Here is a 68289-nt window from a genome sequence, read left to right on the forward strand (position 1 = left end):
GACAAATGTCGCAATTTTATGAGATGATTTTTGTACTCTTTTTTGCATATTAGTTATATGATATGATAGAATTAGATAGATTAACTGATTGATTTGTCAAAAAATTCTATTAAAAAAATTGAAAAGTCTAACCTAAACCCCCTACTCTAGTAAGGAGCCGAGATATGATATTGTGTCACTTTTTCCCCTAATAAAAAATACTTCTACATACTCTGATACTCAGTCAACCTTCAAGTCTTGTGACACCATTCCAATTCCAGACGCATCATTTATTACAAAGTGACGAAGATCCCGAACTGAAAGCAATGACCAGTCACGGATTGAATAAATACAGGGGAGGCTCGGTGGCCACGGTGGGTAAGTGGTAACTATAAAAGAAGAGTATACCCGTAGATAAGTCAATGCTACTATGCTAGCAGTCCAGCTAATTGCAACAACGACTTGTAAATTTGTAATTAATGACTGCAAGCTTCGTGCGCCTATAAAAACACCGGCAGCCCATGCAATTTATAATAAGATACAAATTAAATCCCAAATATGGCAACTAAATCAGCTCATCATCTCTTATCCTCAATAATTTTACTCTTGTTCCTTAATGTGGTTCCAAACACAGCTCATTTAAACTCAAATGTTAACCCTTTTGGCTTCATAAAAAACTTAGAAGGATGCAAGAAGGGCCAAAACGTAGAAGGCCTTCACCACCTTAAAAGTTATCTTGCAAAATTTGGGTACCTGGAACCTCTATATTATCATCCAGTGCCGAAAATCGGAGTAAATACTACTTCCATGACCATTCAAAAAGATGATCAATTGTTTGATGATAGTCTTGAGAAGGCAATTCGGACCTACCAGCTCAATTATCGATTAAATGTTAGTGGACATTTGGACGCTGCAACTGTGCAACAAATGATGAAACCTCGGTACGTTATGTTTCTACAACGTTTGGATGATTGTTTTAAAACTTATGTACACTACATCTAAATGCATCACAATTTGAGCCTCGTAAAAGATATATCAATAGTCGAAATGTCAGATTTTGATCAATATATCTAAACTTTTCATAGGGAATAATTCTTATCTCGATGTTCTTAACCAATCAGAGCATGGTCAAGGAGTTTCGATAATTAAATCATGGGAAATATTATTTGAGGAATCCTCAGGGTTGTCAATCCTTTTAGATACATTAGAATAAAATATTGATATGCATGTAATAAATTAAGAGGAGAGGTGACATAAAAGTAATATTTTAATATATTTTTAAACAATGAAGATTCGATAATAAGAGAGGGTTGATTGACAACTCTTAATATTTTGAGTGAACAATCCACTTCGTTTTCAATATCGGATTTCACATGTGGAATTAAAAACTTGTGGTTTGATTCTAGGATTCTCATTCTTTATAGTTTCCACTGCTCATAACCTTTTATTTTTATGTAGATGTGGTTTTGCGGACATCATCAATGGCAAGAACACAATGCAGAGGGAAGACAAGAAAATTGGCTACAAAAGCCGAAAGTCCATGTATGGAACATCCTTGTATGCACTTATAGGTAGGAGATGGCCGTCATACCAACTAACATACCAAGTCCAATCTCAGACCCTAGTCTCAGGAGCCGAGAACATGAGATACATAGTGGCTCAGCAATTATATAAATGGGCACAATATAGTCCCTTCACCTTCCAGGAAGTTCCTGAGGGAAGTCAGTCTGATTTAGTTTTCGGGTTCGCACAAGGCGATCACGGGGATGGATATCCGTTTGACGGCATTGGAGGTATACTTGCTCATTCTTTTTCTCCTTCGGATGGGCGGTCGCATTATGATGCAACAGAGTATTGGAGCGACAATCCCGGACAACATGAAATGGATCTAAACTCTGTTGTGCTGCATGAAATAGGCCACCTTCTCGGCCTTGCTCATACTCAAGACCCCACTGCTGTAATGCATTCGGGTATTAGCCCAGGGGAGAGAAAAAGATTTTTGCAAGAGGATGATGTTGAAGGCATTCAGGCCATATATGGCTGAAAGACAAACTAAATGTCATTTCCTGGCTTCTTGCTCGAACCACTCTACCCAAAGGCCAAAAGCCTTATATTACTTTAATTTGTGATTTTTGATAATTTACCTATAAATTGGAGATTTTGAGCTTTCGTTTATAATTTTTACCATCACTAATATATATATTTGCCTATAGTTACTTTGTTCCTAAGTCTGCCGTTGGTAGTAAAAAAGGGTCCAAAACGACCTACGAGACAAGGCTTTCTTTGTGGAGCGCCCAAAAATTTGAAATTCTTGTTAATTTTAGACAAATTGTCTGTAGTCCCAACCATTAAGGTGTTTTATTTTATAAAATTAAATTTTTATCTAGTTATTTCATTGTATATAAATCTTTAGTGTTCTATAATGTTTGATCTTTTTATGTTTCGGGTCAGTTATAAGTTGATAATTTCTTTCCAAAAAAAACATATAGAAATTCATCCCATAATCAAGGGATAAGAACCCAGCCACAAACGGCTTTAAAGACCCATTACAAACTTTCTACCGATTCACAATTCCTAACACTCCATTTACAGATTTACAAATCAGAATTCTATGTTTTACAATTTATTTTGTATCTCTAATTGAGTAATTGTATTTTCTATCCTATTTACCTTCTGAATTCTGTAACCAGTATGCTTCACTCGTAGATTTCCATATCTGGTAACTGACAGCTGCAAAAGTTGTATACATGACATGTCTTCTCATTTTTGTGCCCTTGTATCTGCATTTAATCTAATTGAGCCACTGAATCAGATTCCTGCTATTCATTTTGATGCCTAACCATTCTAGTATAGCTATAAGAACTTGGTTACTGTACAAACAATCAAAGAACAAGTGTTCGTGTGTTTCTATGACATTACCACATAAGCGACATATGTTATCCAGACTGATATTTAATTGAAAGTTGAAACATCTTATCTTTGGTTCTCAGCTTTTGTTGAATACACAGCCATGTCATGAATTTATGCTCGGGTATAGACATTATGTTCCATACTCCTGTTACCCAAACTTTAACGGACCCTGCCTCAGTCAAGTGTGAGTTAACTTTGCTGATAGAGTATGAGGTGCTCACATTCCAATGTTTTGCTGCAGCTCATTCTTTACTTTGCTTATGTATTTTAGGACCCAATTTGCTCTTGATGGAGCTTGTAAGTTGATAATTTATCCCATATAAAAAACTCGTATGAACCGGGTGCACACTAATTAGTGTGCACCCAATAGATGTCATGTAGGTTGTGTTTCTGTCTAGAAATTAAGGATGCTAACTGCCTTGCTAAGGAAATGCCGGGTCAGATCTGAATGTCCTGTGTCAATAGTCCGTACGCCGGAATCCTGCAAAAGGTAAGGTTAGACTTCCCCAGAGGTGGTTCCGGGATCGCCTCTCCGACGCTCAAGTCAGTGATCAAGCTAGAGAGATAAAGTCTAGAGAGAGATGCTCTGATTTGTTAGGTGAGAATTCAATACCTTCTCATTGATGAGGGGATTGGGTATTTATAGTGCTTTGGAGCTCCCAGCTGTAGGCTAGCTGGAATGCACTGACAGCTGGGGGAAGCCACCATGGATGGGCCCCTGAAGGGCTTAGGAACCTGTTGGGCTTTGATGTTCCTTTAACTGGTCAATCCTTGGAAATAAGCCCAAACAATCAGCCCCACGCCAGGAATGGGGAGTCTCGAGGCCTTGCTGAAGCGTCTCCCGTTCGTGGCGGAACCTTGACCATCCTGAGGCAAGACCGACTTGGTCTTTGAGGGGAGGGTGTGCCGACCCGGTATCCTTTGAGGAGAGGGAGGGACGTGCCGACCCGGTCTCCTATGAGGAGAGGGGAGGCACGTGCCGACCTGGTCTCCTTTGAGGAGAGGGGAAGGCGTGCCGACTCGGTCTCCCAAAAGGAGAGGGGAGGCACGTGCCGACCCGATCTCCTTTGAGGAGAGGGGGGGCACGTGCCGACCCGATCTCCTTTGAGGAGAGGGGAGGGCGTGCCGACCCGGTCTCCCAAAAGGAGAGGGGAAGGTATGCCGATCCGGTCTCCCTAAAGGAGAGGGGAAGTAGTGCCGACCCGGTCTCTTTTAAGGAGAGGAAGGGCATGCCGACCCGGTCTCTTTTGAGCTGGAGGGACGCGGCTCGGACGAGGGACTAATGAGCCCCATGCTGGTTCGAGCCGGTCTTGCTCATTCGGGAACTTACTGATATGATTGGTGGACTCAGCCAAGGGGGACCCCCTTGGGCTGAGTCGGATAGACGCGGCTCGGATGAGGGGCCACTAAGCCCCATGCTTGTTCGAGCCGGTGCCATCTCTTGCTAAGTCAATCGAGGACTTAGGAGAGTGACTCAACCAAGGAGGGGAGCCTCCTTGGGCCGAGTTGGTTGGACGCGGCTCGGATGAGGGGCCATTGAGCCCCATGCTTGTACGAGCCGGTGCCTTCTCTCGCTAAGTCAATTGGGGACTTAGGAGATTGACTCAACCAAAGAGGAGAGCCTCCTTGGGCCGAGTTGGTTGGACGCGGCTCGGATGAGGGGCCAATGAGCCCCATGCTTGTCCGAGCCGGTGCCTTCTCTCGCTAAGTCAATCGGGGACTTAGGAGATTGACTCAACCAAAGAGGAGAGCCTCCTTGGCCGAGTTGGTTGGACGCGGCTCGGATGAGGGGCCAATGGGACCACTTTGCACACCCAACGAGAAAGACGGAGAGTGTTAACCTGACTCAGATATCAGATGACAAAGCATGCCATGGCAAATTGAATAAGTGCAACAAATTTCATTTAATTGTGTAGCTGGATAGCCACTTTTAAGATGTGTTTTCTACCCTGCAGATATCACTTTTCCACCAAGCTAAGTTGAACACTATAATCTCTAGACTGTAGTCATGACAAACGATTGAAGCCTTTTATGTGCATGACATTCTCGTGTTGACTTCTTGTCACGCGTGTTGGTAATTTTGTGAAAGTTTTTAATATAATCGTCATTCAAGTATATTGTTATATTTTTCGGTTTTTTCACTAGGTACCCCTGCGGTTTCACGAAATGCACCAGGTACCCTCGTTGTTTCGAAAGTGCACCAGATACCCTTGTGATTTGCATACAATGTACCAAGTACCCTTACTAACTAACGGTGTTAAGTTTCTGGCCCCATGCTTGTCCGAGCCGGTGCCTTCTCTCGCTAAGTCAATCGGGGACTTAGGAGATTGACTCAACCAAAGTGGAGAGCCTCATTGGCCGAGTTGGTTGAACGCGGCTTGGATGAGGGGCCAATGAGCCCCAGGCTTGTCCGAGCCGGTGCCTTCTCTCGCTAAGTCAATCGGGGACTTAGGAGATTGACTCAACCAAAGAGGAGAGCCTCTTTGGGCCGAGTTGGTTGGACGCGGCTCGGATGAGGGGCCAATGAGCCCCATGCTTGTCCGAGCCGGTGCCTTCTCTCGCTAAGTCAATCGGGGACTTAGGAGATTGACTCAACCAAAGAGGAGAGCCTCCTTGGGCCGAGTTGGTTGGACGCGGCTCGGATGAGGGGCCAATGAGCCCCATACTTGTCCGAGCTGGTGCCTTCTCTCGCTAAGTCAATCGGGCACTTAGGAGATTGACTCAACCAAAGAGGAGAGCCTCCTTGGGCCGAGTTGGTTGGACGCGGCTCGGATGAGGGGCCAATGAGCCCCATGCTTGTCCGAGCCGGTGCCTTCTCTCGCTAAGTCAATCGGGGACTTAGGAGATTGACTCAACCAAAGAGGAGAGCCTGTGCCGGTGCCAAGGATTTTGAACCATTGGTTAGAGTGACCGAGCTGGTGAACTTGAGCTGGTGAACTTGAGCTGGTGAACTTAATAGTCCCCTTAAAACCCGGAATGCCACGTGGCAGTCGTGGATTATTGGGGTGCTAGAAAACATGGTGGCGATTCAACTTCCGGGAATCTCTAGAAGCTTCGCGACCCTTCATCTTCTTTAGGGCGGGTCTTTTGGCTGCTTGGGCCATCTGAGAGGCTCATTAAGGGGGCTGAAAGGCAGGTCCCGGTCCATTATCGGACGTGGGACACGGAACTTTAGGACCTTGCCTATAAATAGGGAGAGAGGAGAGAGATTTTGCCACTTTCTCCACATTTCTCTCTCTCTAAAATTTGTGTTTTCTGCTCTTTCTCTCTCTACTTCAGAGCTCTTTCTCTCTCTAAGTCCGGGTTCCCCTTTTCTTCGTCCGAGCAGGTACGCTTCTATTTTGATTTTTCGTTAAGTCTTTTCTTTTTTCTTTTAATAAATCGGCCGACCCCCTCTTGTTGATAAATAATGGGGAGCTCGTCCGAGTCACTGACACCTCCTCCTTCACCTCCTTATAATTTAGCCGAGGAGGTGAGGGGAATGGGAATGGTATTGGTGTCAACTTTAATAAGTTGCCCGGATCCCTCGGCTGTGCCTGAGGCGCTTTCCCTCCCGAGTACTCCTTCGCAAGCCGAGGAGTACGAGGCCGAGGGTACCATCCCCCTACCATGGGAGGTGTCCCTGGCCTATCCCTTTTCGAGGAGTTACTTAGACAAATATTTGTCTGATGGTGTAGTTAGGGTAACTATGCCGGGAGAAGAAGGCGAGGCTTCCACGTCCGGACGATTCGTGTATCCTGAGATTGATCCAAAAGGCGGGCCGGGAGCAAAGTTCCCCCTGCCATCACTAATAAAGGCCCTGCTGGAGGACCCCCGAGGTCAAGCGGCCAAGTGTTAAATAAAGGACCCGTACTTGCTGGTCCGACCCGATGCCTGCCACACTATCCTGGCTCCTCCTCCTGGGTGCACTGCCTTTTATTACAATGCTATAGAGATGGGTTTGAGGTTCCCCCTGACCAAGTTCGAGAAGGACTTACTGAACGCATATAACCTGTGCCTGGGTCAACTCTCTCCTAACTCCTGGGGCGGAATTCTGGCCGTCCAGGTTATCTGCGAGATTATAGGCGTCAAGCCGACCGTGACTCTCTGGCGCCACATGTACAAGTTATGTGAGATGATGGCCGGAGAGCATGGTCCTGGTTGGTGGTGCTTCCAGGCTCGGCGGGGTTACCGAACCGTTTTGGTTCTCCCCTCTTCTCAAAAGGGATTCCGCCGAGGGTTCGCCTTTGTGTACTACGGGGGAGAGTGGGGCGTCCCAACTGTACCTCCATCTGCCGAACGACTAACCGCCGCTTCCCTAAAGGCCGCTCGGATAAGGGCCGAGATGAAGGCCAACAAAATTAACAAGCCCCCTCAGCCTAAGGTATGAACCTTTTCCATCTGACTCAGTTTCGCTTAGGCTTTATGGACTTATCATATTTTGGGATTTTTAGGACCCGTCCAACCCCAAGCCGAAGAAGCGCAAGGAGAGGGCCGAGGAGAAGGTCGAGATGACCGAGAGGGCCTTGGCGAAGGCTCGGGCCGAGAAGGAGGCCTCTGCGAAGAAGGCGAGGAAGGAGCCTTCTGTCGAGGTGAACAGCCCTCGGCCGGCGTCCGGGGATGAAATACGCATATCTCTGTCCATCCCTCGGACTTCGAGCCGGTTCGTAGTCCAGACTACGTGCCTGGGGCGTCCCAGGTCGAGCAGACCATGTCCGAAGCGCCGATCCCCTTCACTCAACTGTCCAAATCGGACGAGAAGCAAAGGATCAGCGATGCACTGGACATCCTTTGCACTCAAGCCGACCGAGATCACATCAAGGCGGTGAATGGGAGAACGAGTCGAGCGAGCTCTTTCGCTCCTGGATGGACGTAAGTGATTCTCTTTATTGTGGTTTATATATTTTTTCTTTCCGACTCTTTTAACTCCTTCCGTTTCGCAGTTCTCTATCCGGATGACCAGGGTGGCTGAGGACTGGCTAGCACTGGTTCAAGAAGTCCAGGAGCTGAAGGATGCGGCCCGGACGCACTTTGACGAGCTCTACCAGGCCAAGGAGGCCAAGCGGTTGGCCGAGTTGCGGTTGGACGAGGCCAACGACAAAATCAATAAGGGCGAGGAAGCTTGGAAGAAGGAGCAGGAGGACTAGAAGAAGGAGAGGGCCGACTTGACTATGGCCAAGAACAACGCCGAGTCGGCCAAGACTGTGGCTGAGTCTGAAGTGGCTCGGATCCAAGGCGACTTGGATAGAGTTCAGTTCAAGCTGAACACGGTCGAGGCTCAGCTGAAGGAGGCCAAGGCGAAGGCCTCTCGCTCCCAGGAGGAGTGGTTTACTGAGTGGCATGCCTCCGAGGCTTGTGAGGAGTTTTGCGCCGATGTAGGCCAAGCCTCTCATAAGATGGGCGAGGACGAGGCGCTGTCAAAGCTCAAAGTCGCCCTTGCCGACTCATGCCCCTCAGCGGACTGGAACTCTGTTTGGTCCCGCTATCAGGAGCTCGCCGAGGCCGAGGCCGCTGAGATTCGTGCCAAGATGGTAGAGGAGGCCAGCTCGGACGATGATGATGATGATGATGATGAAAACGCCGAGGAAGTCGGGAGCACCGAGCAGCCTCCTCTCGAGGCTGCAGCCGAGCAGCCTGATGCTGACCCTTCCATCCAGCTTCCTTAGGGCATAGGCTTATCTTTGTTTGTCTAGCCTATCTTGCTAGTGGCCTCTCCAATGATGGAGTCCTTTTGTAATTTTGGCTTTTTGTAATGATGCTCTTATTCCTGTATTTTGCAAACTTTTGGTTGTGTTTTGTAACTTTCATCTATGGAATACAACTGTTATTTTGCAATTCCTCTTGTCTATTTTGCCATGCAATTTATTCTTTTGTTATTTGCAATATCACAATTTTATAATGGACTGGTTAAGTCTTGCTTGCAACATTTTATAATAGACTGGGTAAGTCTTTCATTTCATGGGGCAAAAACCCGACTTGGTACATGGACTGGTTATGTCCGAGTTGCTACATTGAAATTTAGCTAGTTAAATCCAACTTGGAGGCGCCGGTTGTACAATATACCCCTATTGCAAGTAACAAAAATAAATTACACATAGTATCTTTTGAGGTTGTCTAGGTTCCAAGGTCGAGCCAGCGGCACTCCTTCGGGAGATTCGAGTCGGAATGTTCCTGGCTTGAGGACCTCTGTAACCTTATAAGGACCATCCCAATTTGCCCCCAACTTTCCTTTGAGATGGGAGAGTCCGGTAGCTTCCACTTTTCGGACGACCCAGTCACCAAGGCGGATCGGCCTGGGCTTCACCCGTCTATTGAAATGCCGAGTGATCTTTTGCTTGTACCGGATGGCTTGCAGTAAAGCGGTGCTCGAGTTTCGGGCAACAGGTCTAAGTTTATGGGTTTCTCCTCTTCGTTTTTGTCGAACTCATAGAATGTCATTCAAGGAGAAGGAATACCCACTTCGACCGGGAGGACGACCTCGCTACCATATACCAGTCCAAAAGGGGAATGCCCCGTGGCTTCTTTTACGGTTGTTCTGGCCGACCAAAGGACACCGGGTAGGTCATCTACCCAAGCCCCTTTAGCTGCATCGAGGGACTTCTTGATCCATTTAAGGACAATTTTATTGGCCGACTCAGCTTGTCCGTTTGATTGGGGTCGGGAGACGGCGGAAAACCTTGTTTGGATGCCGAATCGAGCGCAATAGTCTCGGGTCGGCCCACTGTTGAATTGCCTGCCGTTGTCTGACACTAGAGCTCTTGGAATTCCGAACCTAGTGATGATGTTTCTCCAAATGAACATCTGGACCTGTTTGTCAGTTATTGATGCTAGCGGTTCGGCTTCTGTCCATTTGGTGAAGTAGTCAATGGCCACGATCAAGAACTTCCTTTACCCTGATGCCGGGGGGAAAGGTCCGAGCAGTCCATGCCCCACTTATCGAAGGGCGGTACGGCTTGAATTGTGGTGAGGGGGGTGGCAGGCACTCTCGGTATGTCCGAGTGGATCTGGCAAGAGGGGCATCGCCGGACTAGATCTGAGGCATCAGCCTTCAAAGTGGGCCAGTAATACCCTGCTCTTAAGGCCTTTCCAGCTATTGTTCTGCCCCCTTGATGGCTCCCGCAAGCCCCTTGGTGTATTTCCCTAAGGACATAATTTCCTTCCTCGGGGGTCACACACTTGAGAAGGGGATGAGTAAAGGACATTTTGTAGAGCTGCCCTTCATGCCATAGGAACCAACCTGACTTATGCTTGACCCTGTCGGCTTCTTTAGGGTCATTGGGCAAGGTTCCGTCTTGTAAGTGCTTCACAATCTCGTCCATCCAGTTCGAGGAACGGTTGAGGACAAGTTGCTCTTTGGCATTTATGTTGGGTTCCTTCAGCACTTCCCAAGTTATAGTTCTAGGGGCCGACCCCTCAGCAGAGCTGGCCATCCGAGCCAGGGCGTCGGCCTGTTGATTTTCTGAGCGGGGAATGTGGGTAATCTGGAACCCGGACAACCTTCCAATGACAGCTCGAGCTTTGGCCAAGTACATTCTCATGTTATCTTCCTTGGCCTCGTATTCACCTGAAATCTGACCCACAATGAGTTGCGAGTCGGATTTCGCTACGATCGATGTTGCTCCGGCTAGGATGCAAAGTTGCAATCCGAGGATAAGGGCTTCATACTCGGCTTCGTTGTTGGATCCGAGAAACTTGAACTTAACAGCGTACTCGATTTTATCCCCGACCGGGAGTTTGATGACCAGACCGGCTCCACAACCATTTTTTGTGGAGGACCCATCGACCAGTAATTCCCATTCTTCTTGTGAGCCGACCGGAGGTCGGGTTGCACATTCGGTGATGAAATCAGCAAGGGCTTCGGCTTTGATCGCTCTTCGTGGCTCAAATTCTTGCCTGAAGTCAGCTAACTGATCTGCCCAATCAGTCATTCGACTTGAATGGTTCCCGCTCTCAATGATCTTTCGAAGCGGCTGTCTGGTTAGGACTTTGATGGGGTGCGCTTGAAAGTAGGGCTTGAGCTTCCGACTTGCCATCACTAAGGCAAAGACCATCTTCTCGACATCACTATACTTCGCTTCAGCCCCTCTATAGGCATGGCTGATGAAGTAGACTGGGTGTTGCTTTCCTTCCCGCTCGGCTACAAGGACTGCGCTAAGAGCGTAGTCCGAGACGGCCAAGTATGTGAATAAGGGCTCCCCCGGCAAGGGGGAGATGAGTTTAGGCAAGGTTGCCAAGTGGTTTTTGAGAGAGGTGAAGGCTTGTTCGGCCTCGTCATCCCAAGTGAATTCTTTTCGCTTTAAGGCTTTGAAGAATGACAAGCTTCTATCAGCCGACCTAGAGAGAAAACGCCCGAGTGCAGCTAGGTAGCCGGCTAGGCGCTGTACTTCCCTCACATTCCGAGGGGATTTCATCTCTAGGACTGCTTTGATCTTGTCCGGGTTGGCTTCGATTCCCCTTTCATCCACTAGGAATCCGACGCACTTTCCACCTTTGACTCCGAAGATGCATTTTTTGGGATTAAGCATCATTCGGTACTTTCTCAGGGTGCCCAACGTTTCTTTCAGATCTGCTGGATGATCCGACTGGGCCTTGCTTTTGACTATCATATCATCAACATATACCTCGATGTTCCGACCCAATTGGTCGTGAAAGATTTTGTTGACAGTTCGTTGATATGTAGCTCCCGCGTTTTTGAGGCCGAACGGCATCATTTTATAGCAATAGACCCCCTGAGGAGTGATGAATGCCGTATGAACCCTGTCCTTCTCGGCCATGGGAATTTGATGATAGCCAGCATTCGCGTCCATGAAGCTGAGAAGGGGGTGCCCTGCCGTCGAATCGACCAGCCTATCGATTTTTGGCAGAGGGTGATTGTCTTTTGGGCAGGCTTTGTTTAAGTCTGTGAAATCACACACATCGCCATCCCCGCTCGGCTTTTTGACCAACACCACGTTGGCCAAACTCGAGTATTGACATCTTGAATGAACCCAGCTTCCAGCAGCTTCTTGACCTCCGCGGCCGCTGCAGCTTTCTTTAGGACCTTGTGCCTGAGCTTTTGCTTATTGGTCTGAACCCCTCTTTGATGTTAAGCTCATGGCACATGATTTTTGGGTCGAGGCCGGCATTTCTGTGGCCTCGTAGGAGAAAAGTCTGGTACTTGCTGAGCACCTGGATGATATCCTGCCTTGTTTGAGGATCCATGGCTTTGCCTACCCTTACGGTCCGACTGGGCACCTGCCCGATCGCGACCTCTTCGTCATCCTCGACTGGCTGAGGGCGTTCGTATTATTTGGGGTTGTCAGTTATATATACCCCGAGGCCGGTTGAGGGCTGACCCTCTTCATATTTTCGCTTTTTCGAGTCCTTTTGGACGTCGTTATTCTTGAGGCTATTCACGTAGCACTCTCTTGATGTTTGCTGGTCGCCTTGAATCTTTTCCACCTTTCCGTCATCAGTTTTGAACTGCATAAGGAGCTGATAGGTGGATATGGCGGCCTTAGCCTTGTTCAGCGTGGGTCTCCCCATTATTATGTTATACGGCAAAGGGATGTCCACCACCAAGAAGTCGATTGGTAGGCTTCTCCCCTTCCTTTTTCACCCATCCGAGTGGGTAACTTTATTGGACCCGACCGGGTGGACAGAGTTACCCCCAAAGCCTATGAGCGGCTGATTCAGGGGAGTAACATCCCGCTCGGTGTATTTTAGTTTCTTGAGGCAGTCAAGGGTAATGATGTCGGCGGATGTCCCGCTATCTACCAACACTCTCTTTACCCTTGTATTTGCTACCTTGAGTTCGATGACCAGGGGGTCGTCGTGCGGAGTATGCAATGTATGACTGGGTTCCCCGAATGTCATGACCGGGCAGTTGGGTCGGGGGAGCTGGACATCAAGCACCTGATGCTTGAGATTTTGGAGGTGGGCTTTGCGTGCTCGGCCGGTCAGGCATCCTGACGCGAATCCTCCTACGATGACACCGATGAACCCTTCGGTGTCTCCGCTGTTCGATTGACCCACCTTTTGCTTCCCCTTTTCCTCGCTAGAGTGTTTTAGGTAGTGGTTGAGCTTACCCTGATCGGCCAAGTTGTCCAGGGATTTTTTGAGTTCCCTGCAATCTTTGGTGGTGTGTCCACATTCCTTGTGGTAATCGCACCATAGGTTCTTGTCCCTCCGAGAGGACGATGTCCGAATGGGTGCTGGCTTAAGAAGCCAAACTTTGTTCCTGATGTCGAAGTAAATCTCTTTCTGATTCTTGTTGAACCGAGGATCATTGCCGTTGTCGGTAAGCCGATCCCCTCGACCTCCCGTTCTCTGATATTAAGGCTGATCCCTGTGGTTCCCCTCATGTTTCCTTTTGTTGCCCCCTTCGTCTGAATGACGACAGATATCCGTTGCTTGGATGAATCTCTGGGCCCTAGACATGGCTTCCGAGAAGGTTTTTACTTCATTCTCAGCCAAATACCACCTGAGCCGACCCGGTTGGAGACCGGACATGAGGGCGGCAAAAGCAACCGCGTCTTGTAAGTCGGTGATTTTGAGGGACTCCTCATTGAACCTCTTGATGTAGTCCGCCAGGGTTCATTCTTGTCCTGCTTCACCCCCATGAGGTGGAGGCTGGTTTTCCTTTGCCTCTTTCCAGCTACGAACTGGTGGATGAAGAGGTGTTCAAGTATGGCGAAGTCCGTGATGACTCTGGGCGGGAGTTCTTGGAACCAGTTGAGGGCAAGACCTTTGAGGGTGGTGGGAAAGAAGCGACACCAGGTGGCCTCACAGCTAGTTTGAACGCTCATCTGAGCCTTGTAGCTGGCCGTATGATCATCGGGGTCGGTTAGGCCCGCGAATGGTTCGATCAGTGGAGTTTTGATTTTTCCCGGGGTTGGGGTCCCTAAGATTTCCTGACTGAAAGGGATCAGGAATTTGAGCCCTCCTCCAGCCAGCTTAGGCGGCTGAGAATGGGCGTAGTCACCATGCCCTTCTCGATGATGCGCCTTTTTGTTGAGGAACTCCCGGGCGTCATAGCCTTGGCTGAGGCGCTTCTTGTTAAGAAATTGTTGTGCGTCCTCGGGCTTCCGACCCCCGCCCCCTCTTGGAGATTTGGATACGTGGGTCTCTGCATGCTGACGAGCCGACCCCTGACGAGCCGACTTATCTTTGTCCCGATGGCTTGGTTCCCTCGCATCGGATCGCGGTCAGCTAGGCTGCTGATCTAGATTAGAACGAGAGTGGACATCCCTCTGGTCCCTTTGGGAGCAGGCTACAGTGCGCTCTTTAGGCTCATGCTGATTGAGAGGGATGAGCTGGTGCTGCCTCTGTTGAAGCATAGCCATCATGTCCATCATACCTTTTTGGAATGTTTCTTGGAGCTGGGCAGTGATAAGAGCAATGTCGGTTGCAAAGAGCGGCTGGGGATCAACATTCTGTATCTGCTGAGAGGCTGACCGGGGGTCTTAAGTTTGAACGGTGGGTGACCGCCGACCCGGTGAGAGGACATGCTCAGCCTCCCTATTATGCGGGGGTGAGTGGCCTCTCTCAGGTCGAGGAATTTGGTCGGAGGCCGGCTTGGCACGGGTGTTTTTGGTTGGTGCCATTACTGATTGGCGTTCAAAGGTTGATGATCGGAGCTGAGTAGCTACTGAGGTAAGTCTCAATAAGTGGTGGCGAAGTAACTTTTCGTACTATCCCCACAGACGGCGCCAAACTGTTTCTGTCTAGAAATTAAGGATGCTAACTGCCTTGCTAAGGAAATGTCGGGCCAGATCTGAATGTCCTTTGTCAATAGTCCGTACGCCAGAATCCTGCAAAAGGTAAGGTTAGACTGCCCCGGAGGTGGTTCCGGGATCGCCTCTCCGACGCTCAAGTCAGTGATCAAGCTAGAGAGATAAAGTCTAGAGAGAGATGCTCTGGTTTGTTAGGTCAGAATTCAATACCTTCTCATTGATGAGGAGGTTGGATATTTATAGTGCTTTGGAGCTCCCAGCTGTAGGCTAGCTGGAATGCACTGACAGCTGGGGGAAGCCACCATGGATGGGCCCCTGAAGGGCATAGGAACCTGTTGGGCTTTGATTTTCCTTTAACTGGTCAATCCTTGGAAATAAGCCCAAACAGGTTGTAATAATTATGCCTTCTACTATTTTGTTTTTCTCTCTCCTCAATTTCCTTCCCTTTGAGTATCTCTTTTATAACTGCTTTGTTTTCTTTCTCTTCAAGTTGTTACCCTGTTTTCAGGTTTTGTGATATAGTTGATTGTACAATTGAACCTACTATAAAAACTTAATATTACATTACCAGTTGCAATATAGTGTATTTGTGTGTGCTATAGTGTGTTTCTCCGTGTTATAGTATGTTTATTTGTGATAATATTTTTTTGTCATATAGTTTGTTTGTTTGTGATATAGTGTATTTCTTTCTGATATAGTGTGTTTCTATGTAATATGATTGATTTTACAATTGAACCTATTATAGAAGATTAGGATAATATTGTCAGTTTCGACATCGTGTGTTTGTATGTGGTATAATGTTTTTCTGTGTGCTATAGTTTTTTTGGCAAGAGCTATAGTGTTTATTTGTGTCATAGTGTATTTGCTTGTGATATAGTGTATTTCTCTCTTATATAGTGTATATGTTTGTTATATAGTGGGTTTCTGTGTATTATAGTAGTGTATGTCTCGATTCACGTGCATGAGCTTGCTGGACACTAATTTTACTGTGAATTAGGTCCACACAAGTCGGGTTGTTTATCCCATTAATAATTTTGAAATGTGTAATAGAACTATAATTGGAAACAAGGGGGAGGGGTGCAACTTAATTCTAAACACACATCTTCTTATCCGAATACCCATCAATCTTAGCTTAATTAGTTGGATAGAAAGCCACGTTAAAATCACCATCAGGTTCCGTCAATATAATTAATAAACAAAAAACAATAAAGAACAGAAAATAACAATCACCATTATGTTGTCTCGAATTGGTGTGGACATGTAAAACTTTACTTGCAAACTCTTGTATCGTTCCCTACTTCCCTTCAAATATAATTATTCACTCCGTTGTATTTTGCGAGCTCGTTCTCCTTTTGGAATCGGATGGGACCCATTTTGGATGAGATACTTTTCATGGTTCGCGTTTTGTGTGTTATTGTTCCATTTTCAATGGAGAGAATATTATACTATTGCTTTTGAGTTTTGATGTCGTCTTATGTAACCATGAAAGCTATTTAGAACGGACTCCTCATGGATAGAGACCTTACACAATGGTGACATGTCAGATGGCCCAAAATAAACCTATATCACATGGCAAATTGCAAAATCACTTTTTCCCTTCAAGAGATTTTTTTAGGCAGAACAAAAAAAATTCACATTCACATTTCTTTTAACAATATGTATAGTAGTATACAAACTTTTTGAATCCAAGATATTTAGCCAGGACTACTGTCATTAATATCGAAAACGTAGCGAATACATTGTCACAATTAGAGATTGTTGTATTTACTATTTTGATGATGACAAATATTTATCTTTATTTAATTTAGTTTCTTTTAGTTTGTTTTTATTAGATTTATTTATTTTATTTTATCTTATAATTTAGGTTTATTATTTTATCTTAGGTTTATCTCACAAATAACATGTTTAATAACTTATGGAGAATTGATTAGGAGCTTAATCAAAAATTAAGTTATATAACTTATTTGTGTTATTGACTAATAATTTATATTATGGACTTTAATTTATGAAAATATTAGAAACCATAATATTCTTGGAAGTTAGTATATGCGCAGGAGATGTAATAGCTAATTGATGTGAAGCTTTATGAGACGCCAACTTCCAACACCTAAAAAGGAGGGATGTTGAAGTAATTCCTAGATTTTAGGAACTACAACAACCCACAACAACCTACCTATTTCTAAGGCGTGCGATCATGGCTGAAGATTTGGAACCATAACAGCACAACTTCAAACGGATTTCTAACGGCTACAAAGTGGATGAGTGAGGCTGAATTTTAGCTCCCACTATGTACGTGGAGAAGATCATGGGGCAATCTATTATCTACATATAGTTGTCTTGTATCGAACAAAATGATTAAGCTTTCAGTTTTTCTTGTAATATCATTCAAAGAAAGTGTATTCGGTTTCTACTCTTCTTTCACTATTATTCATTGTACTAGAGATTGGGTTGTGTGAAACAAAATCTGTAATCATTTCGAGAGAAAAAGAGAAAGAGAAAGAGAAGAGAGAAAGAAGAAGACTTCTAGCGAAGTCAAGAGAGAAAGTCACTTGTTCAGGGGGGGACAAGGTGATAGGGAACAAGTTCCTAGAGGAACAGAGAAGGTCCAATATTAGGTTATACAAAAGAGAGTCTTTTGGCCTAGTATATTAAAGAGAATTGAGTCAAAATCCCTCGTGGTCAAGGTTTTTCTTCCTATTGGGCCTAGGAAGTTTTCCTTGTAAAAATTCTCGTATTCCTATTTCTTTTAAGTTTATGTACTTATCTCTTTCTTAGTTAAAGATTATTTTATTTTTGCAAAAAGATCAAAAATCTCCCCAACTATTATTCACCCCCCCTGTAGTTGATCTAGTGTTTGTACTAGACTAACAGAGATGTTTCACTAGATTTATAGTGAAAGAACATAAGTATGAGTAACTTATTTACCTCGGCATAACAAATACAGCATATAACTGAGTTAGTCGATGACACTAATTGTGCATTTCAAGAATTCTTGCTTGTAATGCTAGCTTCGCCTAAAATGGTAGAATGTTCTCCAAAATTCAACTGGAACTCGAGGTTAAGCCAAAATACAACCAAGACCATCTTAAACGTGTTGAAGGCCCTATGCTGATCAATAATCATTAAAATGCACTAGTGAAAAAAATAGCTTTTGCTACTTATCAAATGCTTTGGCTGATATATGAATGATCAACCCGAGCATTTATGATAATTTTAGTAAAAAAAATTCACAAATGCTCGTGTTGATTAATCAACCGGAGCATTTGATGTCAAATACTCCGGTTGACTAATCAACACGAGCATTTGTGAATAAATGCTCCGATTAGTCAACGGAGCACATGAATTGTTAAGCGCGAGTTTTATTTTATTTTTTTTGGGTGAAATTTCCCCGCTAATTTAATCAAATATTAGATAGATCAGTTTCAGTCCCTAGTCCCTACTCCCTCCCTCTTATAAGTCACCCGCTCTCTCACTCACTCTGTTCTGTCCGTCTTCCCTCCCTCTCTCCCAAGTCCTTCGCTTGCTCCCCCACTCAGCCGTCCTCCGTCGTCCACCGCTTCTGTTTGGTCGACATATTAGGGCTCAAATCTTCTGTTTGGTCGACAAATTAGGGCTCAAATCTTCTGTTTGGTCGATAAATTAGGGCTCCGTCGTCGACTTCTGTTCGGTTAATGCTTGTGATATTACTCCCTCCGTCGTTCTCTCTCTTTCCCTCATGAAACTGCTTCTCTATCCCTCTTCTCTCTCGATCCGCTCCTTGGAATGCATGTCCAGGTAATTACGTACAAACTTTATTGTTGTGATTTAGTTTTATTGCTGTATTTTTAGGTTCCTTTTTTTGGTTTCTTAGATTTGGGGATTTTTTAGGGTTTTCTTTGATTTCGTCCAGGGCTTTGTTTGGGTCAACAACTTTATATGTTACCTTGATTCCATTTCGGCAACCGTAACAAGCCAATGTTGTTCCAGTGTTGTTGTTCTGGAGCATGCTAAAACACGGAAATTCCTTTAGAGAGAGTACACTAAGATGATGTTGTTTCCGGTTCAGTGGTGCATTCTTATGTATCACTTTGTACTCTAGTTTTTGTATCCTATCCTATCTCTACTTATTGGACTCCTAGCGGTGAGGGACTAGGGAGGCTTTTGTATATGATAAATTTGTTTTACTTGCGTTAGTGTTCATATATTCAAGTTGTCAAGATCTTCTGAATTGTCTTTGCTGCAGAAAAATGAATATACCAAATCCCTTCATCAACAATAGAAGAGTTTGATTCCGAGAGGTAAAACTATATAGAATGGTTTACTACATTTATAAACAATAATTCTTGTGATATATTGGTTGGTAAGGGCATAATGTTGTTCTTAAATTCAATCCATGCTAGAAAATCAGATCGGACCATGCATTCGATTTAGGAATGATTCAAATCCGAATTTGCGATCTTGGATTAGTTTTTCAATTTTTCGGTTCCCAACTATAGGTTCCGTGATTTTGGTCCAAATGGGGCTCCTTGAGTTTTAAGTGATTTATTTGTAAAACCTACACTTTTCACTAGTAGTAATCTATTAAGTTTGAGTGTATATGGAAAAGTTTGAAAGCGAAAAAAAGACATCTAAAGGAAACATGATTTGTTATCTCAACCTATAAACTTCTTATTTTTATGTCCAAGTTGCTGTCAATGATCAAAGTTTAGATGTCATTTATATTACTAGCAAGTAGCTACTTTGATATGTTATAAAAGGAAAGAGAGAACTTTCAAAATAGCAAGAAAAATTTATAATTCAGTCCATTATCATTTTCTAGTTTTTAGTTTTTTTTAGTAAACTACAAAATAAGAATATTGAAATCAGAAATATTAGTTTCCACTATTCTGTTATTAGTTTTTAGAATTAACAATAATATTACATGCATCTGCTTATGCTCCAATCAGAGGTAAAAATTTCATCTTTCAAGTACATGCATCTGCTTATGCTTTTCACACTTTATGGACTATACTTTTCTTTTTTCCTTAAGGTTCGAATATATACGTATTAGTGCAGATACAATCTGTTATAAGACTTCGATAAACCGTGCTTTATAAGTATTTAGGGTCTTAGGGATACTTACAATGAAGGTATTGAACAATCTCCAGTAGGTTGCCTTGAGTCTTATGGGTTCTAGAGTAATATTTAATAAATATGTTGCTTGGATGTTCTGAAAAACTAGTACACAACGCCTGAGCAGGTGCCTGCTTAATTTGGTGGGCACAGTAAGTTTGGTGAGCATTAGTTTCCCCTGCTGATACTATTAGTCTATCACTGAAGTTAGCATCAAGCCTGGCAGTAAAATTTCCATTGAGTTTGCATTTTTGAGTTATTGCCCCCCTTGTGTCACTTCACTATGTTGGTTATTGTTTCTCTGTTTTCAATTTTAGGTATTTGAAAGCCGAAAAAATATGAAACTCACAAAAAAATATAGTTATTGGTATGAGTTTTCAAAATTATTAATTTCACTACTATAATTTCTAAAATCAAAAACCCAAAACAAGAAATTGACTGTATTAAAATGACCCCTCAATGGTTATGGATATATGATGAATATTTCATGTCATTTGGAGTTCAGTTCAACAACGATCCAATATTAATCTCGGAACATAATCAAGCAAACTCGCTTTTAGTGGCTACTGGTTGATTATTTTTACTGCCTATTTCTCTGCATACCTTGTATCTGCTTGCAACACCATTTTGTTGAGCTGCAGCCTTGGTGTTCATTTTTGCCCTTGTTCAGCAAAATTATATACTTTGATATTTCTATGAACACTTTGATGTTGTATTTTAATGACCCATATTGTATGTTTACCTAATTCTTTTAGCATTATGGTTTTTTCTTGCGTTTTTCGACTTTCTTATTTCTATCTTTTAATTGTTGTATAGGTTTATCTGATGCTTGATAAATGCATCCTTGCTGGAGAGCTTCAGGAAACGAGTAAGAAGGTGTGTGTCCTCCTCCTTTATTTTCTTTCTCTATGGATGTGGTCTTTAGTTGCTTGGTTTGCGTTCTTAGTTGATTGGTTTGCGTACTATACAAAGTTTGTTAACAATCTCAGTGACCTGGGATTCTAACCACCAATATCACATAAACCCTTGTAAGTTGTAAAAAGTAAAAACCAGATGCAGAAATCTAAAATCACCAAGCTACTACTTTATTATTCAATCTTTCCAGTATGATTCACAAAAGCATGAGAAGATGGGATGTTACTTCTCAATATTGATTAGATTAGGTAGTTAAGATTGGTGGGAGATAGTCAGATTTAACACCGAGCACGCGTGCCTTGGTGTCGGAGAAGAACTCAAAGCCTGGGAGCTCTGAGACATATCCTTCACTAGAGACACCAATAGGATAGTGAAATAGGTGACCAGGCAAATCACGCTCAGGAGATTTGCTTGAATAGAGATCCCAGTACTTGTCTGCAGATCGATTAACCTTCTCAGCACACTCACTGCTTTCAGGGCGCTTTAAAGAATCATCAAGCATGCCAAGGTGCTCATACCACAGAGCCATTCGGAAACCGTGGATTTGACCTTGTGCTCGTTGGTTCCTTGTCACCAAGTGGTGAGGTTGGTAGGCTCCCCTGGCTATTTTCGAGTCCCTTGCACCATCCATTGATCTTTAGTTGACGTTGGCAGATCCAACAATAATGTATTCGTCGTCAACTACATAATCAAACGCAGCTCATAAGTCAGTAAATTTTCAAACAATAAATTAGTCCTAAAGTGAAAATAACACAATCCCTGTGCATCACCATTGGACAGAGATTTTCAAAAAAAAAAAAAAACAGAAGATATGAGGCTTCTATAGGAAAATAGGCTTGTAGTTAAGCATGTCCTGCATTTTTAGATGTGACAATAGTATTGCTTGATAAAGGAGAAAGTCGACCTACAACCTTCTCAGTGATGTGAGGCTTCTAGAGGAAAATAGACTTGTATTTAAGCAGGTCCTCTAAAAGTTTAGAATGCAACAATGGTATAAGCTTAATAAATGAGAAAATTGACCTACATTCTTTTCAGTCGCTGTTATTTGAGTCTAAACCTTTTCTGGTGGACAGGATGTTGACAGGTGAAGAGAAAGGGGGGAAGGGTACATAAGGAGAAAAGAAAAAGATGTCAAAAGCTATTGTGATTCTGCTAGTTTGTTTAACTACCATTGTCGTTTGCTGCAATGGTTAGAATTGAGATCTATGTTCTTGGACCATGCAGGACAACTGTTGCATACTTAAGACTATTAAGTTTTTGAATCTTTGCATAGTAGAATTGAAATGTGAATTTTTTTTTTGATGGAGTAAGATGTATTAATCATTCCGTTGATTCATATTTCTTATCCGTCCTATGATTTAATATTCACAACCAAATGATAAGCAGTCTCTCCTTGATTTTGTGATTGTTCTAGGAGTGCGTGAAGGATCAGTTGGTATAGTTGCTAATCACTGTTACTTTTTCGCCTATATTAAGGTGATCCCTGTTGCATTTTTGGCCTTCTCTCTTTTGACAATCGACTCTTTATCTCTTTCTTTCGCTCCTTTCTTTATTAGTTTGGGGAGTGTGGGGCAAAAAGTTGTGTATGTGTGGTTGGTTCTGGCAAAGCGAAATCTAGTCCAAAACTCAAGCAAAAAGCTTCAAGATTAAGAGAACACCTAAATAAGTATATCACTAAACTGAATAAATAATACTCTCTCCGTCCCATTTTGAGTTGTCGTACTATGGGAATATTAGAATAATAAGGGAACATCATTTATTGTTATGTTTTCCATTTTCTGTATTACTTTTGACCAATAAAATTTGAGTTTAGTGGCACAGTAAGTATTCTTGTTGTTTAACGTGGAATCTTGACAACTATTTCGGGAATTCCTGAAAAGGAAATTTTTGTCAATTAATATGGGACGGGGGGAGTACTTAATCAAAAAACCACGACTATACCAAATTACCTAGCCATGTGGGCTGGTGTCCAATTGTCCAGGATACCACTGGTTGTGGCCTTCTTTTGGTGTATTCTGAATGGAAAGTGCATATTCTATGAGAGCTATATGGCCCTTGCTCTAATATAGAGTAACCATTTTTATCTCCTTGTGGGATTGGGCTTTTGCCTTTGGGAGCATTCAGATAGTATTTAATTAGGAGATCTAAAGGAATTGAGTGTCTTTGTAGTTGCCACTTCAAGTGTTTTACTTGTGAATGACTAACTTTATGTGCTTCTTTCTCTATATTTATATTTAATTTTTTTATTTCATTCGAAAAATGTTAATTCTATTTATGATTGCTGTAGGCAGACCCAACATATTTGTGGAACAACTATATGATGGAAGTGCTTATTGACAACAAGGTTTGTGTAATTTCTTATCTCTATGTGCTATTCCGTTTTGATCCACCATCATTGTCACTACTCACTACTGCTACAATTACTAGTAATTCATTTCACTGTTAACTATAACTATTTTTGTCACTCTTGCTATTGAATTACCATTTCAATTAGAGGACTGACCAGGATTTTTCGTTTGGCAGCTTGATCCATACTTGCTTCCCGTTCTTCAAGGAAGTATCCTTTTATGTAGTTTTTGTGTTACCTGGAAGCAACTTTCTTTGTTGTCTTCCTAGTTGAATGGAGTACTTAACTTTCCACAAGGTTTTCATCACTTCCAAGCTGCTATAGGGAAGGATATCGTGGATGTCACTGTGATTGCTCGCAGATGTACCAAGCGAACTGGTATGCATTGATTTTCTTATGTTAATTTTACTGCTCCTCCAGGAGGCATTTGTGATTGTTCTTCTTGTCCTCATTATATTTCTGCTTATATATATACTGAAGTACTGAGCACCTAAAGACCCCTAGTCCCCTTAATATTTGAAGCAAGGATCTTGTAATGCATTAAATGAGCTAAAAGTTGCCAATGTCTACATGATGCATGAATTGCTGTGCTATTCTCTGACTTATGTAGTATATATTGGATGTACTCTAGGTGTGGAGGTGTAGAAGATGCTCGAAAAATTATAAAGAAATCTGGGATATCCAATCTCAATGTGATAGCATTCACAGTTTTGATGGATGGCTATGTGAAGCTTGGTGATGTTAGTCCTGCAAGAGAGATATTTGACTCGTTAAAAGACCGCGACGTGGTTGCTTGGACAACAATGATAGTAGGCTATGAGCATAATTAGGGGTTGCAATTATTCTGCAATTATTAGCTAGTTGTTTATACTTGTGTCATGGCATATTAATTTTTTATTTGATTAATAAAATTTCACTTTATATCCTTTTTATTTGTTCTTTTGATTTTTATAAAAGTAGTTTTAGGGGTTGCAACACTAAAAGCTACTTGTACTAAGTACCTGCTAGAGCTATACAATTTTTTTTAAAGAAAAAAAAACTATCAAATGCTCCGGTTGTTAACAAAAAACCGAAGCATTTAACAAACAAATGCTCCGGTTTTTTCCAAACAACCGGAGCATTTGACAGTCAAATGCTCCGGTATTTAAAACAACCGGAGCATTTGAGTTACAAAATGCTCCGGGGAAAACCGGAGCATTTGTAAAATGCTCAAATGCTCGTATGGCGTCTGCTACGCGCTAAATACGGAGCATTTAATGGGTTTTCAACCGGAGCATTTGATGTTTTTTCTACTAGTGATGAGTCGTTAACTTTTTTTACGCATAATATTTATTCAAACATAAAAATAATAAAATTTTTGAATTATCATGTTATTGCTACTCCTTCTGTTTCAAATTATAAGGCATTTTACATTATCAATGTAAAATTAAATACAACTTTATACTATCAAGATAAGATTATAGGTTATTTTCTATTATCAATACAATATTTACTGTCAATTCTTACTACCTATGCAAATCTAATTAAAACTAACTAAATTCTTAATTAATATGCGTAAAAGTGGTTTACATGCCTTATAATTTGAAACGGAGGGAGTAATTTTTTATAGATAAAAACATTGAGATTAATGTTGAATTTTGAGGCTCACTCACATGAGGAGCCTAATGTTATGTGTCGCTTTACACGCCCTAATCGATCGCCTAAATACAATGAGAGTTGCTAACTAACATAGCAACTTTCCAATTTCAAAAAACATATCACATGCGGCAAATAGTTTTTTTAAAAGTAGACATACCACGAATAATTTTATTAAATTTAGCCAATTTTCAAAAAGCAAAAAATGTAGTATTGTAGTAGTACAGCATAATAGAGTATATATGTGTATGAAACTCTTGTTTCTGTTCACTTCTTTATATGAGGAAGAGATTAGGATATAATTTGGTTTCTGTATTTTTTTTATAATAAGGAAAATAAACTTAGGAAGGACTCCCTCATTAAGCCGGGAACAACCAAAAACATCCTTGCGGATGATAAGTGAGAAATCAATACCATAGGGGGAAATCAGGAAACGAAAGAAGAGTAGTTATGGCCCTTGTTAGCCATGAAGTCCACCGCCTTATTGGCTTCCTTAAAGCAATGATCAGTCTGGCACATAGTGAGCTTTGACATCATAATTCCAGCATCACAAATCATGTTGTTCATTTCCCAAGGAGTAGACCAACACTTTTTAGCATTAACTACAGTTAGATTATCCCCTTCCACAAGTAAATGTGAATTACTAAGAGAAGAGGCTTCCTTTAAGCCTTCAATTAGGCCCCAAGCCTCAACTTGCAAAATGGACACTGAAGAGCCAAGATTTTTAGCACTTGCAAGAAGACCAATCTCATTAGAATCTCTTAACACAAATCCACTAGCAGCATTGCCATTTGCTAATTTAGAGCCATCAAAATTTAGTTTTATGATCGAGGCCGGAGGAGGGGCCCAATAAGATTTTTCCTCTCCCTACGCCGAGAAGAGGAGGAAGGCACCCCATGAGGAGGGGAGGCACTGGAGGCCGGAATCTCAACCTGCTACGCTTTCGACCAATTCGCGGCGAATTTAAAAATAGATAAACTAGCTTTTCTAAAAGTAATGGATTCAATATTAAAGATTAGCTTATTTCTAAAGAACCACACAAACCACCAGACAAAATCAAAGGCTTGGATATGTTGTTTAGAGGACTCTTGCAAACACAAATTCAATGTTCTACGAAATGACAAAGGATCTGGAATACAATTATGAGGCAAGAAAGCCAATTAAAATCCTCATGCAACGTTCGCAAAATTTCTTGTGTGAACGGACATTCAAAGAAAAGATGCGTAGCTGACTCAAAGTGAAAATTACAAAATTCACAATGATGGGGAAGAAAAACATGGCTTTTTCCAATCTCGACTTTGTAGGGAGCCCATCATTATATTGCATGCGTTCCACAGGAAATTTTTAATCTTGGGAGAACCTCCAACTTCCAAATCCACTTAAAGTCAACATCTTCATTATGATGATTAAACTCACCTTCGATCAAAAGCGCCCCAGACTTAACCGAGTACTCACCATCTGGAGAAATCCCAAAATGAGCTCATCTTCACATCCCAAAGTAGGAATATACAAAGAGAAAATAGTATCAACTATATGAGGAGGGACTAGAGAGCAGATTTTCGAGCGGACCCATGTAAGATCAGGATTAATAACATCAACCACCTACAGGTTGATAGACCCACTTACTACCTGAACAACAATACTGATTGGATAAGGGAAACCCCAGTTGTCCATCCAGAAATTGATTTTCCTGCCATCACCCAAGTATCATCTCAAGCCTTTAGCAAAAAATACACGAAGACGCATGAGACTTTTCCAATGCCAAGAAGCCACTTTGGAGACTTTAAGAGACAAAATAGGATTTATCTTACAATATTTTTTCTTAACAAGGTCAACCCATAGGCTAGGGTGCCCTTAACCAATTTCTAAAGCAATTTCATCTGTAATGCCATATTATGAGGCTCAGCCCTAAGAAAACCAAGCCCACCTTTAGCTTTGATTATGCAGATTTTGTCCCAACTAATTAGATTAGCACTTTTGCTATCAGGATTTTTATTCCAAAAGAAATTGCGATAAGTTTTATCTAAATTAAGGGTGTATAGGCTTGGGGAGAGAAAAACTTTGCATCTGAAAGTTAGCTTTAGTAGCCAAATTAGCTTGTATTAAAACAGAGCGACCAGCTTGCGAGAGAGAGTTGGCCTTACATTTTGGAAGTTGATTGATAGTTTTGGAAAGAATTGAATCAAAAGTTCATTTTGAAACCCGGGAATCAATAATAGGGCACCCTAAATAATCAACCTGGGATAGTTTTGGAAAGAATAGAACTAAAATTCGCTTTTTCATCACAAGTCACATTCTTAGTAATCTGGAAAGCCGATTCACGAAAGTTCACAAGCTGCCCTTACATAGAGCAGTACTTGTCTAGAATTTCTTTTATCTGGTTGTAGCTATTATCATTAGCTTTAGCAAAGATCATAGTGTCATTTGCAAAAAGTTAAAAACGAAATACGAACACCTGACTTACCTCTAGAGATTCCCACCCTTTTGTCTTTTATCGTACTGGCCATAGATAGCTTCCTGGTTAGTAGCCCCGCACAAAGAATAAAAAGGTACGGGGATAACAGATCTCCTTGTCTTATTCCTCTAAAGGGGAAAATCTATCTCCCGAAATACCATTTACAAGCACTGAAAAAGAGGTAGAAGAAATACAGTTTTTGATCCAGCTGACCCATTATGGACAAAAGCCCAACTTGCTTAGAGTAGAAATAATATATTTCCATTCTAACGGGTCATAAGCTTTTTCCATGTCTAATTTGATAGCAATTCAACCTTCCTTCCCACATTTCTTTCTGAAAGAATGGAACACTTCATGCGCAATTTATATGTTATCCTAAATTAGCCGATCACGAACAAAAGCACCCTGAAGAGGGTGAATAATCTTTCCTAGAATAGTTTTAAGGCGATTTGTGATTACTTTAGAAATGATCTTGTATATTGTGGAGCATAAGCTTATGGGTCTAAAATGATTTGCATTAGACGGGTTATCAATTTTAGGAATGAGAGCTAAAAATGTATGGTTAATTTCTTTAAGGATATTGCCTAAGTGAAAAAAAAGCTCTAACAACATTTATCACCAAATTCTCTACTAACGTCCAGTAAATCTAGAAGAAGTAAGGGGGAAACCCATATGGACTTGGGGATTTATAAGGGGCTAAGTCAAAAAGAGCATTTTCAATTTCTTCACCATTGACCTCTCTAGTCAAGAAGAGATTGTCATCATGTAAGATAACAGGGGATAATAATAAATTCAGGCCGGAGTCCTCGAAATGACACGTAGGATCATATAGGATGTACACCATCAGGAGGCAACAAACTACCTATCACGTGATGATTTTGACCACTAATTTTGTAATTGTATGAACCTCGACCATGAGTTGTAGGTATATAATTCTTCCACCCATCGATATAAATGAATACATCATTTTATATCCTCGTATGTTTTGAAGAAAGTGGTTGCTTCTATTATGTTGCTTCTTTAATAGGTCGTCGATAAGTTGAAGTGGATGTTTCAATAACAGTAGTTGAACCTTCCCTTGCATGTAACATAATGAAAACTTTGGCTTCCTTTTTTGTTTTCTCTATTGACTCTCTCATTAAACCACATTTGCGCTCCACAAAACACAAAAGCATATGTAGTCCCCTATGTCTGAGTAGTTTTTTGTGAAAAACAAATGAATTAATCATTTTCAAATTTAACACTATTTGCAATATTTAGAATGCATGATATGCCAACCTATAACGATCTCAATATCATCGATGCCGTTGTCACTATAGTCTTGTGTAACGCACTCATCTTAAATGGTAGTATTTTATTGGCCACAATTAGTTGATTAACTATTTTCATCTTTATGAAAGTCATATTAAAGAATACGGGTTAGATTTGATAAGAGATAAACAAAATTATACACATCTACAATCTACAAATAACTAATAAAATAATACCATTTATAATTCTATGTGTAACTAATGTTAGGATTCTTGAACTCCGAACCACATGTCTCTTTGATCTAACCTGATTTTGGGATTGTGCTAATTCCAACATATCTCCAGAAGCCATATCAATTCCTATTATTTAAATTATTTATCAAAAGTTATATGATATTTTCGTCTACATAATTTCTATAATACAAATATATTAGAAGATTATTACTATGTATATATTTTTTACGAAAAGGCTTAAAAGAATTAGATTGAAAATCGAATAATACAACATAAATATATGAATATAGCATCGATTATAAAGCAAAATATCTATATTCTACTAAAAATCATACAAAGATAGAATAGCACACAATATCAAATCTTATAAAAAAAACATTCGTAACAAATTTCAATGATATAGTGCAAATGTTTCGAGCAAATATTAATAAAAATGTAAAACAAATCCTCCATCGATGAGGTTGTTTATTCTTTGGATAATAAGGACTCTTTTGATGACTTATTGAAATAGTGTCATTCACTCCTCTTCAATAACCTTCAGCTTATTTGTCGAAGATTCTTGCATATCAAGTGGAGACTTGTCATTCTCTTTCTCTCCATTCTTTTCCAACTTAATATGTTGCTTTTGTGGTGTTATTTGAGATGCCGATGATTCACCTTCAGAATTTAGCAAATCATATAGGTTAGAAAAAAAAGGATTAGTAAGAAGTAAACATTAAAAATATGAAACATTGACTGATTAATCTTAAATCATCAACGCAAAATAAAATGAACCAAACCTAATTAAACAATTATACAAAAAGCTACCTTAATTGATTTTTAACTTGACAATATTTGAATTCCAACATACCTTATCACCTCCACCATCTTTGATATTTTCGGCCTTATTTAGCTTCTTCATATATAAGCGATGCTATGAAAACAAAAATATATAAATAACAAATATTAGTATAAAGAAAATTTACTAAATATTCATTCAATTTGATTGCCAAAAGAAGATGTTGTAATTACCTCAATTTTGATATAAAGTCTCATCCACTTGTCGATCACACTAATCTCATCAGTTGTGCTTACAACGGTGTAGGTAGAATTTTCATCTACAACATTGTTATATGGAATCTTCACTTTGAACAAAAATCTTTTGCCAAGGAAAATCTTGAATTCTTCGAGAAATGTAGTTTCCACGGAATCCTTAAGATAAATAATTTAACATATATATTAGACGTCATTTTAAGATTGAATTTCATTAAATAAAATATCTAAAAACCGTGAACTAATTAAATGAATTCATAACAACCTTGTCTTGCAAGTCCAGTAGCTCTTTGGCCGTCTTACCAATCAACTTGGATACTTCTATATAAAATATTAAGAAAGAAGCATCGGCAGTCTTGTTTGATACGATGAACTTGATCTTGAACCTTTTATATTAGTGTTTTGTGAAACATAGCCAATAACAAAAACAAAGGTTACATTATTATTATTGATCTAACATAAAAATTAACATAAAATATAAATTCAATTCTGAAATTACGTCCTACCTCAGGACGGTTGATTTGACAACATGTTTGTCCTTCCTAAATAGAGAAACATCTCCTTCTTTAACCACTCCACTATTACATCTTTTGCAAGCATCGTAATACCAACAATATTGAATATCAATATCTTCAATAGTTGCCAAAGTAACACATATTTCAGCCTATAATAAAAATAATATTATTCATCTCTTGCAAACAAAATAATAGAATATTGGTTAACCTTATTAAAAGATACAAACAAAGTTCAAATTCATTAATCTTATTCATCTCAAGTAGATTAGATATATCCTTGATTGATTCCTCCTTTAGATACAAACAAAGTTCAAATTAGATAATCTTATTCATCTCAATTGTCCACTCTTTTGTTCACTACTTGGAGGAAAAGCTACAGAATTTGAACAATTATTTATATATATATAAAGTAAATCGAACTCCAACCTATCCTTGAAGGTGTTAATTTTAGGAATATCATCATTAGTGAACAATCTTGAAGCATGGCATGAAGTGCAAACTCGAAACTCTCCTACATAATTCAATTTATCAAGAACAACAATCAACATAATCAAATCCATACATATTAATATTAAGATAAAAAATTATTTATAGAACATATATGAATTTAAAATGAACCGTGAAAATTAGCTATTTTGCGAAACTAAATTATGACAATAATAACACCATCATTTCCTTTGGTGTTGAGAAATTGAGTCATCTTCTCAGCATGGGTTGTCCAAAGCACATAATTCAAACTTGTATTACTAAAGAAAAGATGCATACAATTCACAATAATTAATATTAATACAGATATGTATATAATAATGTTTATATTATTAGTATTTAAATAAAAACTAATAATCTTTACAAAAAAGCTTACCATGTGTCAACCAACTCAATAGTCATCATTCGGGATTTAGCTGTTTCAGTAATTCCACTATATCCCGTCAGTTGTCCGATGATATTTATTAAATCATATATTAGGCGTTACATTTATGTACCAAAGATGAATATATGAAATTCGTAATTATATAAACGTTGCCAATATAATACATGTCTGGTAACCGCTTTACTATAATATCATCAAATTTAGCACAAGTGAATCCAAACTTTGGAATATCGAGAACTCGACATTCCACAATGCATGATCCATAAATAAGTGATAGTACACAATTATGACTTTTCCATAGCACCATTTTCCCAAACTAAAAAATTAGAAAATTTTCTAAATTCACATTCCTTAATACTTGGCATAAATTGCATTATTAGTCATTTTTGACAGCTAGCTTGAATCTTACACCCCTAAAAGATAAATGTAAAAATTAGTATAGCATATAATTTATGAAATATGTAAACTTTAAAAGTTATAGGCTTTTTTGCGATTACCTCAACATCCATCAAGACCATTTCAATGCTTTCATCTTCAAGTTGATTTTTGAAATTAAGCCTTTCTCGAACCCTAATAATTCAAACCTCAATAGTGCACAGTTTAATCCCTTTCATAATTTCACTAATAGCCACAATTTTCTTCTCATTTTGTCTTTCGGGAGCCATTATGAATAAATCGTACGGGTGGACAAAAAAATGAATTTTAACTTGTGATAATTGTACACATTAAGATTGTGAGTAAGAAGTGTTTTTATAGGCAAGCTATCACATTGAGACATAACGTAAATATGAAATACTCCCTCTGTTTTTTTTCTTTTATATTTCTCACTTTCCATTTACACATCTTCCAATGCACATCTTTTAACTTAAATATCTTTCATCATATATTAGTAAAAATTATAACGATTGAATATTAATAATGTACTAGTGGAGACGAATCAAACAAGATCCCACATGACTATATTTTTTCTTATAAATTGAGAAAAAATGAGAAGATTCTCTCCAAGTATGAATAGTGTCAAGATTCTAAGTGAGAACGATAAAAAAAAAAAAAAACAGAGGGAGTATATTATAAAATTAAAATCATTATTGGACAATATAATTAATTTCTAAAAGATATATTCAATTCAATTAGGGATTAATTTGTTAAAAATATTTTTTAAATCAAATTAGGGAGATATGATTAAATCTATTTATGAATGATTTATTTAAGGATGTTAGGATATATAGTTAAATCAACCTAATATGTTAAAAGCACAAAATGAAAAGAAATTAGCATATCGATTGATGGAGATAATCTCGGTTGATGATATTGATTGATGGAGATAATCTCGGTTGATGATATTGATTTCGGTTGATATACATATAGTTGATATCATTTTTCGGATCTTATAAATCAAATAAAATCATACGTTTTTTTATCATTTTCAGATCTTATAAATTGATATACATATAGTTGACACAAATGACGATTATAAAATTTGAAAATGATTTGTTTAATTATAGGAAAGATTTGGAGAAGATAAAAATAACTAATAGGGGAGATGGTCCAATCTATCTAATTCACTCAAGATCATGATATATTTAATGCTAATAGTAATTATGTATTAAAAACTTTATATATAATATGATGTCATAGTAACCTATATTTGCTTTAAGAAAAATACACAAAGACATATTAACCAAAATTTGAAGCACTTACAAAACATGCGTATGATTCTAAATTTCAACTTACCACTTTTATCGAAACTATGATTGTCTACTTTTAATCATTCTCATTATGAATTATTTTATAAAATATTTCAAAATATGGGTCACGTCTTCAGAAATTGATCCAGTGACTTAAAAAAACCTATTTACCCAGTCAAAATAACTATATGACACTTAATTCGTTCTTTTAAATATGATTTTATCTTTTTATTTACTGTGAATATATACTTGCTCAATTTTGACTCACCCTCTACTTAGTTTCCACTTACTCCTTCCCCTGCTCCCCTTCTCTTCTCGAAAAACAACTATATGGAATATTACTATATGATGACATCATTCTCGAAGCGACTATATTAGTAGCTTGGATGGAAATATTGAGATTGATGTTTTAGTTTATCTTTAATGTAAGGGTTAGTATTGTATGTTGTAGATTCAATATGACGTTTTATTAATGATAATTTTCCTATCCTCGTTGAAAAAAAATTAGGGTCGAAATAGTGCAAAGAGTTTTTTCAGCTAAATTATGACACACACTTTTAAGAATATGCTGAAATACACTCTATTAAGATTATGTTGAAATGATTTTTGATTTGTGGCCTCCACATGAATTTTGCATCCTCCCAGACTTACAACATGCCTTGAGCAATGTCTCGTATGTCTATACATTCTTCCAGAGTTGAATCCTCCCAATCATCATATATTTTATAACATAATTTTGGATGATATAAAATCCTAGGTACTAAAGGAAAGTTCTCATGTACAATAATATATTTAAGATTATTATTTTTGTTAGACTTAGTTTATAATCATATAAATAGAAAGCCATATTGTTTCCTAATGCCTAAACATGGATTAAGGCCAATTTATTATTAATTTTGCTCATAATTTTCAATCCATACGACTTAATATTAATAATACTAATTGGCATATACTTAGCTATTACCATCACGACTTAATATTTTTAACCCATACGACTTAATATTAGTAATACTAATTGGCATATACTTAGCACTTACGATCACGACTTAATATTTTTAACCCATACGACTTAATATTAGTAATACTAATTGGCATATACTTAGCATTTACCATCATATGAATTGGAATTTTTAACCCATACTACTTAATATTGATAAAATAAAACTTTCCCGTTCAATTTGCACAAGTAATACAAAAGCAAGCTACTTTTCTTTAGCAATTCAAAGTTATTATTGATAACAAAAAAAAAAACAGGTACAACCTAATAAAGCACCAAAGGGCTAAACTTAGTAAGCTACACTCCCCCATCTTCTAGGAAGGGTTTGGAGATAACAAACAACCATTTAGCTCTGCTACATAACAGAATGAACTAAAGCTACATCAAACAATAAGTAGTTGCATTAGATCCTCAGTACATCTACAAGCCACTCTATACATAATTTGCTTACAACTTTGAATATGATCTAAGCAAACCCCCCCAAACACAACCTGATTTCTCTACTGCCGAATGTGGTAAACTTCTTTTGCAAAAAATATCAACAGCGACCTTTGTTGAGGCTTCTTACTGTGGCCTTTAGGAGCAATAGCTTTAACTTCATCTGCCAAATCTTTGTGATGATAAACAAGCCCCATCTGTTGAAGGCACAAAGTCCAAACTTGCTGAGATGTTGGACAATCAAAGAACAAACGAGAGGTAGAAAGGGCTGCTGGCCAAAAACGCAAGCCTTAGGGCTGTTTTAATCGCAACCCTTCCGTTTTTTTCCACTAGTGTTTAGAGTTATTGCCAAAGCCTCGAGAAGTTCAACCTATTTCTTGCAAACGGGTATACAAAAGTGAGACTAGACCCGATGGTACCATCAAAAGGTACAACCATGACTGGTAGCTCGAGCATTTTCTCAACAATGCGATCTAGACTATGATATAACATTTAGTAAATTTGCAAAGATTACTACATTATGTTTTTTATTAGCGCTTGTTGTAATACCCCTAATTTTCAAATGATTATTTTATTATTTATTAAGGTTTAATATTATTTCCACTTATAATTTATTTTATGATAATGCGATTTTATTTAATAACTATGTTTATTAAAATAATGATTTCATTTAGTTTTGATTTATTTAACAAGTTTCAATTAAATCATTTTATTATTCATTTTATTATTTCTAATTTATCAAACTCCTTAAATTGATTTATGGTCTTATGGATACCTTGGTTCATTGTCCATCCACATTAGTAATCCAAGCCCAAACATTAGTTCAAGTCCATGTGTCTTTTACCAAAAAGAAAAGCTAAAACAAAAAAAAAAGGGAAAAGAAGTGAAAAATTAATTCACCATCTTCTTCCCTCCTCCTTTCTTCTTCCCTCGTCTGACTCAACAGCTCACAAAAAACCAAATTGTCAACATTCAACTCTTGTCAGTAGAACTTGAATATCAGTCCACAAAATCAGATTTTTGGGGTAAAAATTCAAAAGCTACTCTCTCGCCTCACTACCTCCATTAATGGAGAATTGACCAAGCTTCTCAAACCAGAAAATTTTGTCTATAAATAACAACCCAAACCCATTCAATTGCTCAAGCAAACAACTTGAAAGGTTTGCTTCAACTCAATTCCTTTCTCTTAATTTCTGAATTTTGTTATTTTGCAAATTTAAAATAAAAACTCAAACCACCATTAACACCACCTTCAACCCAACCTCCTCTGCTTCTTTTCGCCTGACCGCACCACCGGAAACCACCAGTCAAACCCGACCACCCTCGAACCACCTAAGTCGCGCCACCAACGCGACATACCACCGGCATTCGCAGCCCTCCTTCGCGCAGCCTTTGCTGCGTCGCGACTGCTTCTTTCGCAGCGCTCTCCGGCCGCCTGGCCGTGTTCCGGCCAAAATCCGCCAGCCTTGACTGAAACTCGCCGTACGCCGGCCAAATCCAGCACCACAGAATTCCTTTGCCTCCCCTGTTTCGCCCCTCTCTGCTTCGTTTCTCTATTTGAGAAACTGAGATTTTTATAATCTCCTTTTCCCCTTTTCTCTATTTTTTTAACGCCAAGGAAAGTCAACTTATATTAAGATAGGAATAGTTCTTACATCAGTAGGCAAAAAATTACAACTATTGCTAAAAGGCAAAAGCAACCCAGCATCATTCCTTTTCATAGACAAACTTAGATCAAGAAAGCAAAAAACGAACAAACACCCCATTAAACTTTGTCAACATCATTTTGAATCTCCGCCCCCACTCCCGAAGGCCCAGCAACAAACTCCATATCTTTTGCGAGAAACTCCTTCACATAGTCTGGACTTGTGATATACACCACCCTCTCCTCAATTTGTTCCGTCGCTTCAGCGGCCAGGGTGTGAGCCACCATGTTAGCTTCACGTTTAGTGTGCATAAATTCCACCTTCCAATTCCTTGAGAGCAAGACACAAATGTCCATTACCACCACCCCCAAAGGATGATTCACCGCTTCCAGAGGTTTAGCCAAGAGCTGCACAATCCCTAGCGCATCACATTCCACCTCCAACTGGTGATAGTTGCAGTCCCACGCAATTTGAAGACCCTCTCTGATGGCCAACAATTCCACTGCCTCTTGAGACGCTGCCTCAGTCTTTTTCGAGAAACCGAATTCCCATCTTCCTCTAGCGTCCCTAAACACGCCTCCAATGCCAGCTTTGACGTTTTCCTCCTTCCACACACCATCTGTATTTAATTTCAGAAAGCCAGCTTTTGGAGGTTTCCACCTCACTCCACTTCCAGCTCTGTTGATTTTCTCTTCATTAACCTGAAAAGCTTTTATGTTAGTGAAAAAATCAGCCATCACCCGGCTGTGCACAAATCTGGGATGATTAACTGCCTTTTCAAAAACTGCTTTATTCCTTGAGCACCAAAGGTGCCAGAAAGCAGTGGAAAACTTCACCTGCCAGGACTCATTTTGTGAACAGTTAAAGCGGATCCACTCATCCCACCCCAAACTAAAGAAGATAGAGGTATTTTTTGGTTGGTGATATTGAAAATTTTTTTCCCAAACACCCTTAGCCACATGGCAATCACGGATCATATGTAACAAGCTTTCTGGATATCTCTCACATTGAGGGCAAGTAGGGTCAAAATTCGGGATTCGACTAGCCAGAAAGGAGGCCGATGGAAGTATATTATGGACAGCGTTCCACAGGAGCAGTTTGTATTTGAAAGGCACCTGCTTCTTCCAAACCTTAATCCATAGTCCCCCCCTCTCATCACCTGTACCTAGACTGGTAGCCACATAGTACGCTGATTTGACATTGAAATTACCCTTCTTATCATAGTGCCATATGAAATCATCCTCAACCTCCGCAATGGTAGGCAAAGGAATAGCTTGAATTTGTTGCACCATCTGCAGCCCAATATACCTCGAAATTTTATCCGTGGTCCACCTGCCCTCTCTTATAATATCCCCCACCATCCAATGAGAGATCGACTCCGGAATCTCCATTTGCAATAACCCAATGAGGGGCCCCTCACCTACCCACCAATGATACCACAAAGAGGTGTCCTTACCATTCCCAATACGCCTACGAAGACCCTTTTCCAAGATCTCCCTACCTTGAACAATGTCTTTCCAAATGGGGGAATGATGAGTTTTAGCCGAAGCATTCATAAAAGACCGACCCTCCCAGTATCTAGCTTTAAGCATTCTCACCCACAACTTGTTTTCTTCTTTCATGATACACCAACCCAATTTGGCCAAAAAAGCCAAATTCCAATTATGCAGTCTCCTAAAACCAAGCCCACCTAAATGAAAAGGTCTACAAATGCTGTCCCAATCCAATCTGGCCAAATAGTGAGTTTGATTAACTTTATTCCAAAGGAACTTACGACAATCTTTCTCAATATCTCTACAGACTGACTTTGGTAGAATGGCAGTTTGCATACCATACACCGGGAAGGAGGACACCACTGACTTGATAAGCGTACATCTACCTGCCATATTAAGAAATTTTGACTGCCAACCACCTATACAGGACTTGACCTTCTCTAAAAGACCAAAGTAATCCACTCTCTTTAATTTGTTAGGAAGTATACTACAACCCAAATATTTACCAAAGCTAGTTGAACCTCTCATTCCTAAAGCCTCCGCCAGAATTCGCCTCCTTTGATGATGCATTTTAGGAGGAAAAATAAGCGAGGACTTCGAAAGGTTAACTCTCAGGCCCGACTCTTCTCCAAACTTATTAAGAACTCCCTGAATGACCTCACCATTCTCCTGAGAAGCTTGACCAAAGAGAAGAATATCATCCGCATAAAAGATATGGGATATATCAAAGCTTCTTCCCATTTTCATCGGTTTCCAACTCCCAGAAGCCACCCGTTCACCAATTAGAATGGACAATCTTTCCATATACAGCACAAAAATGTATGGAGACAAAGGGTCGCCCTGACGAATACCTCTCGACGGTCTAAAGGATTCAGTAATCTCACCATTCCACAACACAGAAATAGAGGGGGAACAAATACAGTTCATAATGAGATCGACCAAAGACTGAGGAAGATTGAAACCCTGAAGAGTATCCTTAATAAAACCCCACTCCAGACTATCATAAGCTTTTGACAAGTCAATTTTTAAAGCCATGATATTCCTTTTAGGGGAGCTTTTCTTAAAGAAAAAGGCCATTTCTTTGGCAATTATAACATTTTCCTGACTGTTGCGACCTGGCACAAAGCTGGTTTGGGTAGGGTGGATCAAATCACAAAGGACATTTTTAATACTATTTGCTATTACCTTAGTGAGTAATTTATAAGCTGTATTACAAAGTCCAATAGGGCGGAAGTCCGTACACCTAACCGGGGGGTCCGACTTGGGAATAAGAGCTAAAAAAGAGTCACTTAGGCCCACAGGGATAGTACTATCTTTGAAAGCTTTCGTGACAAGATTAATAAGGCTTGGGCCCATCTGAGTCCATAAAGTTTTATAAAAAACCGCCTGGATCCCATCTGGGCCAGGACACTTCAAAGAGGCCATTTGGGTCAAAGCCTCTCTAATCTCCAGATCACTCACCTTAGCTTCCAGTCTTTCCTTCCATTCATCAGTCACAGCAGACACACTACAGAATGTATTTATCCTGGCATGATAGGCGTGAGAAGAAGAGAAAATCTCTTGAAAATAGTCTGTCACTATTCCTTTCAGAACCATATCGTCTGACACCCAATTATCATCTGAGTCTTTAAGGCACATAATTTTTTTCCTACATTTTTTAACCTTCGCTAAAGTATGAAAGTACTTAGTATTCATGTCTCCTAACTTAGCCCTATCCAGACCCGCTTTTTGAGCCCATAAACACCTTTCCTGCTTCATAACATTATTCAGTTCACATAAAAGGTCCACCTCAAGTTTGGCCAAAAAAGACGAATGACGCACAGAAAGAAATTTTTGGATACCACTAATCCTAGCCAAAACTCTTTTTTTCCTAGCCTCCAAACTTCCAAAAACATGTCTATTCCAGATTTTAACTTGTTGAGTGAAAGTAGCCCTAGCCATATCAAAATCCCCAGAAAACCTACCCCAGGAATTATCGACCACTTTAACAAAGTCCTCATGTAAAATCCAAGCTTCTTTACATCTAAAAGGAAAAGATTTTGAAGCTGGTTTATCATCGAAAAGAATGAAAAGCGGACAATGATCAGAGTAAGTTCTAGGGAGGTGGATTACCTTAGAATCTGGAAAAATCTCCAGCCACTCGGCGTTAGCGAGAGCACGATCAAGCCGTTCTTTGATAAGCACGCTTCCATCTCTCCCGTTAGTCCAAGTAAACTGAGGACCTTGGAAACCCAAGTCAATGAGCGCATTCGCTACAATCCAGTCTTTACATCTCTTCCCTTGCTCCCTCCCCACCTGTCTCCCACCCATCTTCTCCGCACTACTGAGTACCTCATTTAGGTCCCCCGCCACAAGCCAGGGAGTCCCCTTAGGGGGCGAGTCCTTCGTAAGATCAATCCAGTATTGGTTACGGTCAACCGCCACACTTGGAGCATGCATGCCCGTAAGAAGCACTTCCGGAAGGTTGGGCTTCATTTTAAAGAGCGCATGAAAGTGATTTGGTTTAGAATCAGCATAATTCATCAAAATTATTTCAGCCTTCCACATAAGCCAAATTCCCCCTCTCCTCCCGCACGTAAGCTGGAGCATTTTGTCTCTAAGATTATCATAATATCAGGGTGATGCATTTTCACTAGGTCTAAAGCATGCCAGAGGAAAGCCTTACTATTTGCTCCTCTGACATTCCAAATTATCGCTTTCATTCTAATCAGATTTGGTGTTGATGGTGGTTGGTCCATCAACTCTAGCACCATTTTCTCCAACTTCGATCGTTTCTTCGGTGGTAGCCCCCTCTGTAACTCTTCTCCCTGGGCTTGCTGTTCCATCGTCGGCACCATCAGCACCCAAATCTCCGGCGGGGTTCCCGGTGCCCTGTAAAACTCCACTTCTATCTGGAGTTTCTCCGTTTTTTCCTCTAGAATGAACACTGCTGCTAGATTTCGAGGTTTTGAAACCTCCACTTCTAGGTTTTCGGATTTTAAGAAGAATATCGGGGGGTTTTTTCGAGGAGCTTGGAGTCTTTGTTCTGGTCCGAAGTCGTAAATCCACGGTTCGGATATTCTGTGATGTTGAAACATCATGAGATGAGTTAGATGAAAATGCAGTTCGAAGGCTTGTTCCGTGGTCATAGGTTTTGCCATGGCCTTCCAAAGCAGAGGTGTAGGGAAAGTGGGGAAGAGGTTGAGAGTTATTTGGTTTGGAGCTGGAAGAAGAGGGGGAGAAGGGTTCATGGGAAGTTTTTTCAGAGATTGAGATGTAGGTTGAGTTGGTGAAGGGGGAATTGGAGGTCGAACCATTTTGAAGATCTCGCTGCTGATTATTGTCTGTAGAAGGAGTTTGATCATTCTCCTGAGAGATAGGAGTATTAATAGTCGGAGAAATATGAAAAGACACCGAGTTGCCATGCAGATGTCGCGCCTCGTACGACGAAAATTCACTTTCTTGTTGCCCTATCACCAGCGCCGTTTTTTCACACTCCCCAACTCCCACTGTTGTATTTTTCCCATTTTTTTTTTTTAAAATCTCCCTTCTTTCCTGCAGATAGGTTATCATTACCTCTTTCACTTTTGTCTCTTTCTTCTCTCTCCTCTTCATTACCTTCCAAAACATCCCATTTATTATTTTTATTTCCATCTAAGCTTCTCCTCTGGGGCCCACTTATATACTCCTTAGTATTCTTTTATAAACTTGATAATGTTTTCTAAATTTCTAAATTAAAACAAGGAGTAAAATAATTTTAGTTTTATATATTTAAGTTAATTGTTTAAGTAATTTTTGTGAGTACTTAAAACGATTTCAAAAATAATTTGAAAACCGTAAACTTTGATTTATAAACTCTCTTAGAGATCATTGAGAATTTCTTTAAGTTATTTGGATTATTTAAATCGTATATTTTACAAAAACGGGGTTATTTAGGAACTAACGTTGATCTCGTTAACACTTAATGTAGACTCCGATTTCGTAGACGAGGATTATCAAGAGCGCTAACCTGTTCGTGAACTTAACTTTTAGGCACGCGTCACGAGGTAATCTCCGATGTCCATCTAAACATAGATCCCGTTAGCATAAAACGAATTGATTACGTGATTATTATATGCTTATAAAACTTATAAGTATGGACTATAATTATGGATTATCGATTTAATGTGGATTATGAATTCGAATGACAAAATGGACAAGGATTATGGATTCTGATTATGAATCATGACAATGGACGATGACACGATATGACGAGGATGTTTCTTATAACGTTATTAAAATTGGTTAATGTCATTTAATAATGTTATTATTATTATTATTATTATTATTATTATTATTATTATTATTATATTTATTATTATGATTATTACGATTATTATTATTACTATATATCATTATGATTATCATGAGTATTATTATCGTTATTAATATTGAGATTTATGAAAGTTGAATTGATAGAACTTGTGTAATGAAATGATTATGAATCTGAAGTGATAAATGAACTCAAGTGACGTGTGTTATGAAATGAGTTATTGAAATCTCTATGAATGAATTGAGATTATGATGGATTGAATATGTTCACACTGGTTTGAACAAGATGACGTAAATCGAATAAGATGATGTAAATGTATATGTGAATTATGTGATGACGTGAATTAAAAGATGTTAATCACGTAAAGTGAAATATCGGAGGGAAATGATGAACAGGTTGCCCTGTATGAGTGGTTCAGCGGCCCCTACAGGTTCTCTGGTTACTATGCTGATTATTCTGTTACTGTCTTCCTTCTATCTTGTTGTGATCCAAGTAGAAGGGGTGTGCACACTAGGGACTCTGTTATGGCCATTATGATTTTTCGTAGGTGGTTACAGGGTTTCGTCCCGGCCTACAAGTAGGTGGTTACAGGGTTTCGTCCTGGCCTACTATGTTGAAGTAAGTGGTTACAGGGTTTCGTCTCGGCTTACTGGCGTTCTCTTTCCTCTCCTTGAATAACTGGATTAATGGAAGTAATGATATGATTATTCAATATATATATATATATATATATATATATATATATATATATATATATATATATATATATATATGTATGTATATGTGTTATGACTTCCAAAACTACTAATCTACTATTTTACAAAGTATTTTCAACTTAAGTATTTTACGGGATGGAGTTGGAATTACTCAGTTTATCTGATTTTTGAGAGCTTGTCTCTCTTGTCTCTTTTCAATGTATTTGTGCAGGTGGGTGATCGATCGGGGGAACCAAAGGGAAATCATTTAGAGTTGTCATCCACTTAGCATATGATTAGCTTCCGGTGGAACTCTGAAACACTTTTAATTAATTAGTAGTGTTTAATGAACAATTTGCTTAGTTGTAATGATTAATGAATTTGAGATGGTGTGTTGTAACTTAGCCTTGCATTTGTTTCCAAGGAGATAATTGCGGCGGTAGCACCACCCCGTCGGGTCGAACCCTCGTGGATTCGTTTTTCCCCCAAAACCCCGAGTTTTTCCGAAATGAAAAAGGGTTCGGGTCGGCGGGGGTGCTACACTTGTAGCCAGTAATTCTTGGAAGCTCTGGCAGATAGACGTTAAAATTGCATATCTACATGGACAGTTGAATAGAGACATATACATGGAGCAACCTAAGGGTTCGAGAATCAATCTTACCCACACTACATATGCAAGTTAAAGAAGACACTCTATTGTTTGAAGCAGGCATCATGAGCTTGGTACGGAAAGACAATTGAGTTCCTAATACAAAGTGGTTATTCTGTAGCACCAACTGATTTCGAGCTTATTGTGAAAGCTTGAGATGGAAAGTTGATAATAATTCTTGTATATGTGGATGACCTTATCATCACAGGAGATTCGGAAGAGAATTGTAAAAAAAAGTTAATCTTCCAATACTTTTCCAAATGAAGGAGCTTGGAGGACTAAAACATTTTCTTAGTCTTTAAGTAAATCAGACTAAGGATGGTATATATATTTCTATGTCAACGGAAATATGCACGTGATCTAGAAAAATATGGGATGGTCGATTGCACTATGACAACTCAAATGGAGGTTAATGTAAGATTATGTTCAGTCAAAGACAAAGATCTAGAAGATCGGACCATGTACAAACAATTGGTGGGATGTATTATCTGTCTCACGTTAACCACACCAGATATTGCATATGCAGTAAGCATGATTAGTCGATTTATGCAAAAACCGATGAAATATCGCCTTAAGGAGTACGACGAAAATTGAGGTATGTGAATGGACTAATGACTATGGTATCTTGTATAGCAATGAATAAAGAGTTTGAAGTTGTTGGTTATTATGATGTTGACTATGTTGGTGATCATGAAACACATCGATCAACTACTGGTATTTGTTTAATGTGGTTTATGGAGCAATCTCTTAGTGTAGCAAGAGATAACCAACAGTATCACTATCAAGTATAGAAGCAGAATATATATTTACAGAGTGGCAACTATGGCTACACAAGAATTTGTGTGGTTGATGCAATTACTCAAGAATCTGCATCAACCAATTGACTTGGAAATCAACATGAGATGTGAGTCAGCTATATTCTTGGCAGAAAATCTTGTTTTTCATGCAAGGACAAAGCATGTAGAGGTACATTATCATTTTGTCAAAGAGCAAGTTTACAAGGTGGAATTGAACTTGAATAGATGAATACAAATAACCAAGTTGCTGATATATTCACAAAAGGGTTAAATGGAACCAAGTTTGAAAATTTTCGGGAGCAACTTAATGTGATGTCAAGACTAGCTTTGAGAAAGTGTCATCAAGGGGAGTGTTAAAATACAACTCCTACTTTCTCTCTCTCTCTCTCTCCATCTTCTAGATGAATGCTCCTTCTCAAAAATCACAACATGATAGAGCCAATTTTACTAATTCAATAAATGCATAGAGGAGAAAGTTACTAGCTAGGTTCACCACTCTCTATATTATAGTCCACCTTAGTAGAAAAATGTAGTAGGTTGTGTGTGAAAGCCACCTTGTGAGCAGTTGATTGTGATACTATAAATAAAGGATTTGCTTGCCTGTTGAGAGTGTGCCCACCTCAGTGAGGTTTCTTTGAGTAAAAAGAAGTGAGCTTGTATAAATGTAATATATGTAAGTGTAATTAAGCATCTATTATCCTCCCAATCTCAAAGTGTCTATCTGCAAATCCAGACTGAATTAACTTGATACAGGTGTCAGTCTGACAAGGACCATTCATCTTATCATAGGATCTCTAATAGGAGAAAAAAAAACAGTAAGCATCTACTATAAAAATGGGCCAAGTTTGTTATATTGCTTTTTGCACGTAGTTTCACAAATACTTGCTATTATCTTTACATTATATAGGACAAGAGCGACGTTATATTTGTCTTTCTTTTAATTTATGTTTTTTGTGGTATACTACTACTTAGTACTGGCTTTGTGATTTAATGTAGGTGTATAGTATTTGCTAGCATATTTTTTTGGGTGCATATTTGCTAGCATATTTTAATAGCTATTGCTATCTTTTCAATTCAATAATATTATTTGCTCCTTTCATACATGACAGATAAGAAAATCCCCTAAACCTACACCTTCCCACGTCTAGACAGCAAGAGACCATCCCTTTGTCAAACACCCCAATAAAAACTACGCATAATCCTTAATTCCTCATTTTCCATGTACCCGTTATCTAGCAGTTTTGATCATCAAAAAGCAAAACACTGCATAAAAAAAATACTCATTAGATTGCTGAATTTACAGAAAATGGCAGGAAATGGTGCATATTCTAACTCATGGGCTGAGCAATGGGATTACAACAATGAAGATCAATCATCTTCTCTCAATAAGAATGGAAACAACAACAATGGGACTAAATCAGGCAAAAGTTTGACGAAGAAATTGTCTAAGAAATTCGGCGAAAGCTTCAACAAGACGAAGGAAGTGTCTTCAAACGGAATGGAGAAGACGAAGGAATCAGTTTGCAAAGGAATGAAGAAGGCAAAGGAAGGTACTTCTGGTGGCCTTTCTTGGGTTGTTCAAAAATTCCGCAAATCCACTCACAAGTAGTTGTCATATATCTGTCTTTTTTTTATCTCATTTTTATTAATTTTTCGAGGTTTGTGTTTATAGCTACAAATTCTAGTTATTTGTTCTTTTATTGGGATTTATCCTTATTTTGACGTGGTTTTTATCATTCTTTTGTTTTTGATGAGTGCATGTTCTGGGAGTTTCTTTCTGGGTTTTGGTTGTAAGATTGTTGGAAGTTTGACATGAATGTGTTGGCATTGAGAAATATATTAACTTCTTGTGCACGATTCTTTGTGTTCACGAGCTTTGCCTAATAAATATAGGAGATGCAATTATGCAAATACATATATTTCGATGGCTTGTTTTGTAGAGTTGGAAGAACTAAAGAGTATTTGTGGGTATGGCAAGAAAAATAGATGTATTGGAAAGTTATTTTCTCTACATTAACCAAAAATGTCACTGAGATATTCAAAAATTCTATTGTGCTCCTAGGAGCACGGTGCATACTATACACTCATTATATTTGTTTCATTTTCCGATGAGTAAATGTTCTATTTTAATAAATGTTTATTTTAAGCATATTTTTCAGTTAAAATATGTGTTTTATTTGTCGTAAAAATTGTTCTATTTTCAATAAGCAAATGTTCTATTTCAACAAATGTTCGTTTTAATCCTTTCAAAAAAAAAAAGAAATATTATGTTCTATTTTTCGTGAAATTTGTTCTATTTTCAATAAGCAAATGTTCTTTTTTAAAAAATATTCTTTTAAAACTTAGGCTATGTTCAGTTCACCTTATTTTTGCTTATTTCAGATCTAATCAGATCAGATCAGATCAGAAAAAATAAGTTCAGATCAGATCAGACCAGATCAGATCAAATCAAATCAGACCAGATCAGATCAGATCAGATCAGACCAGATCAGATCAGATCAGACCAGTTCAGATCATGCTTATATCTAAAAACTCATTATTATTATTAAATATCTTTCATTACATATTAGTAAAAATTATAATAATTGAATATTAATAAAGTACTCATTGAGACGAATCAAACAAGACCCCACATGACTATATTTTTTCTTATATATTGAGAAAAATCTAAAAGATTCTATCTAATGTGAATAGTGTCAAGATTCTAAGTGAGAAAGATAAAAAAATACAAAGGGAGTATTATTATTTACTAGTACATTTGTTCAAAAGAATTATTATTGTTGTTGTTGTTTTGTTTGTACTTATTAATATTGGTAATTATTATTAATCTTGTTGTTACCATTATAAATGTCATTGTTATCATTATACTAAGTTATTTTGTTGTTATTAAATAATAGAAAATTAAAAGCCACGTGTTAAGAACATAAGATTGACGCAAAAATAAGAAATATATAAAATATGATATCTCAAATTCATGACAACGAAACTACTAAGTTCGGATTACATTTCAAAATAAGCTAAGTGTGAGATACAAATTATAAATTTAGATTCGGTATACCTCTTCCTACCGAATTCCAAATCTCTCTAGTATTTGAAGTTACACGATATTTATTTCTTTTTTGTCTAGTCATAGTTGTTTGTATATCTTATTTTATTTATATGGAAAAAAAAGAGTTGAGTTTGCCGACTTCTCAAGTGTGAAACATTTTTTTTAAAGGGAAAGTGTGAAACATTGTATAAGTGCTCTTATAAATTAATGACTTGAGTTATATAATTATTTTTAGTTAATATAATTATTATGATTATAATTATTATTGTTGTTCTTTATAATAATAATAATAATAATTATTACAATAATAATAAAAGTTGTGTAAAAGTTGTAATAGAAATAAAATGATAATAATAGTAATACTATAAAGAAGATCTCATAATGTATTGCATAATAATTATTTAAAGTAATAATATAATAGTAATAATATATTTTATAAAAGATAAGATCTTGTAAATCAGATCAGTTCAGATCAGATCAGATCAGAAAAAATAAGTTCAGATCAGATCAGATCAGAATAAATAAGTTCAGATCAGATCAGATCAGATAATTTCAGATCAGAAAATTTCAGGTGAACTAAACATAACCTTATTTTCCACCCAAAAATATGTTCAATTATTCCTTGAAAATATATTCTATATTTGATAAGCATATGTTCTATTTAAGTAATTGAATTCTAGTAATATTCCACTTGAACAATAATAAAATGTTCATTTTCGTAATTGGATTATGGTAATGTTCCACTTCAAAATTAAAATGTTCTTTTTCGTAAATGAATTATTGTAATGTACCATTTCAACGGTAAAATGTTCATTTTCGTAAGTAAATTTTTGTAATGTTACACTTTCAACAGTAAAATGTTCGTTTTCGTATTCGTAAATATTCTATTTTGTATGTTGAAGCACAATTCTCATTATGCTCATGGGAGCACAATACACACATTATTTAAAAAGTCCATATATCCAATATATATTTGCACTTTATCGTGTTTGCTTGATAACATACCATTTCAATTATTTTAGTATCTGCAACAGTTTTGATGGTTTGATCACGGTTCAAGCGTTGAAAGATTGGCCTTAGTCCCTTAGGCATTTCACACTTTTGGCCAAAATTATTAATTGCCTAGTTGGGCTACATGAAGCTCAAAAACCATTACCTTAGGATGCTTTCATTTCAGCATAAACAGACGAAATAGGACAACACATACAGAAGCATGAGAAATAAATTGTACAGCATAAGAGAAGCAATGTAGTAGAGTATCTTAGTACCCAAGTTCATCCATTTCAAGCGCCTTCCTTAGCCCTTGTTTCTGCCAATTTCATTTGCTTCAACAGCGAGTTCTTGAGACAACATTATTCGAGCTTGTTATCCTATACGTAGATCAAATGTGAGTCCAGTAGAAACAATCGAACAATCACTAATCCTGGTTTGGATTGGTAGCTGTCAAGCTTATAGCATTATAATGATTAAATCTCTCCATCCCAGAGTTCGTCAAGTGTAGTGAAAGGCCCTTGCTTTGATAAATAAGGCCAACCAGTGACCCCTCTACTCTGAGGGATTCCCCTGATTTTTTCATGATCTTCTTCAGTCAATTCCCAGTCAAAAATCATGAGGTTTTCTTTCATTCTCTCTTCATTGAAACTCTTCACCACCACAGTAATTCCCTGCTCATATGCCCATCTTAAACAAACCTGCAGTTTCCAGCAACAAAATTAGCACTTTCAGCCCCCATCTTGTTTGAATTTCAAGATAGAAACGAGAGTGTTTGGTTGGGATGAAAACTTTATCATGGAAAAGCGATTTTTTCAATATCCTTTTTTTGGCTTGTTGCGGGAGGAAAATAGTTTTCCAAAAGAATTGAAAGCATTTTCATTTTTAAAGAAAGGAATGCAACGCATTTCCTCCTTAGTCCTTATACCTTACCATGCTGTTGCTCTTTTCCTATCCATCCATTTCCCTCCATTCTCATTTTCATCTTCTCTAACTTGCTTAAAATGTAAGAAACCAAACAAAGGCAAACCATTTTACGATGGTGCTTTGTTTTCGAATGTGTTTTCTGTCTAACCAAACAGAGCGTAAGGGTAAAAGCAAGGACATAAAGGGGATGATGCCAACATATATTAGACTATTTTTAGCATTACTGCATTTTCCAATCCAGTAGAGATATTTGAAGGGCCACACAGCATGGGCAATGTTATTAATACACTCAAAATTTTGGCATATACAGGCAAGGCAACAGAAACTTGAGTCAGGTTCTGATATAAACAGGGTGCACAAATACATATAAGTATGTACCACCATGGTATACCATACATAACATGTGAACGCTCCAAATTTTGGCGTATACAGATGCAACAGCAACTTAAGTCAGGTTCTTTTTTTTTTTTTTTTTGAAAGGAACTTAGGTCAGGTTCTGATAAACTAATAGCCAATAGGATGTACAAATAGAATACACGCATATACGGCCATGACATGCCATATGTAAAATGTGAACACTAATCATAGATAGGGTGTATAAAGCAAGTAATTACCTGAGGAATAGACTTTTTTTTAGCTTCGGCTATTTCCTGAAGAACTTCAGATTCCAATATCCTGCTGCTGCCATAGAAGGTTCCTATGGCTCCTAATGGAGAATAAGCTGTTATTAGAATTTCGTTTTCCTTGCACAATTCTATCAACTTCTTCTGTTGCCAAAATGGGTTAACCTCCACCTTTAATTTTCAAATTGCATGCTTATGTTAGATGATAATCTGATATATTGAACAAGTAGAGGGAGATAAAAGGAAAGCTTTAAAACTTTCTTCATTTCTCTGAATTTGATCAAAATTTCTGTGCAATCTCCATATTTTCTCCCGAACCCATCAAACCACAATGAGGTATCCTATTAGAGGGAAGTGAGCCACAAGAAACGAGAAATGAACGAACTTCTCTAAGACAATCAGTTTTAGAAAGTGCCAACAAGAAGATAAACTTACTTGATTGACAGCAGGTGGGATTTTAGCAATAGCCAGGAGATTTTGTAACTTTTTACACGAAAAATTGCTAACTCCAATGCATTTGACAAGGCCAAGATTCTGGCACTCTTCCATAGCTGCCCAAACACCTTGAAAATCCAGAGGAAGAAAATCATCCTCTTTGATTGGAAAATCAAGCTTTCCTGGCTGACAGCTTAGTGGCCAGTGAATCAAATACAAATCAATCCATTCCATCTTCAGATTCCTACAAAAACACCGCCATCCATTTCATGAATCTCATGGTTTGTTTGCTTAGGGAAATTTGGAGAATAGAAACTACAAAGAGAAGAGAAAGGGAGGAATTCATCCTCTGTTGTGTGGATATAACATGAGGACATGGAAGGGGAGTATATTGGAATAATTAAGGTTTAGGAGAGAACTAGTTGTTGGCTCGAGGGACGCTCCGGATCATTTACCAATGTAAATTTGCATTCTTAACAATCAAGCACTGAGAGATCGAAGTAGGAAAAATGAGTTATATGTATTAGATTGTGCTCCAAAAATGATTCATCATTTCCTTTTAAAATTTTTTGACAGGAAAAATAGCTTTATTTAGTCAATAGGATCATCATACACCACCTCCATAACATCTGGAGGAGCCTCTTCAAGCCACACATACATCTCTTCTAAGGTTAAAACTCTTTTTAGCTAATACATGTGCAGCTCTATTACCATTCCTTCTAACATAAGGAAACGAAACACAAAGACAATGTTCAAGAAGCAGCTTAATATCATTAAGAATTACACCCAAGTATATAGGCTCCTTCTTCCTCTTGCTTAGAGCTGTAAAAAGTACCAGACAATCCATCTCCACAATAAGATTGCTAAATCCAGCTTCCATTCTCACAGCAAGAGCTTCCCCTACCTCCACACTACAGTCACCCCTCCAGTTATCACACATTGCCATCAAGACCTCTCCACTTTCATCCCTCAAAATCGCCCCAACACCCACACTCATCTGCCCTCCTTATCCCACGCACGTCAGTGTTTAACTTCAGCTTTAATATATATCGCAATTCACAATTATTAGAATGACAAATATGAAAAAAGAAAATATTATTTAATATATATCGCAATTCACACTTATTAGAATAGGCGGTCTAACTTTTACTTAAAACTAGACGAACCCAAGATTAAATTTTTCTAATAAGCCCATTACATTTCACTCTAACCCAACACTATCTTAGTCATCTCTTCTCTTGTCCTTTTTTTTCTTGATTATCGAACTACAACAGATAATTTATAAAAAATAACTTGGTAGTTTTACCAAACAGATTAAACTAGTCACTAAATGAATTAAACTAGTTACTGAATGGATTAAAAAAATGTCATTACTATATAGATTAAATTGGTCAAAAAATAGATTAACATGATCCCTAAATAGATTAAACTAATCACTATAAAATTGGTATGTTCTTCCCTTGATATTGCACTTGAGTCGTGCCTAATTTATACAAATATATTAAAAGGTATGCGTAGCAATGCATGTATACATGCCACGTGGCACTTCTGTTGCTCCACTAGAATTGTTCAATCTTGCTATTATACATAACACAATTACCATCTCGACCAACTTTTAATCATGCTTTAAGTGTCCACATTATTATCTTTGTACCTTTAAATATTGAGTTTTCCTTAATATATTTTAATGGGAATGACCATATCAAATTCAATAAACAGTACCACCTCGGAGAACGCCCGGATCCAAATACTAGTTTTAAGTTAAAATTAGGCGGTCTCTTACAACCCCAACTGATCACAATTTAAACTCATTAAAGACAAATCAGACTTTTTATAAAAAAGACACTATCTTCATGACTTCATCCCTCACAAGTCACAACTTATCTACTTCATCCGTTTTAATTGAATTGTCACACTTTCTATTTTAGGAAGCTTCAATTTCATTGTGACACTTTCATTCTGAAAAATAACTTATCTCTATCCATCTCTTATCCAAAAATTGCCTAAAAATTCGTAATTTCAAAAGTGTCACAACTAAATTGAAACGGATGTGATAACAAGATGAACTAATAGGATAAAACTATTGTTTCCGTGAACGTGAAGACCTTATTTGGAAATAAAATCGAAAAAAAAATTTCCTAAAAAAGTTAAATATATGACCATCAAAAATTAAACTGTGACATGACGCAACAACCATATAAGTTTACCTGAGGGATTTATGAAGACCAGGAAGAACGAGACTTGGATGTGCATCGCCACACCAGAGCTTAGAAGTTATGAAGAGCTCATCTCTGGATTGGATCAGGCCCAAACTCAAAGCTTCTTGGACTGCATCACCAATGGGCTGCTCCGATTTGTACTTGTGGGCCGTATCGAAGTGTCGGTAGCCCACTTCAATGGCCCGCAGTACTGCAGACTTCATGTATTCCGCCGATACCGGAGGATCCACGGCAGTGCCTAACCCGATGACTGGGATGCTACGTCCTCCGTGGCTAAGTTTCATTTGTGGGACCCGGAATTCATTCGCTGGCGCCGCCTCATTAGTGGACATCTTGGGTCTAGAGTTGTAATCTCAGTGGACAGTGGGTCAAGGATTAGTGTTCTTTTTGGTGAAAAGATTCAGTGTGATTTCAGATGCTCTAATTCCGGGGTGATTGTCCATTTGCCTCGGTTACTTCCCTAAAGATTTTAAAACTTCTTTTATACAATATTTTTTTTGGCAAAAGTAACTAATCTTAGCTCCGTAAGCAACCATAGTTAGGTTGTAGAGCATCTACAATGAGTTCTTTTTTACTTTTTCAATAAGTACAAATAGAAAAACAAACCAAAATTAAACTAAGGGACTGTTCTCTTCGGCATAAAACTGCTGAACTGAACTGAATTTATTGGAGCTGAACTGAACTGAACTGAACTTATTGGAGCTGAAACTGAACTGAACTGAACTGAATTGAATTAAATTAAATTGAATGTAATAAATATATAAATAATATTTTAAACAATAATAATATGAATATTAAATAATAATTATAATGATAAGTACTAATAATGAATAATAATAATAATAGTATTTTGGATATTTTTAAATAATAGTAATAAATAAATAATATTAAAAATCATAAATTAATAATAATAATTAATGATAATAATGATAATTAATAATAATTATTTTATATTATTTGTATTAATATATTAATACTTGATGATGATATATAATAACAATAATATATAAGAAGTAAATTAATATTACTATTTTAATTAATAGATTTAATAATATAAAAAAATTTAGTAATAAAAATAATGATTGGGTTGGACTGCAAAAATTACTCCCTCCGTTTCCTAAAGATCTTCCCTCTTTCCGTTTAAGGGTGTTTCCAAAAGATCTTCCTTCTTTTGCTTTATTCCTTATTTAGCAAAACAAATTTCCCTATTTATCCTCTCATGTCACTATCATATGGTCCACCATTACATTATTAATTCAATTTTACTCCCTTTCTCTCTCCTACTTTAACCCCTTTTTATTTGTTTATTTGTCTTAACCCCTTTCTCTCTCCTACTTTACTCACACCATGCCCCACACAACTTGATTTTCCTTGGTATCTGTAGGAACAGTAAGCAGGAAGATCTTTAGGAAACGGAGGGAGTACATCATAAAACGTCTTGACGCGATTTGATTGGTTTATGGGCTAAAAAAAGTGGGTTTATTTGTGCTTTGACTTAAACCATGTTCCTCCTAATAATAATAGTAATAATAATGAGTAAATGTATAATAAACAAAATAATATATAGAAACAATAATAATAATAATAATAATAATAATAATAATAATAATAATAATAATACTTAATAGTAATGATATATATTTAAATAATAATAATAATAATAATAAGAGTAATTAGTAAAATACTAGTGGAAAAATGAAGAAGGGCTGCGCTAAAAAAGGCATGTAGGGCTGCGCTTTTTTACAGCAGCCCTTTCAGTAGCAGCCCTTCACTTTTTAAGTAGGGCTGCGCTAGAAAAGCGCAGCCCTTAAGCTAGAAGGGCTGCGCTAGTTAGGAAAAACGCAGCCCTTCTAGCCCAGAAGGGCTGCGCTAGTTAGGAAAAAGCGCAGCCCTTCTGGGTAGAAGGGCTGCGCTTTTTCCTAACTAGCGCAGCCCTTCCTACCAAAAAAAAATAAAAAAAAAAAAATTTTTTTGTCATTTTTTTACTCATAATCTCACATTTTCTGAAATTAAACAGAAGAGAAGAGAAACGAAACGAAAATACTAAACCCAAAACAATAAAAAGAATGAAACGAAAATGAAAAAAAGGAACAAAAACTAATATACAAGAGAAGTATACAAGAAGTATACAAGAATTAATCAAAAAAGATAAAATAAAAATTACAAGAAATTAATCAAATAAACAAAGAGAAGTATACAAGAATAACATTAATCAAAATAAACAAAGAGAAGTATACAAGAATAACATTAATCAAAATAAACAAAGAGAAGTATACAAGAATAACATTAATCAAATAACAAAGAGAAGTATACAAGAACATTAATCAAAACAAAGAGAAGTATACAAGAACATTAATCAAAACAAAGAGAAGTATACAAGAACATTAATCAAAATATATAAACAAAGAGAAGTAAACAAGAACATTATAGATCTGAAAATACAAGAACTACAACCTAATAATGTTTAAATACATAAAACAAAACCCAAATACATAATTTAAGGGAAAAAAAAAATTTCGGAAAAACTTAAAATGGTATTTGAAGGCTTAAACGAACTCGGATGGCTTAAAAAGCCTAAACATCACGATAGCGGTGAGTTTGACTCGTTGGCTCGTTCCGCTTCCGAAAAGGTATCACAATAGGCAATCGGACTCCGTCGCCATGTTTAGTGCAAATCATTTCAAGGTTTTTGTCGCAAATGTTTATGGGAGTTTTTGAGAGAGAAGAGAGGAGAGAAGAGATGAGAGAAGGAAGGAAAGGAATAATGAGGGACGTGAGAGAGGAGAGAGAATGAGGGATAATATATTTGACGAATCCCGCTCAATATTTCAAAGCCCGCGATTCCGAAATTTCAAATTTTTTCAGGAAGGGCTGCGCTTTTTTAAAAAAGCGCAGCCCTTCTTAGCAGAAGGGCTGCGCTTTTTAAAAAAGCGCAGCCCTTCACTGAGTAGGGCTGCGCTTTTTTAAATAAGCGCAGCCCTTCACTAGTAGGGCTGCGCTTTTACGAAAAGCGCAGCCCTTCCTGCGCAGCCCTTTATGTTTTTTCCCCTAGCGTTTCCTAAAGATCTTCCCACTTACTATTCCTACAGATACCAAGGAAAATAAAGTTGTGTGGGGCATGGTGTGAGTAAAGTAGGAGAGAGAAAGGGGTTAAGATAAATAAACAAATAAAAAGGGGTTAAAGTAGGAGAGAGAAAGGAGTAAAATTGAATTAATAATGTAATGGTAGACCATATGATAGTGACATGAGAGGGTAAATAGGGAAATTTGTTTTGCCAAATAAGGAATAAAGCAAAAGAGGGAAGATCTTTTGGAAACACCCTTAAACGGAAAGAGGGAAGATCTTTAGGAAACGGAGGGAGTAAATTATACCAACATAATAATAATATTTAACAAAATAGTTATAAAAGAATGGAGCTGAGATGAACTGAACTGAACTGAACTAAACTGAACTTATTGGAGCTGAACTAAACTGAACTGAACTTATTGGAGATGAACTGAACTGAATTGAACTGAACTTATTAGAGCTGAACTGAACTGAAAATAAGTTGGGGAGAACAGACCTAATACACCCTGCCTAGCTTTGATCGCCAGGTCATGGCTTCCTTTAACCAGGTTCCTATCCACCTTAACTACCTTGCAACTATTAAGATTCCTGTAGGAGTCATATATATCATTACAAATGTTAATGATGTGGAAGGGAGACACCTTATTTTTTAAGGAACGAATCAGCGTCTCTAAGTCAGATAAAATTTTAAGATCAATTTCCCTTGTTTTTTGAGCTTCCTGTACTGCTGAGAGCACAGCCAAACCTTCGCATTGCAACACTGAATTCCCCTTAACCATATAGTTTCCTCTAAAGAGAACTCTTAGTTAATTTAGAAAAATTAAGACTTGAGTTTACTTATTTTTACTATTGAGGTGACTAGTTCTTGTAGTTGGTTGGTCCTTCTATCTCATACCAATTGGACCTCGGATGGCTTGCCTTTTACAAGTAATATAGCGCCGCATGTCTCTAAATCTGGACCAGTTTAAATTTTTTTATTTCGACGTTACAACACTGCGTTAGGGTGACAGGGTATGAATATCGCTGGGTCTTGAGCAAAGTCTTAACAAGAGTCTTGTACAAGACTCAGGGATATTCATCAAAATTGTGGAGGGAGTCTGAGGTTGAGTTTTGGAATCAAAGACTCAACTAAAGACTTACTTTGCAACATATACCTGCCACTTTCTTTTCTTTTCTTTTTTTTTTTGTTTAAGCTTCAATCCAACGGTAATATCTTGTTTCTTCTATAGATACTATGTATGTTGTTCCTAATTTTTTTACTTTCCCAAATCTATCAACTCTATAATCATTTTCCCTCTCCAGAAAATATATTCGTCTATTATATTTATAATGGATCCACATCAAAAAATTTATTTGAATTCTCTTATGACCTTCTTGCAAAATAATCCCCAATTTTATTCCGCTTTAGGTCAACAAAACCAACACCAAAATTCCCAAAATCCAAATATGACTTTTCCTAGTCCAACTAATATAGGAAATACACCTCAACAAAATTTTAGCCAATTTCTCCAAACTCCAAATTACCAATATAATCCCACAAGTGATAATATGGATCAACCTTCATTTACAACCGTTAATATTGGATCTAATTCCGACAACCAACCTATGTATAATGTGGGCATTGAAGAGGTTTAAAATGTTGATGTCACTACAACCACTCGAAAACCTACATGTACTACAACACGTCGGAAAAGTCAAACAAAAGAGAAAAAGACTTTAGCTTGGATAATAGAAGATGAAAGACTTCTTGGTGTCACCTGGATTAATACTACTAAAGATGAAGTCAATGGCAATGCACAAAGAGCAGATGCGTACGGGGAGGAAATTTGTGCTTTCTTTAATGAAAATAGACAAGAAGGCCAAGCTGAAAGAGAGGTAAACCCCTGCAAACAACATTGGTGGTCAATTAATGCGTCTCTTGGAAAGTTTGCAGGTTGTTATGCCAAATATGAACAGAGGAGTGGGTTCAATGAAGCTTTGAAGCTCTCAGAGGCACGTGCACTCTACCAAAGTCTCTACCAGTCAAAGTTCCAGTACGATCATGTGTGGAGTATCGTGTGTGATGAAGATAAGTTTAAGTATGAACAAAAAAGCAAGCGTAAGAAACGAGACGAGAGTGAGTCATAAAAAAGGAGCATAGTTTCCATATTAGGCGACTACACAACAAGCGAAAGGGGTGTTGGGGGTTCCGATAAAGTTTTTGAGCCCAGACCAATGGGTCAACAAGCTACTTAGAAAATATTAACTTCTCAAAGGAAGGGAAAAAACATTCAAAGTAATCATAATGAAGCTATATCAATTGCAAGGAGTATTAAAGACACACGCGCAAAATCAGCAATTCGTATCGCAAATTTAAAAGAGCAAGAGCTTGAGAATCAACTACTTGTGCTGGTGTCACCAAGTTGAATTTCTTGCAAAGGAAAATTCATGAGAAAAAATTGCAAGCACTTGCTGACAAATATGGATGGACTTTTGATGATTAGGATGATTTATGCTAGCAGAAATATTTAAATATTCTCATTAACGTTCGTTTATGGTATATTAGTTTAATCTAACTATGTTTAAGTTAAGTGGTCATGTTGTCGGCTATGTTTATGTTAACTGTTTTTTTATTTCAACTATGTTTAAGTTAAGTATTTTTGTTTCTTGAACTTCATCTACATTTAATATTAATGTTTATTCGTAGTTTTGTCTATTATTGATTTAGTTTTTTTACATTAATAATTATTAGTAACACTAGTAATAAAAATAAAAGGTTAAATTATAATAAAAATAATAATGGTGAGTTGATTGCACCTGCAATGAGTTGTCAACTCCATGTCCATATCAGTGCATCATTTCTTACTTTACATTGATTGTTGAATAGCTCTAGTCTAATCATCCTTTTTTTTCAGTAACTTTGTCAGCTATTATTACACTATATGTTGAATTAGTGTACTATCTTTTGTGAATTATTGTACCAAAGATCAGTGCATCGTTGAGCTAGTCATTGAATTGTGTGAATCGTGTGCAATGAATTATGTTTAACCAGCTCTATATATTTATCCCATTGAAGAGCTTAAATTCTCAAACCAAAACACCTACATACAAAGTCTCTTACACTTAAAAAAAAAAAAAAGAGAATGTCAAACTCCAACACCCCTACTACATTTGATGATTTGTATAATCAAATGTGTGATTCATACATGGAGGGTGACACTTCCATGGATGCAGTAGATAATATCCTAAATGATATCATTTCAAGATACTTCACCTTCAAATAATAAAAAAAGTAAGAAGAAGCGATGTTACACGGAAAGAAGACGTGAAGAAGCGCACCAGTGCACATGAAATGATTATTTCTCAAGCAACCCGGTATACAACGCACGACAATTTCGCATAAGGTTCAGGATGAGAAAAGAGGTATTCCTTCGCATCGTCAATGCTCTCGGAAATCATTCTGACTATTCTACACAAAGAGTTGACGCGCTTGGTAGAAGCGCTCTCACTCCACTTCAAAATGTATTGCTGCCATTCGATTGTAGGCTTATGGAGTGGCTGGTGAAGCTGTAGATGAATATGTGCGCATTGGTGGAAATACAACGATACAATGCTTAAAGAAATTTTGTAAGTGTGTCATCGAGATATTTGAACCTGAATACTTGAGAAGGCCAACTGTGGATGACATCCAATGTTTTCTTCAAATAGGGGAAGCTCGCAGATTCCCAGGTATGCTAGGTAGTATTGATTCTATGCATTGGCAATGGGATAAATGTCTTACAGCATAGCAAGGTCAATACACTGGAGGTCATCAAGGTGTACCAACTATGGTATTGGAAGCTGTTGCTTCATTTGATTTATGGAGTTGGCATGCATATTTTGGTGTTGCAGGTTCTAACAATGACATTATGTACCAGATCGATCCTCGATATTCGATGAGTTACTTGAAGGTCGAGGCCCAGATATCCAATACACTGTAAATGGAAGCATGTATAATATAGGATATTATCTTGCAGATGGTATTATCCTAAGTGGCCAGTTTTCGTCAAATCCATCCCTCGAACGAATATGCTATCTGAGAAAAGGAAACTATTTTCTCAATATCAAGAAGGTGCAAGGAAGGATATAGAACGTGTATTTGGGATGCTCCAAAAGAGATTCGCGATTGTTTGCAACCCGGTACGTTTATGGGATAAAAGTGAAGTTGGGATATCATGAAAGCATGTATAATATTGCATAATGATTATTGGGGATGAAAGAGATGATAATGGTATCAAGAAATCAAAATGAAATCAAAATGAAAGCCCCTACTATTGAATATACGGTATCAAGAAATCAAAATGAAAGCCCACAACTTCGCATTGGTTTGCTTAGAAGTTATTATGCAAATCGAAGCAGATACATTGAAAATCATACGTGAATTCATAACCGAACTCAATGTCACCAATTGCAACATGACTTGATGGAATACATTTGGTCACGTTTTGGAGAAAACGCTAACTAAATTTCAAGTGTATGTATAAATTACGCGTGTATCTTTTGTCATATGTTGTAGAAATTATTATGCATTTAGTTATTTTTTTGAATGCCTTTTAAATTGCCCATTTACTCATTTGGTGTTATGTAAATTTTATAATATTAATGTCAATTTAAAATCTTAAATAATTAATTATTTTTTTTCCATTTTAACTAATTATTTATTGGTAATTATTCTAATTTATTACATTTTCATAATATAATGGTATTGAAAACAAAAAAATAATTAGAATGCATAAAATAAAGTGAAGTGAGTCTAGAGATAATCTGAGGGATAGAGTATAAAATTGGAATGAGTCTGAAGTGAGTTTTTAGAATTAAAAAAGTAGTGGAAAGCTGATGTGTACAGTCTGAACTGTGGAGTTGAGTCTGAGGGATTAACTCACCCTTACACAAGAAAAGAGACGGGGTTTTAAGTGAGAAGCCCGGGTTTTGAGTGAAATGCAACAAGAAAATTGCTTTTCTAGCAACACAAGGAAAGGTATCACACGTTTGATGCTCTTGATTCTTCCTCTGTAGACACGTGGAATCAAGGAAGCGGAAGTTTGTTCTTCTAACTAGTTATAGGGTCGGGTTATCCCCAGGTAAAGAAAATTATATTTTTTAATATTATAGTCTAAAATAATAATACTTAATATCACTTGATCTAGTGGTTAAGACTATAGTATATAAACTTGAAGTCATGAGATCAAACTCTATAATATGTAGTAAAATATCATTAGAAGGATCGTCATGTGGCACCGTTCCTTATTTAGGAATGCCTTTTTATATATTAGTATAGATTCATGCAATATTGGTATGTGTTATTGTGTAATGGATATTTGGGGTAATAATTTTTCTGAAAAATATATACCCATGGTAGAAAAAAGAAATTAGCTACAATTTGAGGCCAACTTTAATATATTTTGACCCACTTTTTTCCTAACTGTTTTTATTTCCAATTAATTTCTCCTATCTAACATTTTTTTATATTCTACTAAGTCAATATTTATAAATTTTTCATGAATAGGTCCGAATCTTCCAGTCCATTAAAAAGAAAGATTTTAAGTAGGAGAGAGTATATAGCGGGGTATAGCAAAATTATGATAGAAAAATAGAAAGACTAACAAGGACTAGTCCATCCATTGTGAGAAAAAACACTGGAGTTGGTGAAGGGTTAGCAGGTTGTGAGATGTAAGAAGGAGGAAAAGATAGAGAAGGTAAAAAAAAATGATAAAATCAAGTAAGACTATTCTACCCATTGCTCATGCTCTAACAGAGTTGTTTGGTCTAATGCAGTTTGTCTTTAGGTGATGTTTAACACATCGACCATAGGATTTTAACGAGTTTTAGCGTTGGCTCACCTCAAAAGTTCATGAACAAACTGGATAATTATTATAACAATCTTTTATGTAAAGTATTAAATGTCCCATTAATATCTTTTTTGTCAATTTGAAAGAACAAATTTAGAGTTTTCTAGAACATATGATCTAAGATCTTCTTTAATTACGAGTTCATTTTCGTCCTGATTCTCACTCTCTAATCCAAATCCAAGATCTTCTTTACTTACGAGTATGTTTTTATCTTAGTTCTTATTCTCTATGATAAATGGTGCAAACAATGGCCTTTTCTTTTTCTATAATATGCTACTACCCAACCATACTTATTAATTATTTGAATTTAATTTGTCCCACATGCATTGGCTGAGAAGAAAAAGATTAAGTTTGTATTCTTTATAAATGGAACAAAAATTATTTGTTGCACTATTGGTCGGAAACTAGTATTTTCTATGAATGTTTGTTCCATAAAGTCCCACATTAGTTGGACAATGAAACACTAGCAATTTTTTTTCTTTATAAAACGCTACTTCAGATACCTAACTCAAGATACATGGATCGACTCAAGTTTGAGTCGAGCCTTGATTCGAGTTCAAGTCCAGGTTCGAGGCTGGTTCAAGTTCGAGTTTTGAGTTTTGATTTCGAGCTCAAGTTTAAGATTTCGAGTTCGAGTCGATTTTTATTTTTTTAAGCTCACAAGTTTTCTAGTCGAGCCGAGCTTTACCTCAAGTATTTGAGCTCGAGTTGAGTGATAAGTAATATTTATATAAAGTTTTTAGGTGCATTTAGGTTGCATTTTAGAGCATTTAGCTTCATATTTAGGTTCATTATTGCATCATATTCTTAAGTTATGTTATTCTACTCCTATTCAGAATGTTTTCTTCTTTTTGATGAATTTCAGGCATTGAGGACGTATTTGGAGTATGATTAGCTAAACTTGTGGACTAGGAGCACTTGGAAAGAAGTTACAATGAATAAGGATCGTATGGATATGTCATAGTACGAGTTTGAGCAAAAACGAAGCGGAAAATCATTAGAAGAAATGTGAAAAAGGAGTCATGTCTTCTTTTCTGATCATAACTTTTGATTTGCTTATTTAAATCTAGTAATTCCAGCATATTTGAAAATTAATCTTGAAGAGCTTTCTAAAGATAGGTGGTACACCCCGAGGAGACTTCTGGTCAAGGATCGGAGTTATGCCTTTCGAAAGATTGCGCTGTTTCTGCTGGAATCTGCCATGCATACGCGCAAATCACTAATCCGCCCATTTAATGATATATTCAAGACTTTTCTTATCTTGTAAATGACTTTCCTAATCATATTAGGTTAATGAATATTATTTAGATTAGTTTTTCATTCTTTCTCTAGCCTCCTCCTTTCAGACGTTATTCTTATAGTTTTAGGTTTAGTTTAGTTTTCACTTCCTTTTCCTGTCTAGTTTTTTAGAAAAACCCTAGTTTTTATTCTTCTTCATTAATTCATGAGTTTCGTTAGATATCTGATTCATTAAACTATTGATGATATTTTGATAGATTATAATTATAAACATGGTGAACCATTATCCTAGATCCTTTTCAGTTTGATTTTCGTAGTTTGATTAGTTTACAACTTTAATTCAAATATTTGCACTCTTGTTTTGTTTCTGATCTCTATACCTTAGAACTAGATTAAAACGACCATCTCTCTGTCTATTCGATCCTACTTACCCTACTACATTGATAGAAGGTTTTGCAGGAATTACTTTTGACAGGTCTACGACAACCTATCAAATTTTGGCGCCGTTGCCGGGGAGATGGTATAGTTTTATTTAGTTTTTATTGTTGGTGAGACTAAATTGTATATATTCTTTTTTTTTTCTTTTGTAAATATTTTTTTTATAATTTTTTTCTTGTATCATGGAGTCATGCTATTTTGATGATGGGGATAATTATTTTGCTAGACAACATAGTAATAATTCTTGGAATTCTCATGTTTATGTTTTGATGCATCATATCAAAATCCTTTCAATTTTTGCATGAGTTCTCCTGAATTACTTAATATGTTTCTGGGAACCCCATGTACATGTTAGTAATTCTAGAGCAATTTTTTCTTTTCTTCAGTATGAAAATGAAGTGTTCTGGAAGTATTATCATTTGGCTTGGTGATTTTATTGGTCCTAATCATGGAATTGAACTGTGGGATATGTGCCTAGTGATTTATGAGGGGTTAAATGAAGAGACTAAGATGATGGTAGAATCATTGTCTAATAGGGGATTTCTATTCCAATCACCAGATTCTTGTTGGGATTTAATTGCGTGGTTGGCTAGGGATACTTATGAGTGGGAGATGTTTTTATCTGCTCTTTCACCCCAAACTTACATGACCCCACCCCCTTAATGTTCTAATTATCAGTCTACTTCTCATGATTTTTCTTCGTGTGATGTGATATAAGTAAATGGTTTTGATCCCTCTTCCCAATTTAAATGTCAATCTACTCAAAATTCTAGCCCAAACCTGTTTATTTATGATGATTTTGAGGGGTGGATAATAAATGGGAACTATTGGGATGATGAAAAGATTGAAAGAACGACTAATGTGATTGATGTTTTGCAGGAGGAAGAAGTAATAGTTGAAATTTCCTCTTTGGAGAAAAGTCAAGTTTTTTTTTTTTGACTCAGAAACTAGCTAGTATATTAATCAAAACATCAAATAGTCAAGTACAGCTTGTTGGGCCTCAGAAGGCACCTCCTCCAACCATACTCTCATCTCTGAGAAATTTCTACTTAACTGAGCAAGAGTGTGAGCCACCCTATTCCCACTTTGTTTAACATGATTAAAAGCAATACAAGAACACTTACTAGCTAGAATTAAAATATCAGAAACAATGAAACCAAACTGAGAGATCTCCTTTGAATTCTTCTTCAAATGATGGATTAGTTTGCTGTTGTCACTCTCCAATATCACGTTAACAAGGCCAGATTCTATTGCTATGGAGAGAGCATGACGAGCTGCCACCGCCTCCGCTACATCCACCGCATAGTTACCTTCGATCATCAGACATGTGGCTCCCATAATTCCTCCTTGTTCATCTCGCATAACTCCACCACAACCCACCTTGCCATCCGCAAAAATCGCCGCATCGGAATTGATTTTATACCTCCCTGCAGTTGGAGGGCACCATCTCCCAGCATCATCTAAGCCAACCTGTGGAATGCTACCACTAGCTTCATTTGCTTGCAAGAACTCCCCCATAGCCCCAACCGCCTTATTTATGACATCTTCCAGTGCCACCCTTTTCTGCCTAAACACCCAAGTGTTGCGCCTCAACCACACTTGCCACAATAAATTCCAGAAAAATTCCCACCATTGCATCTCACTAATAACTTTGCTCTTTGCCTCACACCATTCCCGGAACTCGCCCACACTATCTTCACTTACTTCGAGTCTTTAGGGTGATTGCTTCCACATCCTTCGCACCTCCTCACAGGTAAGTAGAGTGTGCTTTGTGGTTTCGCTAGCTTCCCCACACAATGGGCATGTGGTATCCCCTGCCACCCCTCTCTTAGCCAGATTTGTTTTTGTGGCGATTCCTTCATGGATTGCTCTCCAGCCAAATAGCTTAACTTTTTCTGGAATCTTTGCTTCCCACACCCGCTTCCATAGTTTTCCACTTGTCGGCTCCGATGCTGAGGCCACCTTTTCTTTTTTGCCTTCCATTTCTAAATAGTACGCACTCCGCACCGTAAAATCACCATGTTTCGAGAAGTGCCATAGCCACTCGTCTCTATCATGGAATCTTGGGAGGGGTATACTCATTATTGCATCAACTTCCCATTCGGTGAACAAGGATTTTAACATCACTCCATCCCACTCCCTATCCTTCATTAAATCACACACCATATTTGGGCCTTCCTCCGTTTGGTTCCCCTGCGTTAACACACGAAACTTCGGTAGTCTCGGCACCCATGGGTCGGTCCAGATGTTTACCGATCTTCCATCCCCTACAATTTTTCGTGCGCCCCTTTGTAAGAGCCCCCTAGCTGACAATATCGAACGCCAAGTAAAATTCGCCATTGAACTCACCTTTACCTCCATCAGCGAGGAGTGTGGAAAATATTTGTTCTTTAAAGTTTTTGCCATTAGCGATTCCGGAAACTTTAAGATTCTCCATGTTTCTTTGGCTAGAAGAGCAAGATTAAAAGCTGGGAGGTTTCTCATCCCCAGTCCCCCGTTCTTTTTCGCCTCATACAATTTTTTCCATGCAATCCATGCTATCTTCTTTTCATTTTCCTTTTGTCCCCAAAAAAAATTCTGATACATGCCCTCTATCTCATTGAGAATGCTTATCGGGATAGAGAAACATTGCATGGCGTATGTTGGAATAGCCTGTGCAATTGCTTTTATGAGAACTTCCCTCCCGGCGTGAGAAAGAAATCTTTCCTTCCATCCTTTAAGCTTCTTCAAGACTCTCTCCTCGATATGTTTAAAGACAAGTTTTTTCGAGCCACTAACACAAGTTGGTAACCCAAGATACTTCCATGTTCCTCTACCGCCTTAAAACTCAACTTCATCTGAAGCAATTCGCGCTTTTCTTGTTCAACATTTCGGCTAAAAGAAACCTCTGACTTGTCCATATTCAGTTTCTGTCCTGAGGCAGTTTCATAGATAGAAAGGATTTCCAAAATCTTATCCACCTCCTCTTCGTTGGCTCGTGTAAACAACACACTATCATCAGCAAAAAATAAGTGTGAGATGGCATCAACTTTCTTCCCAATTTTTAATCCGTGGATTTCCTTCTTTGCTTCCGCATCACGTAGTAATGTGGAAAAACCTTCTGCACATATGATGAATAAAAAAGGTGACAACGGGTCTCCTTGTCTGAGTCCCCGGGTGGGAGTAAAAGATGTGGTCGGCTGTCCATTCAGTAGAATGGAGAAGGATGTCGAATTCACACAAGCCATGATTCGACTTACAAACAGTGCCGGGAAACCAAGTTTGAGCATCATTTTCTCTAAAAAGACCCATTCCACCCTGTCATACACCTTACTCATGTCAAGTTTTAAACCCATATATCCTCTCTTCCCTTTTTTTTTTCCTCATATAATGGAAGCATTCATAAGCAACTAGGATATTATCAGTGATAAGTCTACCAGGCACAAATCCACTTTGAGTTTCATCTATGACCATTGGTAACACTTTTTTCATTCTATTTGCAAGTACCTTAGAGACAATTTTATAGATCACATTGCATAGACTTATGGGTCTAAAATCAGCTGGGGTCTCACATTCTTTTACCTTTGGTATCAATACCAGGAAAGTGTGGTTAATGTCTCTTGTATCCTCTCCATTATTCAAAACATTTAAAGCTTTTTCAATCACACTATCCCCAACAATATTCCAGTATTTCTGATAAAAGAGTGCACACATACCATCGGGTCCCGGGGCTTTTGTCGGATGCATTTGTTTCAGCGCCTCACAAACTTCTTCTCTCCTATAAGGCTCATCCAGCATTCCTTGCATCGGCTGAGATATGCGGGCTATGACTTTTTCAATTATCGGCTCGGGATCAATCTGATTATTGGCTCGAAACAAATCTGCGAAGTGTTGAACCAGAACTGCACCAATCTCCTCTTCCTCCTCAAACATCTCACCTGCTGCATTTTTTATTCTCGAAATATTATTCCTAGCCCTTCTTTGTTTCGCCTTTTCGTGAAAAAATTTTGTATTCCTGTCACCATGCTTAAGCCATTTCTGCCGACTCCGTTGCTTCCAAAACACCTCTTCACAACTCTCCAGCTCATCCAGTCTATTATCTATGGCCCGCATCTGCGAAATATTTCCCGGCGTTGGCTCACTCGCCAGCAGGTCCCTCATTTGTTGGGTGAGGATGCACATTTCCTTTGCTCTACTTCCAAATTTCCGATTACTCCATTCCCTCAGCTCCTTCGAAACCCGAGTTAGATTTGCCCTCGCATCTTCCCCTTGCTGCCATATGTTCACTATGACCTCCCCGCATTCTTCTTCCCTCGACCATACCTCCTCGAACCTGAACATTTTCTTTTTTTTCTTTTTTTCCCGACTAGTCCAGTTTTTCCGAATAGACAATACTAAAGGGAGATGGTCGGACTTACACTTTTCGAGATGGGTCACATATGAGCTCCCATAAATCTCTCTCCACGCTATATTAGCTGCGAATCTATCCAATCTCTCCTGCAGATTTTTATCACCTCTTTGATTGTTAGTCCACGTAAACGGGTATCCCACAAAATGCAAATCTTCCAAGTGACAGTGATCAAGGGCTTGTCGAAAAGTTACTGCTTCTTCAAAATTAAACGCACTCCCTCCTTGTTTTTCATTCGACCAAAGCATAAGGTTAAAATCTCCCCCTACAAGCCAAGGAACCTCCTCATTCTGAAAGAGAGACTTTAGTAACTCACTCATTTTCCACTTGTTATCAGTTTCCGGGTGTCCATATATTCCCGAGAATCTCCATGGATACCCTCGATCATCTTTGATCATCACATCAATATGATTCAGTGAGAAGGTTGTAAGAGTAACCTCCCATTCATCCGTCCATATCAATGCAACACCCCCACTTCTATGTCTCCCACTCCCCTGGCAATCAACTGATATCATGTATTTAAAATTTAATCTTTGTCTCACTCTCTCCATTTCAGCTTGGTGTAGCTTAGTCTCTTGTAAAAAGACTAGCTGGGGTCGTTCATTAATCACAATACGCCGAAGCGCATTGACCGCCGGGATACTCCCCAAACCCCGGCAGTTCCATGATAAGATGCCACTCATTGGCCACCGAGGGCCCAGGGTGTGGGGCCCGCCACATCTTTCTCATAACCTTCTTCCATCAAACTACTCTGCTCTCGTTCCACTTGTTGTAAGTCATCCACAGTGATGCCAATTTTTTTCTTTATACCACACTGTTCCCCTTCTTGTTGTGATGACCCTTGCTCCTCCTCCCGTTCTTTTCTTCTCCCCCCAAACTTTAAAGGTTCAGCCCCCTCCTTCCCCTCCAGGTTTCTATGCACACGTCTCCACCCTTTCTTTTTACCCTTCATGCCTTCCTTCCCACACCCTATCCCCTCATGCACTTTTATCGGGCTTTTTCTACAGTGATCCCATCTCCTTCCCCCTCCTTTCTAATTCTCCACTTCCGGATTTCCCCCCTGTCACTTCTTCTTCCAGTATCTCCCCCTTTTGGTGTTCCACACTGTTATTTTCGGCTTCGGGATTTCCATCAACCCCTAGCGAGTCAGCCATACTCCTCCCCTTTTCACCCTCACCCCTTATCATTGAGTTTAACACACCGTCCACATTCTCCTTACTACTCATATGACCTGCCTCCTTTAGCACCACCAATCTCTCCCTTTCATTGTGAGCAGCTGGCGTGTCGCCATTCCCTTTTCCGAAACCTTCCCTCCCATTTTCCTTAGAACTCAGATCTTCTATCTCCGCCTTATCAAAATTCAAACGTTTAGGTGTTTGGAGGAAAATTTTTGTTTCTTCCTGCAGTTTGATCCTCCCCTTTCTAGG

The 68289-nt window shown here is 38.2% G+C and overlaps 4 protein-coding genes and 1 long non-coding RNA gene across 5 annotated transcripts; 2 read left to right on the forward strand and 3 right to left on the reverse strand.

Moving 5' to 3' along the window:
- Positions 1-504: 504 nt before the first annotated feature.
- LOC104908466 (metalloendoproteinase 2-MMP) lies at positions 505-2369 on the forward strand. The gene is made up of 2 exons (XM_010697584.4): positions 505-920; positions 1438-2369. Exons 1-2 carry the CDS (start codon positions 538-540, stop codon positions 2021-2023), a joined length of 969 nt encoding a protein of 322 aa, XP_010695886.2. The 5' UTR covers positions 505-537; the 3' UTR covers positions 2024-2369.
- Positions 2370-9743: 7374 nt separating this feature from the next.
- On the reverse strand, positions 9744-11396 carry LOC125498494 (uncharacterized). Its single transcript, XM_048646711.2, has one exon. It carries the CDS (start codon positions 11394-11396, stop codon positions 9744-9746), a length of 1653 nt encoding a protein of 550 aa, XP_048502668.2.
- Positions 11397-20773: 9377 nt separating this feature from the next.
- Positions 20774-21613, reverse strand: LOC125498617 (phospholipase D alpha 1-like). Its single transcript, XM_048646857.2, has one exon. It carries the CDS (start codon positions 21217-21219, stop codon positions 20833-20835), a length of 387 nt encoding a protein of 128 aa, XP_048502814.1. The 5' UTR covers positions 21220-21613; the 3' UTR covers positions 20774-20832.
- A 20036-nt stretch (positions 21614-41649) lies between these two features.
- Positions 41650-42768, forward strand: LOC130591699 (uncharacterized). Its single transcript, XR_008969713.1, has 2 exons — positions 41650-42098; positions 42408-42768. It is a non-coding gene; the product is annotated as an uncharacterized LOC130591699 (long non-coding RNA).
- A 5047-nt stretch (positions 42769-47815) lies between these two features.
- LOC104908463 (non-functional NADPH-dependent codeinone reductase 2) lies at positions 47816-52320 on the reverse strand. The gene is made up of 4 exons (XM_010697583.4): positions 51853-52320; positions 49646-49889; positions 49202-49381; positions 47816-48361 (listed from the first exon to the last, which is right to left on the reverse strand). The coding sequence occupies exons 1-4, from the start codon at positions 52194-52196 to the stop codon at positions 48137-48139; spliced, it is 993 nt and encodes a 330-aa protein (XP_010695885.2). The 5' UTR covers positions 52197-52320; the 3' UTR covers positions 47816-48136.
- Between the last annotated feature and the right edge of the window lie 15969 nt (positions 52321-68289).

Source organism: Beta vulgaris, chromosome 6 (assembly GCF_026745355.1).
Source record: "Beta vulgaris subsp. vulgaris cultivar EL10 chromosome 6, EL10.2, whole genome shotgun sequence".
Taxonomy (NCBI): Eukaryota; Viridiplantae; Streptophyta; class Magnoliopsida; order Caryophyllales; family Amaranthaceae; genus Beta; species Beta vulgaris.

Excerpts from the sequence above, each read along its gene's own strand:
- LOC104908463 (XM_010697583.4), bottom strand. The coding sequence starts at position 52,196 with ATGTCCACTAATGAGGCGGCGCCAGCGAATGAATTCCGGGTCCCACAA. Across the intron at positions 49,382-49,645 it reads TCCCACCTGCTGTCAATCAA|GTGGAGGTTAACCCATTTTG; the intron begins GTAAGTTTATCT and ends TGAAAATTAAAG. Across the intron at positions 48,362-49,201 it reads AAAAAAAGTCTATTCCTCAG|GTTTGTTTAAGATGGGCATA; the intron begins GTAATTACTTGC and ends TGGAAACTGCAG.
- LOC104908466 (XM_010697584.4), top strand. The coding sequence starts at position 538 with ATGGCAACTAAATCAGCTCATCATCTCTTATCCTCAATAATTTTACTC. Across the intron at positions 921-1,437 it reads CAACAAATGATGAAACCTCG|ATGTGGTTTTGCGGACATCA; the intron begins GTACGTTATGTT and ends ATTTTTATGTAG.
- LOC125498494 (XM_048646711.2), bottom strand. The coding sequence starts at position 11,396 with ATGATGCTTAATCCCAAAAAATGCATCTTCGGAGTCAAAGGTGGAAAG.
- LOC125498617 (XM_048646857.2), bottom strand. The coding sequence starts at position 21,219 with ATGGATGGTGCAAGGGACTCGAAAATAGCCAGGGGAGCCTACCAACCT.